The sequence below is a fragment of the Limanda limanda genome, chromosome 2 (genome assembly GCF_963576545.1).
Source record: "Limanda limanda chromosome 2, fLimLim1.1, whole genome shotgun sequence".
Classification (NCBI taxonomy): Eukaryota; Metazoa; Chordata; class Actinopteri; order Pleuronectiformes; family Pleuronectidae; genus Limanda; species Limanda limanda.
This window is the reverse complement of record NC_083637.1, coordinates 14979460-15051548: the sequence shown is the minus strand read 5'-3', so window position 1 is coordinate 15051548 and position 72089 is coordinate 14979460. Positions and strand designations below refer to the sequence as shown.

General features: G+C 42.7%; 3 protein-coding genes across 4 annotated transcripts in view; 2 read left to right on the top strand and 1 right to left on the bottom strand.

Annotated features, from left to right (window-relative positions):
• The first annotated feature begins 20712 nt into the window (after positions 1–20712).
• lcorl (ligand dependent nuclear receptor corepressor-like) lies at positions 20713–39490 on the top strand. 2 transcript variants are annotated; one of them, XM_061086926.1, is made up of 8 exons: positions 20713–20829; positions 21683–21748; positions 24524–24612; positions 24740–24866; positions 25530–25754; positions 25885–25984; positions 32350–37703; positions 37799–39490. In XM_061086926.1, exons 1-8 carry the CDS (start codon positions 20736–20738, stop codon positions 37804–37806), a joined length of 6063 nt encoding a protein of 2020 aa, XP_060942909.1. In that variant the 5' UTR covers positions 20713–20735; the 3' UTR covers positions 37807–39490. The 2 variants fall into 2 exon arrangements, with proteins under 2 accessions (XP_060942909.1, XP_060942917.1); XM_061086934.1 differs by lacking the exons at positions 32350–37703; positions 37799–39490 and adding an exon at positions 26874–28379.
• A 323-nt stretch (positions 39491–39813) lies between these two features.
• On the bottom strand, positions 39814–49500 carry ncapg (non-SMC condensin I complex, subunit G). Its single transcript, XM_061093595.1, has 22 exons — positions 49455–49500; positions 49119–49233; positions 48029–48265; positions 47675–47903; positions 47366–47511; positions 47142–47226; positions 46652–46844; positions 46418–46567; positions 45784–45924; positions 45127–45250; positions 44767–44856; positions 43632–43820; positions 43409–43519; positions 42572–42691; positions 42100–42330; positions 41823–42004; positions 41497–41662; positions 41154–41321; positions 40615–40738; positions 40313–40360; positions 40119–40188; positions 39814–39994 (listed from the first exon to the last, which is right to left on the bottom strand). Exons 2-22 carry the CDS (start codon positions 49224–49226, stop codon positions 39868–39870), a joined length of 3039 nt encoding a protein of 1012 aa, XP_060949578.1. The 5' UTR covers positions 49227–49233; positions 49455–49500; the 3' UTR covers positions 39814–39867.
• A 7641-nt stretch (positions 49501–57141) lies between these two features.
• Positions 57142–72089, top strand: part of fam184b (family with sequence similarity 184 member B) — a 25494-nt gene continuing 10546 nt past the window's right edge. The window contains exons 1-8 of the mRNA XM_061067091.1: positions 57142–57315; positions 64242–64430; positions 65464–66138; positions 66646–66781; positions 67226–67377; positions 68207–68752; positions 71739–71846; positions 71937–72089. The exon at positions 71937–72089 is cut by the window's right edge and continues 134 nt beyond it. Of these exons, the coding sequence (XP_060923074.1) occupies positions 57142–57315; positions 64242–64430; positions 65464–66138; positions 66646–66781; positions 67226–67377; positions 68207–68752; positions 71739–71846; positions 71937–72089 (2133 nt within the window). The remainder of the gene's footprint in view (positions 57316–64241; positions 64431–65463; positions 66139–66645; positions 66782–67225; positions 67378–68206; positions 68753–71738; positions 71847–71936) is intronic.

The window sequence follows — 72089 nt, the reverse complement described above, 5'->3', positions numbered from 1 at the left end:
AGCCCCGACTGAGGCCACGTTCAGACTGATGTTAGTCATGATGCAGCCTCCTCATTTATTTAGTGTCGTGCAGAGGAGCAGCGGGACCAAGATGCCGGAGCCCAGAACAACACACGCAGGACCAAAAGAACCAATGTGTGAGTTACAAAGCTTTTTGTATAAATGTGCAAACTTGTGCTTGATAAAATGGTTTTTAATGAGGTCAAGAAAAAGTTGTCTTTTGGGAAGTTTCAAGTTTTTCCAAAAGTTAACAAAGTAGATAAAAGGACGATATGGAAATTAAAACCTACATGAGAAAAGCAACAACAAGAAGGACAGCATCCTCAAACTTTTCGAAGCATGCACCCCTGGTCTGCTGACCCTCACGCTGGCCCCTGCATCCATGATCCCTGAGATACTTTTGGTGAACTGGAGGCTTGGAATCAGGCCACAGAGAGCATGAAATAGGCTTTTATCATAATCACGGCCTCCGGTCTTTTGTGGTAGCCACTGCAGAAAATCCCTACCCTGCATCCAACTCGGTGCTCGGCCTCCAGATCCTCCACCAGCTCCTTTGTAGTTTCGGTAACAGAACAGAAGAAGTGTAGCAGCAATCATGTAACCATCACGTGGAACGACGCAGGCGCCGTATCCGTTTGCAGGATCGCCACGGAGCTGCCAGGCTCCTATCAGCACGCCGCCGAGTCCAGTGTGGCCTCGCCGGGTTCACGCTGAGACGTGAAGCAGACTGAAACATACTTTAAGAGGAACTGAAAAAACAGGTTCTGTTTCATCTGGAATCATCTCAGCTGGTAGATTACTAACAGGTGTTTACACAAGGCTTCAACACAGAAACTCTACACACACACACACACACACACACACACACACACACACACACACACACACACACACCTTCTTACTGCTACCTCCTCCTCAAAGTGTGTGTGTGTTCCTGTATTTTGTGAATGTGAAATCAGATTAAACTTGAGGAGAGGGGTGATGGTGGTGGTGGGGGGGTTTAGCTGCAAGTGCTCTGTTACGCTTGCTTTACTCCGAGGTATGTGTATGTGTGTGTGTGTGTGTGTGTGTGTGTGTGTGTGTGTGTGTGTGTGTGTGTGTGTGTGTGTGTGTGTGTGTGTGTGCAGCCGTTTTCGTTACCTCTCCAGCATAAACACAGGCCTTGTCGGAACCAGGGAACCTTATGGGGACCAAAGTCTGGTCCCAAAGAGGTCGAATGTGATTTCTGAGCTCCTGGTTACACTTAGGGGTGTGGTTGAGATCTGGCTTGGTCATGAATTGGTCAGGGTTAAGTTTAGGAATAGACTTTTGGTTAGGCTGTCCACAAAGAATGGAAGTCAATGCAAAGTTCTAATTAGATAGCTGCACAAATGTGTTAGTGTGTGTGTGTGTGTGTGTCCATGGGGGGTGGAGTGGGGGCTGGAATTACGGTTCTTGATTCTCAGGTATTTCACCAGGGGCTGTTCTTGCACAGGTTTCACTATGTATATGTGTGCATCTGCATGCGTGTGTGTGTGTGTGTGTGTGTGTGTGTGTGTGTGTGTGTGTGTGTGTGTATGCGCATGTGTGCTTCTGTAAACTAAAAGCCCACCTGCTGATGGCTGTGATAAGAAGCCTCTGGGGCTCTGTCTCCTGTTACATCCATAACATCCACAGGTTGGAGAGAAAATTACCAGAACACGACCACAACACGATCAGAACACTGAACAACTGTAATTACATGTTCGTATCAAGTCGTCAGGTGATTTATGTGAACAAAATTCCTTCTTCTCCGAGGGACCGCGAGGGTTATTGGGAAATGAGAAAATCATTTTACGGGACTGAAGTGTCTGGGAAACATTTCTTCGCTCCCATGTGGCTCGAACAAAGCGAACACTGGCTTAGAGTGCCAGTTTGAGATACAGCAGCAGTGACAGCAGAGAAAACAATATCAAAGTAGAGGTTGGTCATTTGCCCGGATCCCCACAGAGCGGATCAGCTCAGCAGTTGAGGCGGTCGTTTAAAAAAAAAAAAAAACGCTTGGAAAAGTTGAGCAACAATTTGAGGCCTAATTAACTGTTATAAAACATGTTCATATAAAACATATTTGCATGACATGTGGGCATTTTCACGCTTTCTGACAAGCTTTGCAAAATGGAAACACAAAACTCAACTGTAACCACAAATGAACTGGAGAAGGAGACGGCAACACAAAACAATGTGATGTCATATTCCCAGTGTTTATGGTGCCTCTCTTTGTGCAGGGAGGTTGTGTGATTTGTATACAAACCACACAAGAACAAATGTTAAAAGTTTGAAAGCTTAAGTGTCAGTTTGCCAAAGTCTAAGATATTGAATCTGGGTTTTATCATTAGAGGTTTGGAGAAATCCACTGCTTAGACAAATGCTCTTTAAAGAGATACTACAAACTTAAATGGGGTTTTTGAGCCCAAACCCAAATTACCTGACTGTATTATGTGACACATTTAATGCTGGTTTCAATATCACGTTTATTATGAAATGTCGGAAAAACCTTGATTTATGGATTGAACTTCATGGCTCATAATGCCACCAAGTGTTTCAAACAATCTTGGACTTTGCAGAGCCGCAGTTTGCGCAGAGTCGACCGTTTCCTTTCGTCACGACCTTTCTATGTATGCCCTGTAGTGAGAAGCCGTCAGTTTGCTGCTCCCAGAGCGTCACAGCTTGAGACTCTTGATAACTTACCTTTTTCAAACTAATCGTAATGTTGTATGTGTGTGTATATGTGTTTACAATGTGTGTGTGTGTGAGGGAGAGAGAGAGATGGGTTGAGTTTGGTGTTTCTGAGTGCCAACGCCTAGCCTATAGTAAACTAACATCATTTTCCTCTTACTTCATTTACTATGCACTAAGCTTGTGCGTGTGTGTATGTGCGTGTGTGTGTGTGTGTGTGTGTGTGTGTGTGTGTGTGTGTGTGTGTGTGTGTGTGTGTGTGTGTGTGTGTGTGTGTGTGTGTGTGTGTGTGTGTGTGTGAAACCCAGTCCCAACAGGTGCACGTGTGTGTTAACTGGCTCTTTTGTCACAACTTTAACAGGATGCGTCCGTCAATACAGAGGAAATTACCATTTGAAGAATGAGAGGAATCTGTGTCCTTACAAAGATGAGGGCAAGGAAGGCAGACAGACAAAGATAGAAGTGACTGCTCCTTCATATTTTCAGCTCTGTCATTTCGATGAGTTGACATTTCTTATTTCCAGACGTTGAATCTGTGTCTGTAGAAAGCCCAAATTGTGACATTGTGAAAACATTTCCCAGACATCCAGCTTGTATTTGAGGATCGCGTTACAGGAAATTTCCCCTCACAGAGAGTGAGGTTATGACACACGAGAGATCGGTGCCAGTCCAGAACCATAATTTGAACACACCCCTTCTCCAGCCATGCACAACCCTGTGACATTTTTTCCAGTGGAAAAAATAAAAAAATGACAAACGTGTGATAAATCTGACAATATCATTCATGTTTTTGTTTACTCGAATGTTTGTTGAGGACACAGGAAAAGAAATACTCTTTGACTTACAAAACACGTACAACTCCAAATGATAATGATCATAATAGTCATAATAAGTATTATTATTAATAGTGATCTGATTATATGTGTTCTGGAGATATGTTGTAACTCAATATAAAACTGAGTGCGTAGCTTCAGGCAGGAACATAATGTTTTCCTGATAATATGATTGGAAATCAAATTCATGTTGAAGTTAAGAATGGACAAGTGCGAGTGGAAAGTTTAATCATTAAAAAAAACATATTTTCCGGCCGTGCAGCCACCCTGTCTCCCAGACATTTTGTTTATAGACAGCTAATTTGGACCAGAAATCACGTGAAGGGAATGTAATCCTGTCCGATTATGATTTTTATTATGATAAGGAAATGTTGTCAATGAACAAGTTGTATCTGCCAAGTTGCAAAATGTTTGGAGCGTTTCTGCAAAACATTCATAATGTACAGATTTTCATTCCTTTTCTCCACCATGTCTGGTTATGCAACACAGTATCTTCTCTTAGCAGCTTAAGCCTGATGTATGGTTTAGTATGATTCTGTTCGGGCACTTGGTTTCAGAGAGATTGTGGTTCTGGTTTTCGCTTGGTTTTCAGAGCCAGAGCTCTTCTGGGGCCTGAACGTCACCACACAGGACTCAGCTGGTGTTTCCCCAACATGCGAGAAAGTCCAGGTACCGAGAAATGATTGGAAAGGTAATGAGGTTTGAATAATGACGTTGTCTGGGTAGAGCTCAGTTCAGGAATACTGAGTCACAAAGACTTGACATGCATGTTGGTCAAACCTATGATGCCAACATTTTAAATATTTACCTCGAGCAAATGGTTTCTTCAAGTTCTCCGGCTTCCTCCGACAGTCCAAAGACATACTGCTTAGGTTAAATAGAGATTTGAACGTGAGTATGAATAGTTGTTTGTCTCTGTAGGTCAGTCCTGCTGTTAGGGTGGACCCCACCTCTCATCCAATGTCGGCTATTGGCTCCAGGGTAGATGGATGTATGGATAGAGGGATGGATGGATCTTCTAAAAATAAAAACATACAAATACAGAGAATCATGGAAAATAACACATATAGGGAGTAAGTGAGTATTAAAGGTGACCAAACAGTTTTTATTGACAAAATTGTCACGGCTCAGGCTGCTACTCCTGTGTTTCCCTATTTTCTTTATTTCCCCCCTTGTCTCCTCCTTCCCTGTGTGTGTGTGTGTGTGTGTGTATGTGTGTGTGTGTGTGTGTGTGTGTGTGTGTGTGTGTGTGTGTGTGTGTGCGTGTGTGTGTGTGTGTGTGTGTGTGTGTGTGTGTGTGTGTGTGTGTGCATGTGTGTGTGTGCATGTGTGTGTGTTTGGCAGTCCTGGCACCTGGCATGTATTCCACAACATGTTTCAATCTCCCAATCAGCAGCCCTACAAGAGCCCCGGTCTTCTCTCCACTCATCTGCAGATTGTTCAGTCTCCTTAGTGGTACACACTCTGGGCCGATCTACATGTCAACTGTATTATTTTTGTATGCTTCTCGTGAAACCATGTAACGCTATTGTGCCTCAGGATCGCCAGAGCCCACCTGCCTATTCTCCAGCTCATAGCATCATCTGCTCAGTCTCGGCCTGTTATCTCTCTTCCTCGGTTCTTCATTAAAATACTATTTTTCCACTCACAAACCGATCAGTCTCTGTGTCAGCTTTCGGGTCCAGTTCAAAACGAAACGTAACAAAACATAATCTGAACACAACTTTCCGCCAAGCTTTCCACAGCATCTCGTGGTCTTCACCAGCAAATACTAGACTATACATTTGCACTAATGCATTTAGTGTTAAAAGGCATCAGTGTAGCTGTTTGTTTGGACGGGCGTTGATGGAAAACTTTGATAAAATAAGGATTAATCTTTCAACCTTATTTCTATCAGTTTCTTTTAGCTGTCACCACAGATTTTAGATAGATAATAAATGTGTCAGTAGTGCAAGGTAGAAACCCACTGAATTTAATTACGTCCGCAGTCACACACACTGTCACTCTCAAATACTCACACACAAAGCGGTGCCAGTCCTATAAAACCTGCTGTCTGAGTCAGCCCGAGAGAAAGAGAGTTTATAACTAGTGTCTAGTCCACCCTTTCTCCAGAGACGTCATAAAGACACATGCAGAGCTGCTGTGAGTCTTCTATCTTTACAAGGACGCGTATTAGACCTTCAGGGTGTGAGCGGTTTTGAGAAATGTCGACATTGTTATTTATCATGTCCTCTCTTCTTCAAATGTCAGCTCGGTTTTTGGCCTTGTCTGGATTTCAACTGGAGGAATTGGCTGAATAAATAGGCAATGTCTAAAGCTGTGTGCATGTCCGAAACATTGGATCTGTGTGTGTCTGTGGTGTGTGTGTGTGTGTGTGTGTGTGTGTGTGTCTAAAGGGTCAGGAATTGTCCTCCCTTGATCTACTGACTTAGATCAAAGTGAACTTCCAGGACAAACTCTGGAGTGTCCACTGTTCCGGACGCCGCCTGGAAAATCCCACTCAGTGGAACACAGTCACCATGGGAACCATCAGCCATTGTGTGTGTGTGTGTGTGTGTGTGTCTGTGTGTGTGTGTGTGTGTGTGTGTGTGTGTGTGTGTGTGTGTGTGTGTGTGTGTGTGTGTGTGTGTGTGTGTGTGTGTGTGTGTGTGTGTGTGTGTGTGTCTGTAAGTCATGTATATTGGATGTCCTGTGGCTCATTGAGACCTTTCATGTAGGTCACACTCATAAAGCTCTTCTGTTACCCTGTCACACACACACACACACACACACACACACACACACACACACACACACACACACACACACATGAACTTCCTGCTTGTTGGGCAGTGGTTAACCAGACAGGCCCTGTAGATGACAGGCCTGCTCTGGGGCTGTGGTGTCTCTTGAACCTGGCCGGAGGTCACCGTTCAAAAGGAGGTCAGCATTCAAAAGGTCACTTAGCACTCGATGGGTGTTGAGGCTACTGGTCCCTGAGCAGAGACAGAGAGTGACAGAGCTTTAAGCCTTCGGGTTTTCACACCAGTTCAGCACTTAATTACGGTGATACTGCAATTATATTAACACGCTGACGGAAGCATCGAGAATAAAATCATCTCCCACCACAGAAGCCTACGCTCACTCTCCAGCAGAGCTGCTCCCTGCTCGTGGGAAACTGGGTGAGCCGGCGTTTCCAGAGGATGGGAAGAGAAAAATCTGGAGAATGTCGTACAGTGAATCCTTCAGACATGTTTAATGTGGCAGGTTTTGTAAGAACCCACTTTGGTTTCCTTGGATACATAATAAAAAAAGAAATATTATATAGTTTCTGAATGATGATGCACCACCAAAAACTTTTGTATGCCAAAAGGAACAAATCTTCTCTGGCTCCAGTGTATCTGCAGTGTAATTTATAGGGTTAATGAAACACATCACTGGACTGTTGTAACTTCTTTCATCGGGGAGTTTGCTGCTGTGGTGTATAGATAAGAGCCACTAGATTTCAAATGTACAATATTGACAGTCAGCTTTTGTACCTAGTTTTCTGTGGCACCAAAACTGTAGGTTGAATTGCAGATAGAGAATGAAGCTAAAGGCAGCGGGGGGGTTGTCTCGCAACTCTTCAAGATGCTTCCAGCTGCCAGCACAGATTGATTTGATTCTTCAGGGCAACTCCTGTGAGCAGTGGGATGAATGTTGAGCAGAGCATCACTCACAAGGAGAAAGAAGTTCCGTGACCCATCAAACCAAAATCAAGTATCCATGACATGTTCTTTGGACAATAAAAGAAATAGATTCTCAGCCAAGATTTTGAATCGTCATCGAGGAGACTTTCACACCAACCTTGTTTACTCCATAACTTGATCAAACTCAACCATGATTTGATTAATTTGCAGTATGAAAACATTTCTTTATACAAGCGTCTAACATGAAAACGTTAGATACACTCCAATCTACAAACCTATGTCAAGTAGCGGTAGACCGAGCCCACAGGTTATGACGACAGGACATATGTATGTATACAGCAGTCTTTTGCTTGCTCCTTAAATTGCAATTTTAAAGCTAATCTAACCAGATCAACTGTTTGCAATGCAACAATTATAAACCATGGTTCAGCTCATGGTTTGGACTTTCGGGTGTCAATAAATGTATTGTGAAATACTCTTTATAACACAGGTAACATTATTTTTCCATAAATTGCTGGAAACTTGTGTAGCAGGGTTTTCCAGTTCAATAGAGCAAACAGTGGGATCCCTGCACGTTCTACATCTGTATGGCATTTAGTATGCTGCGTTGTGCATTTCCCCCCCAAAAGGTGAAATTGCAGACTTGCTCCAGCAGCTACTTCCATGCCAGATGATGGTTTCTGATACTTGTGTGTGAGTGAAACTAATGAATTAGAGAACAGGGGGTGTATAGAGTGCATGCAGATCTGCAGGGAGCTATGTCAGCCAAGGGGAATGGACAAGACAGAAAAGCCCACCTTGAATTTCAATACCAGTGACCCTTGCAAATCAATAATCCCACTGCCTGCATACACTTAAATACGCTAAGGCACACACGCACAGACACACACATAAGCACAACCACACTGCAAGGTACGCACATCGACAGTGGAAGATTTCAACAGGGGATCCTCTATGTCAAAACTGAAAAAGTTTGAAATGAATTGAAATGTTTTTGCATTCTTCTTTTCAGTCTCTGAACCTCTCCTTCTCCATTTGAGTCCAAAGTTCAGAGATAATATTCAGACGAGTCCCGGATGGACATTAGTAGAACCATGTGTGTGAACCATCCCTCCAGGTTCTATCGATTCCGCCATCAGAACTCACTGAGGTGCTCCAGTTATCGCTTCCCCTTCAGGACAAAGGGTCTTTAGCTGCTTAATGCTCCAGTATGTTCACAAGCTTCTCACTTACTGTTTGTCATTGGTCCAGATCCAGGCAATCTGATTATTTTGGCAAATACTTGGGTAACTTCTTCACCAGAAGTGAAGCAGATGTGGATTTAGCATCTGACAATTGTGCTTTATTTAGCCCAGTCGCATATATAGTAATACATCATACTTTGTCACTGTTAGCAACAATGAATAATCATGTAAATCCTCAATAATTATCGCTTATAGCTAGTTTAGGAGAAAAGCAAACTCAGCATAAAGTGGCGAAGATAGAAAAAGTTATATTGTTGTATAATATATCAGTAGGTGACATTCAGAGGATCAACTGCAGCTTTGTCCAAACTGACCACAGAATATCACAGCCCCTCCCTGGAGGAATCACCCAATCACGACTCTCTGCCAACGCCTCTGCAGCACTGTCAGTCCGTTTGTCCGTCCATCTGACTGACAGGCCCCAGACGCTCCTGTCTGTCTCGCTCACTCACACTGTCCCTCTCTCCATTGTCAGTCTGGTGCTGTGTTCACATCATGACTGCACGGACAGACAGGGAAGGAGACAGGAAAGTCACTCTGATCGGTGAAGCCTGCACACAACACATTGGCAAACACGCTCACACATACAAACAGCCAAATTTCCACTTTACTCGTCTGACATTTGCAGGTTACACTGGGGGGGTGCAATGTGACGAAAAGCCACCAGCATGCCAAAGGGTTTGACCAACATACGTATTCATACCTGTTGTTGTTGCTATACTCTCTTTCCCTCCTTCTTTATCCCATACGCACATTTAGAAATCAGTTTTGTTGTGACTTTAGAAAGTTTGTAACAAATGAGAATTCTTCATCTACAGTTTAAACTCTACAAATCCTCCTCCACTGCCCACATTAATGTTACATATAAAAGCAACAGTGGCCAGTTTGACTCGCATTGCAATCATCGTTTTGGCTTCAAGATTTTTATATTAATTTGTTTAGTGCACGTCCGTGTCTCTTTGGTACTTTTGTTACAACCAAAAGTGTGTTCATTAGTTTTACACATTTTCATGCAGTATCTAGTAATTGAACCAAACCTTTTTTCCAAATTCGGGAACGGAACTTCAACATTAATGTTTAATATACAGAACATTAATTTGACCAATTCCATCATCATTCAATCATCTGGGCAAAATCCATCTGCTGAGAAAGACTGTGATGTCATTGAAAGCTTCAGAACAGCTACAATAAACCCTTGTGGCAATATTCAAGTAATTTCGCTCAGACCATAATTATTAAGCATTTGAGTGGGAAAATTATTAACTTCAACCGCTTTGTTGTAATTCAGAGTTTTATATATATTTGGCGAATCCCTGACAGCAACAACATGTCCCACTTCTTGAAGAAAACTACAAAAACATGAACAGACTAGTTGATAAGAACTCGTGGTTACATCAAAAGAATCTCTCCACCATGGCCAAATGTTCAGATATGTTGGTTTTTGATAGTCTCACATTAATAGTTGTAAATATATAAAGTGTTAAATTTGAACCTGTGATATCGAAAAGAAAAAAAAAGACTAAACTTCTAGTACGTTGTCTCTCTCGTGTCAGGAGCCCAAACGGTCCAGGAGTTATGAGGTGATGACAGGATGGACTGACGAATAGTAAATCCTGTCAGCACACACATGTGCAGCACACACACATTTCACAGACATACACAGATACACACACATGCAGCAGAGTCAAAAGGGTATGCGGCCTCCTGCTGTGTCACAAAGCCCTACAGGATGTCTCACCAACTGTGGTCCAGGACATAGAGCAGTTGTCACACACACACACACACACACACACACACACACACACACACACACACACACACACACACACACACACAGACACACACATGCCGTTCATACAGACGTTCATGCAACACACACAGATGCTCAACGTTTTCGACAAAGTGCCAGAACTCTCTCCACCGACATCCCCTCCCTTTCCTCACTTCCTCCTAATAAAACATATAAAAACTCTGAAACTTTCACACACACATTCACACTAACACATCCCATCCCAGTTTCCTGCAGTGCTTCCTGGATCTTGTGGAGGCGAGCTGGGAACCGTCTGTGTGTGCGATCAACTGGCCAATATTAGTCACTCTCTCACACACTCACTGACAGATATTTCCAGCATTATACCACGGCATGCGAACTCCAGTGGAATGTGGGCACACTCACAATCTTGGTAGATGATTTGGGTTGGGAACCAAATTCAGGCCTCGGTGTCTACCCCAGACAGCAGACGGATGTGGGCCACTTTAGGCAATGATGTGGCACTTGTTCTTGTGGCCCATAAAACAGATGTGACCTGTGAGCCACAGCAAATGTGGCCCAAACATCTCAAAACAAACGTGGGCATTTTTTGAAAGAAATGCGGTGGTTTAATCTAGATTTGAATATAAAGTGGCCCATGTGGTAAAAGGTGGATATGGCCAAAGTAGCACAAACATATTCTGGCCACCTTTGGCAGCTTTGGTTGACACAGGGTACTGCTATGGCTTACTTGTGGTCCAGATCTGGCAAACAGGAGCGGACCACCCAAGGGCAATCATACCACGTGGTAGTAGGCAGTGTGGCAGTGTGGCAGTGTGTCAGTGTCTGGCCAAATCTCGGCCAAAACTATTTTGCTGCGTAGGGCACAGCTGGTACCTACCAGACCGAATTACATTGCATATGTCTGTGTCTGAGCTATGTATTGAAATAGTTGCCCTACTTACAGGCAACATAGAAATCAGTGCACATGTCTAGTTAACATTACACTTAACTCTGGTTAACATTACAACATTACACTAGTTAACATTACACTTAACTCACTCTCTTCATGTCTTTAGCAACACGTACACAACAACAAAATCCCTAAAGCTTAACGTTAAGTTAAAGTGTGACTGTATTTTGAAAACAATTCTGTGTTAAAGGGAAGAACACAACAAACATTTTGAAGCACCTTGCGATGCACGGACACATTAGCGGTTGGTGGCCAGTTGATTATGAATTTGGAGCTTGAGTATTTTACTCTATGAAGCACTTAAGTGATAAATGATTGTAGTGGGGTTAAATTTGATATATTATATGATATTGTTTTGCTAATTTGTTACATGTTTTGCAATTATTTATATTTGCTTGTTTACGTTAACTATACTTTAAACTAGTTTAAGTTAATATGTTAAGAGAAGATTTTCACATATTGACACACCCATCCTTATCTAACACTAACTTCCAATTCATGTTAATTTGCATTAGATTCTTGATAAGATAACGTCTGTGTGTGTGGGGAGGGGGGAGAGAAGCACTGTGTGGTCTATAAGTGTCAGCTACAAACACACCACACACTTAGAGACAATCAGGAGGTGAGTCTATGTGCCGCACCACTCCCTATTAATTTGCTGAAACGTCTGTGTGTGGATGAGCTTTCGTTGATGTGTACACGTGCGTGTGCATGTGTGTGTGTGTGTGTGTGTGTTTGTGTGTACGTAATGTGTGGGTGTGTGTAAATCATAACTGATTTAAAGTAAAAAACTCAACCTTACAACTTTCCCTCCCTGCTGTGTCTCATTTTTGGCCCTGGCTAAAGTGGAGTTTCTATTGCCAGGTATGGTGTTGCCTCACACACACACACACACAGAGACACACACAACCACACATACACACACACACACACACACACACACACACACACACAAAAGAGCAGATTTCAGAGTATTTGCTTCATTACAGCAGGAGAGAGAATGGGCACCGCACTATTGGCATGTGGGTTAGATTAGGCAGGCCTGTCGAGCCTTGTTCTATTAATGAGACGGTGAGAAACAGAGGGTGGGATGGGGGTCAGGGGGCGGGGTGTGAAAGGTTAAGATGGGAGTTTGGGGTCCTCTCTAATATATGTAGCAGAAAGAAATATGATAGAGAGACAGGAGCATGAAAACGTTCAAGCCAAGGACACCAGGGGCATCACTGAAAGTAGTAACGAGTCCGACAGGGCACTAGTGTGACACATCCATACTAAACAGGCGCACATAAACATGCATAATATAAGACAGTCAACTCACTTCCACATATGCTCATGCATATATACATCAGCACATGCAAAGTCAGATATTACAGGTATTTAGCATGCTGTGTATTGACTTGACATGTGTGTGTGTGTGTGTGTGTGTGTGTGTGTGTGTGTGTGTGTGTGTGTGTGTGTGTGTGTGTGTGTGTGTGTGTGTGTGTGTGTGTGTGTGTGTGTGAGGGTAGAGGAGGAACCAGAACGGTCGATGATGTATGGAGACAGCTGTCGTACCACCTTTGCCCCCCCACTCACATCTCCTTTATCTCGACCTTCCCTCCTCCTGCAGTCCAGCTGCATATCACTGATGACTCCCATTCACTTGACATTAACACATTCCATGATTGACATTCATGACAGCTAGAAAAAAAAGGTCTGCGAGTATGTGTGTGTGTGTGTGTGTGTGTGTGTGTGTGTGTGTGTGTGTGTGTGTGTGTGTGTGTGTGTGTGTGTGTGTGTGTGAGTGTGTGAGGTCAGAGTTGAGTGCTGCTTCAGTGCACGATGTGGCTTAGCATTGCGTTGTGAGGATCTTGACAGCACCATCTGGCTCTGTGGTGATACTGGAGGTAAGACCTTGCTGAAACACATAAACAACATTGTAATATACACACAAGAACAGGCTAACACACCCACATGGTGATACACGTAGTGCGAGGTTCCATTGCTTTAAATGTCTTTGCGGCAGCCTTTTCTCCTTTCATTTCACGAAGGATGGTCCGATGTGTCCTATGCTAAAGGAGATAAGTTAGGAAACATTGAAGGTCCTTTCCTTATCCTTGAGAACAGCTCTTTTTGTGGCGGACGCTGAAAAACATCTGGGTCATTTGTACAGTTGCTACTTTGAGTAGCTCCACTTACTGGATGCCACCTGTACAGCTTTCTCATTAGGTTACTCACCCCTACACAAGGAATCCTGGGACAGGTTGGACCAAGATGGATCCACTTGTTGGATCCTACCCTGCTCAGGAATGGAAAACATTGCCGCTTGCAATCTTCCAACGCAGCCTCTCACGCCCTTGAACTGAGACACTTCTGAATACAGCCTCATGGATTCATTAACACAGCGGTAAACCCTTAGACTTTTATGTAACTTTATTTGGTAACATGCTGTCTCACCTTTTAAATCCCTATCAATGAATCACCTAATCCTCAACCTTTATGAAACGTGTGTTAAGCTCGCTTCATTATTGTTCAGCGCCACATAAAATAAGGTTTTCCCGCCGACTTTTAATGATAAAGTTGAATTGGCATGAGGATTAGTGTCAACAAGATCCCAACTGTGTTTATCTTGCTAAAGCCAGGTAGGCAGACAGATGCATGTCCAGGCTTTCTGGTTTTTGCTTCTTAAGAGCGGGTCACAGCTTTTATCAGGAACATGAGTTGCACAGAAGATTCATAACTGCATTACTTACGGCCGACACACACATGTAGGGAGGCAGCTGTGTGGATTTATGAGCGGTCTGTGAGCAGACAGCCTAAAGTATCAAATCACTATATCATCTCACTATCAACAGATAAATATCACGCTTGCCGGAAAATACTGGAACTATGAGAAGGGTGGATTTTTTCTATTTTTTATTATCATTCACGTTGAAAAGTACAAGAGGAAAAACCAAGCACGAAGCCCTTTTTGACCTCGCAAATGCAGTCTCTTTGATTCTGCCATTGACAGAGGAGAATCCAATATCTGGCAGGGGCCACAGTGTTTTTAGATGCTGGCTGTAAATAACACAGAATGGATTCTAAAAACAAATCAGACAAAAGAGTAAGTCAGATTCACACAGGGTGGAAGGCATGACACTATACTTGTCCCTGCTCTCACAGTCCAAGTGAAAGCGTTTGAGTGTCCTTACTCCCAAAGTCCAATGAGACTGAGTTCCATCATTATGCATCAGAAAAATCAAAGACGTCACTTCACAAATACAATGACGAGATCCATCCAGGCATTATCTTTACCGGGGGGGCAGCTGGAGCTGGACAGACCACGCTGGTACACGCTGGACAGATCTAACAGGTATAACAGGGGCCAACATATATAGACTAACAACCATTCCCTCTCACATTCACACCTATGGTTAATATAGTTTCTAGCTTTAAGAGGCATGTCTTTGGACTGTGGGAGGAAGCCGGAGTATAGGCAAGCTGGGATTTGAATCTAGAACCTTGTGTGAGGTGACAAGCAAACCACCACACCGCCACACAATGACAGGAGTATTGCTTAAAATAATAGCATCTGCACTGTTGCCTTAAAAAAAAAGTATTTTAATAGACATTGCTATAATCCCAGTCAGATTTTTGGCAGCTCAATGTGATATCTGTCATGCAATTTTTGTTTTGGAGTAATGTAAGCCGACTTTTAATCTTCCATCATTTTGAATACAACCCACCTTCAGTCAAATGCCTTCGACTAAGTAACCTACTGGACTATAGGGCAGGATTAGTCACTTATATAGCTGGTGGCTGTAATACAAAGTCTGAAGGTGGTTAGAGGGACTGGATTCTGAATTTTGATACAGAGGCAAGAGTGTAAAGAAATCGAGATAAGTCATGGAAGAGCCCACTTTCTATAAGGCAGTTCAAATGAGAGTTACAGTGATCGTAGTGGGGTATAATCAATGCATGGGTAAATATAGACCCTTTTTTTTAAGAAATAATGCGCCTGACTTTATTGCTTTGATGGGTCTTTCTCACTCTAAAAAACATGCCTCACACGTCTCTTCTTCAATTTTATTCAGTAACTCCTGGCTGACCAGTGAAGGACACACATTTCTACCCTTGAGGAGTAATAATGTAACCCAATGCTTTTCTTCACTTTAGGACAAAAGCTGTCTGGGCCAGAAAACGATTTGTCATCTTATTTTGTCATATAAAATAAGTTATCATGTGAAACCACAGACTTAAACAGTAACTTGGGCCATATGAGGATTACACAAGTCATATTACTGGATATGATCCAAAGCAGTGATGTATTGTGAGACTTGTATTCAAGCACAAGAATTCAAAAGAAACTGATATAGGAAGACAGACGCATAGATTAACAGACTCAAACATAAAACACAGTCAGTTAAAGAAGGGGACCAAAGGACTCTGGACTAAGATGTCTCGCAGTAACATGGTTCTTTCTTGGCTCTTTCCCTCATTATATGCCAGATGAAGGAGTGCACTTGACCTTGCATGTGTTTTCAGTTTGACTGTTTCCTCTCGTCCTCCCCTCACCTCCCTCCCTCCCTCCATCGTCCCCGGGGCATGATCTGGCCCCGTGCACCTTCACTTAAAATGACCCTCCACCTTCCTGCCCCCGCCACTCTGCACCTTTCCTCCTTCTCAAACGGTTTGTGTGTGTGTGTGGGCAAGAGCATTTGCCTTCAAAGTCAAGTGCATTATTGTGTGCAGAATTTATGATAATCCTCTGTAGCGCTCCTGTGCAGCGTAAGCCCCTCGAGCCCCTTTTTACCTTTTACCTCCAGGGCAACGCACGTCTCGCTGAGCTCCATCTTAGCCAAGGATCTGCCCAGATGCACAGGAGACGGACAGCTCAGCGGAGTGGGAGAGTGAAGGGGTCGGTTAAAACCAGCTGGACGGGGAAGAACTTATGAAAGACTTCTTCAAAATGGCAACAGCTTAGTGTTTCCCTGCACAGCGGTGCTGCTCTCCAGGTCTCTGCATGCACACACACACACACACACACACACACACACACACACACACACACACGCACACAAACTCCTGCTCGGATTAGACCCTCCTTTTCTTATTTTACCCCTATTTCCTATTTAACCTTCCCACATATTCCTACAAGTTTGCAGTTTATCACTAAAATCCAGACAGCTTCTAAAATGTGGAGAACATCTATGAGGGGGTCACAGAATATACTGGAAGTGCCTCATGCAGGAACGTAGAGAAAGGCTCCATGACAAATAAACATTACCGTGTCGGACAGCAACCACCATCTCTCATTTAAAGCCAGGAATTCTAAACAGATGTCTTTATAGATTTGCTTGCACAACAGCAAGTGTAGTCGTGTGTTTGGACATGGGAAAACTGAAGTGAGGGTTCACACTAGATTCTGCAGGGATGAGAATACTGCACCTCTGTAGTAATCGAAATGGCCACGCTCCAACCATAACACTGATCCCCAGGACTCTACATAACACACACACACACAGACACACATACATTTCTGCTCATGCTCATCAAAAAAACTCTCAGGTAATCATCTCCATATTTGTTTTTCTTTGCATTCACATTTCTCTCCCTTTTATATGGTTTCATAAAAACAATGTCAAGGCTCTCAAACCGGGTTAAATACGTGATTTTTGGAAATCCCACTCGGAGGGCCTTGCACAAAGTGCAGTGGGCGTCTGTACCGTGTCACAGTTTATACGGGAGGCTGCTGCCAAAAAACCCAATGAAACCCCGGACTCTCCCAATCTGCAGTCATTGTGGTTTTCCCTCACTAAAAGGATCATTTTGATTCATTGGACGTACAAATAATTAAACATATTGGATCCAAGTATTAGGACAAATAGCGTACTCAATCCATCAACTGTCACAAATCACCACCTTAGAAACGGGGCCCCAGCTACGAGCCTGGAGCTTTTATAAATAAAGCATTTTTCTAATTTATCTACCTCATATAATTAAGCATGATCCCCTCTGGTTTTTGCACACCACAGGGCAGTTAAATAAAATCTATCTGAGACTCTGGGGCAGAGGGGGAAGGCACCGCCACATTCGCAAGTGTGCAAAAGAATGAGGTTTTTACCCCTTTAGTTGCAATGTAGTAAAATCAGCGAGACGCCTTGAATTTAGGACGAGATGAAAGCAGAAAAAACAAGGAGAAACATGCGTCACAGTCAGTTCTGGGGCACGCGGGGCTCGGAGAGTGACTTCATACTGAGCCAGTACGCAGAGCCACTCTAATTGTTAGTGTGAAAAATAAAACCCTACTAATACCAGCTAAATCCTGTTTATATTAAATACGCGAGGTGTTGCTTTTATAGCATATGGAGAACTGGTTCTAATCATCTCTAAAAAACCATGGGCCCTTGGAATGCACCTGCAAATTTAGTTGACTAAAAAAAACCTAACAAGCCTCATTCATGGTGCCTGCAACAGAGATGAAAAGTGATCGAATAGAAGTGGCAGAAAATATTAAAAGGAATAAGATGGATGTTTTGATCCTTATCTGTATCTTGGTTATTTTGAGGACATACTTTAATCTTGGGTGTAATGAGTTCTGTAGATTTCTTCATCCTGTGGCGTTGTTTAGTACCTGGCAGTTTCTTAATCTATAATCTATTTCTGGCTGTTTTGTTTGGACTTGTCAAGGCAGTGAATCAGAGGGAAATTAAAATATGTAGTTACTGTGCCGCTCCTGTGAACTACATAACCAGATCCAGGTGAGCACACACTGACACACACACACACACACACCACACACACACACACCTCTGAGTGGCCCTATAACTGCAGTAAGACCGAGAGGTGTTGCAGTAATGAGATATGTCAATGACCGAGGTGTTAAAGGTTCCTCCGGGCTGCAGCAGGCAGCAGAGGGACCACCACCTCAGTGCTAAGCTGCTGCTCATTTCACCATCCTGAGATGTGCCATCCCACTGGAGATACACTGCACAGTTGCATTAAATGCAAATGCATTCAAACACTCTCTTGAGTCTCAGGATGTGCACACAGGAGTGATTGAATTGCATGTTTAGAGAAACAATACGCGTACATTCAAACACAAAGTAAAAACACACGCAACATCATGGTGACCCTGCATGTAATCACCACTGTCCCCGGGGCACACTCGGCTGTATGCTGTTGGTCACGCTCCGGCCGCTCACCACACTGCCGCCTTTCATCACCATCTCCACGGCAACCACGCTCTTAAGTCACCGTGACAACAAATTCCACCTGGGCCCGTGACACTTGCTGTCTCCTCCAAACTCAACATTCAATCACATCTCCCTTTCAACTGCACCACTCTCCATAGATCTTTATAACTCTGTTTCACATGTTCTCTAACTGGCCTCCCTGACACTGCGCTGCACTCAATCACAGACGGGCCGTTCTTTGCCATGTTCACATACGTCTCCGATGTTCTGCATCACTGGACGAACCAACCTGCCGGCAGGGGCCTGTAGCAATAATGAGCCGGAGGCCCTGAAACCCTATTCTGCCCATGCTGTTTGCATTAGTGTACACAAGTCCTCATCAAGTGCAGTTTACATGAAGGAGAAGACACGGTGTCCTCATTAAACTTTGCCCGGAGCACTCGAACCCCCAACCAGAATTCTACCAGTGGATTACCTGGCTGCAGGTTTGCTGTGTCTCACTAAACTTTTTTTTCTACTTTGCACAATTTAAACATTTAATTACTGAATAAGTGTTTTGAAGAAAAAAAGCATGAAATAATGAGTTGAGGAAGCTTTTTTCTGTCCATTATCGAGAAAGGGAACCCCAGATATTGCAAGATCTACCACAAAGTCAAATATTTACGTGGCTAATATGCTTTGGGAATACAGAATCCAATCAAATTTGCAATTATTGTAAACTTTACAGACAAATTGAGGCACAATGAAACTTGGTCGTTTAGTAACTGGACCTTTGTTTCCCTATTGACAGACGAGCCTTGGAAGTGGATGTACAGCTAACAAAATATGTTAATCTGTGTTTGTAAGGTATTGAAAGTAAAGATGACTAGTACCAAAAACTGTTTCATCAGTTAAACTCAGTAGTGAACCTGGTTTCATCTAATAATTTGTATTGCACACAGGATCTAATTGACATATTTTGAAAATCTCATAGTGCTCTGCTGCCCCCATGTGGTTGCACTGAGAAGGAGCTGACAATCTGTTCACCTTTATTCTGAGCAGCCGAGGGATGAATGTCATGTAAACCTGATGAATGCGTGTCCTGTTCTTATCTATGTAACATTTGACATACACAGGGAAGCCAGCCCTTTACCAACACCCCTGTATAACAATGTCTGTTAGTATGCACTGAACCAGTGGTATCGTCAGGTGGTTCTACATGCAGGCGAATCAGAATGTAAAACAGAATCATCAAGTTCTAGTGGCAAAGTAATTAACCTGGTTGCAGTCCCTGTTTACAAAGGTGCATAGCAAAAAAGAGAATTGCCAAATTGTTCAGCATGCTTAAATATAAAATAATATTAAAAGCTGACCCATTGCAACAGTATTCTTTAGGTTTAGTGAATGTGCTCGATTCATGTTTGATGTGACGCATATTACAAGTAATAGTAAACTCTAAGCCAATATTCATTACTAAACTAGACCAAAAAACTCAATGCACCTGTTTTCTTAAATATATCATGATCCATAACCATCTGTATTATGAGCTCTTTATGCCACTAAATGCAAAATAGCATGCTTCCTGTTGCATTTTTCCAATTAGACCTAAATACCCTTTGTCTGGTCATGATACACCTGTGTATCGATTTTTGTGAAAATCGGTCAATGTGAACACGTTCCGGGGGTCTTGGGGGGCACCGTTGAGCCACTTTGCGACGCCCATTGAAAATTGCTCCAGAATACGTACATTTTCACCACTTTCAAATTTTCTGCAAATTTTGGTAATTAATTTGCCTGAAAAATAGATACAAAGATAGAAAGATAGATTACTTTATTCATCCCCGAAGGGAAATTAAGTCGTCATAGCAGCCGGTATATTTGAATACAATAAAATACAATACAATAGAATAAAATAAAAAATATTGAGGTAGAAAGAATAAAAACAGAAACACAAGATAAATAGGTAGATAAGGTGCAGTGGCAAGATGATGGTAATAGTACTGATGATATGATGGTAATGTTATTGTTACACAGTTTATAAAAAAAAGTACAGTATATATAGTATACAACATAATATATATTTATATATGATAGTAATTATACCAATATAATAGCAGTATATAGTAATAATGGCAGCAACAGTATATATAATAATAATAATAATAGTAAAAATAATTATATAAACCTTACAATTTAAACTGTCCGTCAGTGTCTGTCAGTGCTCGGGCCCTAAATAAAACGCTAAAGTAGCGTCATAGTGAGTCATTAATATGGAAAGCGCGTCTCCGTGATTATTACTTTTGTAGCTGAGGCCTTGCGGAGCCCGCTGCTGTTCCCCTCGCGGCCGGTGGGGGGCGGGCCAGCTGATGAAACAGCGCGCAGCCTGTTCCTGCGGCTCAGACGGAGGGAGAGAGAGAGGGGGGAGGACGGACGCAGAATGGCGACCGTGCAGTGCCCGAGATGCACGGTAGAAAGGAAAGGGTTTCGGCGGGAACTTGAATCATGGCGTCACAAACTGATACACTGCGTCGGTACGGTCACTTCTGTTCAAAATAAACGGGGCTTCGGGGAGATTTCGCCCGGTAGCGGAGGGATCGGCTCGCCGAGCTGTGTTGCAGCGCTAGCTAGTGCTAGCCCACTGGTAGCTAGCTATTAGCCTGTCGCCGTCGGTGAACAGCCTCAGCGGCTAAGTGAAGCTGGCAGGCTAATGTGTACCAGCTGGTTAGCTTCTCGACTTGGCTCCTTTTCTTTGTCCCCCTGAGCTAGCTAGCTACTCCCCGGTCCTAGCATGCACACTTCCGTGCTTTCCAGCCGTGAGGAGACACGCCGCGTCTCGGTGTATAAATTGCATGTCGGTGATAGTTAACGTCTTTAGCCGGATTTGTTTATTGACATATACGCTGGCTAAGCTAACGTCATGCTAACAGTCGCTGTTGTTATTTGGGGGAGGGGATTGTTGCTACGTTGGGGAAGCTAATGTCAGATGCAATATGAGAAAACGCATTCACTTCCACAGTCTCTGGGGACGGGGTTTCCACGTACTGGGCTATTTTAGCCACAGAAACCGGTGAGGCTGGCTCAGCTCACGGTGACATCAAACCCAGAAAACACCACCGAAGTGGGAAGTGTGGACCAGTAACTGTTCATGAGTGATGTTTGTTGTTTGTGTTGTTCACTCAGTGAGAATAAGTGCCCGCTATCAAGCATTGGAGGTGTTAGCTCCTGTGCTAAGTTTAGAGCTCAGCACTGTTTCTGTGGAAGTTGTCGAGTTCGGCTATAACATGACATGTAGAACATACTGTACCCGAATGTCAGGTATTGCCGGTACGTATATCCCGTTCAACACAATACTGGAGGATTGACTGTCTTCATTTTCCTTTGCAGGGTTTGAAAGCATCCTGGAGGGAATCTATGGCCCGATGCTGATGAGAGACCTCAATGTATTTGATGGTGGGTGTTTGTGTGCGCACAGTAAAGTGTCGATGTCACAGGCAATTTGTACATTTTATGTAATTTCAACTTTATAAAACTTTGAAATGACCCAAACCGAACATGCACTAATCTGCCTCACAATACTTTCTGTCATCTCCATCCTGCCTGTGGCACCAGACTCAAAAACACTTTTGTTGTTATGATGTTGACTTGAATATCAAAGTTATCATTTCATTTTTGATAATAGGACAAACATGTGTTTATCAAACAATACTAGTAAACAGTGCACTTGATATGGAATATTCTGCAGCCATGGACTGACTCATATTTGGATCAGAAAGACTGAGTCACTGTAAACTCTTCAGTATTATCTGCCACTTTCATCTTATCTGTTAGAATGAGAAATACTGTATTCATCCATAGAGCAAATTGCTAATTTTAGAAGTTAGTCTCACAACTACAAACTGTTAAAATATATATATATTCATAAGAAGAGCAAAGCTTTTTAGATGTTTAATTCAAAACTAACATATTTATCTTAAGAAATATAGATACATAACATCAAACTCATGGTTGGAGTGTAAAAAAGCAAATTGGGCTGGTAAATATACAATAACTGAACCATATATCTCTATATCACCCTACAGCAGTAGCACTGGCACCAGGTTTTAAAAGATTATACCCCATGCAAAAAAAAAATCTATTTTAGATGTAAAGAAATGCCGGCAACAGCTTCAAACTAACCCCCTGCCCCTCTTTGATGTCTCCCTGCCAAGCCCTACAATCTCTTTAATCACAAACAACTTTATGCCTCCTACGATCTGAAAAAGTGCCAATGATACAAAATGTTGTTCAGTGTGCTGGTAGCCATGTTGTCCAAAGTTTAGATGTACTTTAGAATCCCAAGAACATAAATAGAATATTTACAAAACATGTGCATCACACAAAACATAGAGCTGTATGTTAAAATAGACCTGACATGCCACCAACCTTGCGATAACTAAAGAAGCCAGCTTGTTTTGAAACATGAACGTGCAGACAACCTATAACAAGTAAAACGGCACGAGTGTAAGTAAATATTTACGCTGCTCAGTCCCCCCTAATGGTGCTTGATTTAAAATAAAAACGTTGAACTATACATTTGTTTATATTCAGAATTATGATCATATCGTATTAATGAAAAACACCGGACTTAAATTGATGCAACTAACCCGAGAATAAAGGTACACAACAACCAGTTTTCTGTGAAAAATGCATCTTTAGAGATCAACATGATAAATGTGCATCTCTGTTCAATGTGTGGCAGTAAACATCAAGAGGTCTTTATCGTTCCTTTAAGTTGCTACAGTAACATCTTTGTGATTCTTAAAGTTCTGAGGAAGTTCGATTTAGTTGTTATTCAGACACTCATTATAAAGGATTACAGTTAGCCTTCAGGCATTCATAAAATCTGAAATAAATACAAACTGATCAGCAACTAAAATGAATCTCATTGAACCAGATTTTAAATAGTAAATTGTATAATGTATAAATGTATCTGTTTCATCAGAGACCGAAATGCCCCCAGAAGTAATCCCTCCAAATCATATTTTAAATAAGAAAATATTGAAATTAATTTTGCTGGCTGTGTGTATTTCCTTGAGCACTTGCTGGGCACCAGCCAAAAACCCAGCCTGTCTGATGCTATCTGAGGCGTCAGTGAGGTCCTCCGTGCCATCTGGAGACTAGACGGGAACATATTTAGATGATGTGTCCTAGACACCTTGTTGAACCCCTTATTCAAAACACTGTTTGAGTGGCATTCATCTGTTTGTCGGGGTCTTGTCTGTTTTTATTGATATAAGCCAAAGCATCCCTAATGAAGTTACAACTCAAATATTGACCGCAGCAAGGGAAGGGGTGGGTGATATGAATATTGTTTGACATGGTGTGTGTCATTTTTAGGACTGGCCCCTGGAAGTCAATGCAGTTGACTCAGTACACGTTTAGCTGCCTCACACTGTAAAGCAAAGCAGCAGCAATGATGTTACAGGGTGTAAACTTAAAAAAAAAACAGTCTTGTCTCCAAATAAGAGAACTTAAATAGTTAGAGTTAGAGACCATGATGGAAATGGAGGGCAGAACAACACCAGACAGAGTGAGGAAAGGAAGTGCCACTAATTTCTGTTGGATGCTCTGATGCTCGCAGGTGCAGTGTCGGGTAGAAAGCATTGTTAGCAACTGGGCAGCAGTGACTCCACAGTGCAGTAGATTATATAACCAAGTTATAACATGAAAAAAAAAATATATAAAAATTATCCCCCACAGTGGATTTTTTTATTGCGTTTTAGATGTCGGTCTACATGGGATAAAAGAAACAGATGTTCAAATCTTCATATTAAACAGCCAAATCCAATCTGTAATTTTATGCCCTAATAACAATGTATGATATGAACAATGTATGTCAAATAATATGATACAGCAAATCCAGTATTGTCATAAAGCAATCCTACACAATTGGGATATTGAGACGTGTAGATTCATTGATATAAATCATACAGAAAAAGCCTGAAGACAACAGGCCAGTTCTTTTCTGTAAGTGTAAACTTCTGTAAAAAAAAGTACAGCAAAATCCTAATTATTGCTATGCAGTCATATGAATGTTAGGCAATAATACAAATATATCATTAGGTATTCTGTTGTCGTAACCACTAATGCCCCCTGCCAAATGTTGTATAATAATTACGGTAGAAGACTGCTTGATCCCTGATGATCCCTAATTCTGTGTTGCCTTGTGATGTATTTTTGTTTTAGATTGTGAACCTGAAGAGGTGGACGACTGGTCCCCAGAAACAAGCTGCTCTCAGTGTTCATTCTGCAAACTTCCCCTCAACAAACTCTGTGTAAGATGTCAAAGTCAATTTTTGTTCATGAAAATTTTAATAATCACATCGCTTCTTATGAGATGTAGAATATATCTCTGTCGAAACAGTCAATTAAGTAACTTATCTCTTTTTTTCCCCGTTGTAGGATCAAGTCCCTGCAGCCACTCCTCCCCTCTCCTCCCCCTCCGATAACTCTCCCTGTCAGGCTCCAAGCATCTCTGAGAGCAACCAATCAGCTCACAGGTTTCTCCAGGCTGTGTTCAACAAGAAAGGTAAGTCAGACTTCTTTCTTCTTTTGTGGAGTACGGCACAAATGTCAACTTGAGACACGCTAAAGCTCCTGTCATAGTCTTACAACTGTCAGCTTTACCCTGTTAGCTTATTCTGTCTCAATAGAAGCATTAGAGGTAACATTATTAATATTCTAATGTATGTTTGTAAAACCAGACTAGTCTGCTTGAATTTACTGTTTTGATGTTTTATCATGAGTTTCTCTAAAGCACTAAGCAATAGCAACAGCTGTTTACAGACTTTCCATATGAGTTCCTTCAGTGTAGATTTGGGTCCTTGAAGTCATCTTTAAGTTTCTCTAGTAAATGGATTAACCAGCTTACGATGTTGAGAGGAGTTATCACCGAGAAAGTAAATTATGTTTATTCAGGCTTACACCAGGTCAGTGCCAATTTCTACTGTTTTAATTCAATAAATAATAGGGGTAGAAATATACATAATGCTTTACTGCAAAGTGTGTGATATGACAGGCAGTAGGAGTTTATCCATTCTTGAATTTTCAGAAACCTGTATATGGATCTGGACATGTTTTTTTTATGTCAACAGCATTATTATTAGAGACACGACTTTTGATTGACTAACTGTTTTGATTTTGTAGAAATATGGCTTTATGTTATTATCTACCTCTGTGCCTTCTTTGTCAGATGTGCCCCTGGGCTTTGTCTCCAACATCCCTCTGGTCGCCAAGGAGCTGATGAAAAAGATGGTTCATCAGTTTGCCATGGATTATGCATCCAAGTGTCTGATCCGCACCAGTACAAATGGTGTTAGAACAAGGACCTCCTCACCTTCTTCAGAAACCTCAGACGCCCCTCTGGACCTTACAGTGAGCCGAACCCAGGAGGAGAAAGAGTGTGAACCTGAACTCGGTGGGTAAAGCATTAAACACATAGTGAATTCACAGCCAATAAATATTTCCACCCTCTAAGTTTTGAGTCTTTAACATTCATGCAATGTGATTCAACTCCTTTCAAGTAAAAAAATGTTTTTCTGCAACAGATGGCGTTCTCGACCTCTCCAATAGGAACTCTGCCTGCTCAGCAACTTCTTCATCATCATCACCATCATCCTCATCATCATCTAATGACAAGGCCTCTGGGTAAGAGTTTGTTTTATTCTTTAATTGTTTCTGTGTATTAACTTTAGTGATATTGGGCCTTGTGCAGGAGAAAGCTCTGTAATTACTAACTACTTTTACAAATTTGGGGTTCTTCATAAATACAGTTGTAAATTTACATAACCTAAGAATTTTTGTTCGAACCTGTAATGCATCTAGACCTCTGCATAGTAGGAAATCCCGATTAGATCCAAAACTATGGCTATGGTTTGATGGTTCACATCAATATTGTGTTGTGATGCTGTCATTTCTAACAATGGTCCTTGATTTAAGGCAACACCTCTGGCTTGTATGATGTGCATACTCCTGTTTTTGTTACAGTGCAGTGTGTTAGTTATTACGTAGAGCTAGCTGTGTTTGGTGTCTGGATCTATGGGGTTGACTCTTTTATCTCTTGAGCGGTAACGTCACAGCAATGGCAGCGTGTTACAATATTTGCCAACAGCTCAGGATTGTACAATAAGGAGTACATTGCACCTCACAATGATTTTATTCCCGTTTTTACTGATCCAATTATTATGAGTTTGATTATTCAACCTTCAAGCATGTAGGATCCTCACTGAAGGAGAAAAGTAACAACAGCGCCAAAGTAACCCGAGCCATTCACAGACTGTCCCACCTGGACGTGAAGAGGCTTTGCCACACACAAAGAATGTGTGTGCATGAGAGACACACAGCAGCAGTGTGTGTGAGGGCCCAGAAACAGACTGAAAAGAGACAGACATGAAACTTTACAGCCGCAGTGATGTTACCAACACAAGGCATAAAGGAGTGGACCCCTCGCTCTGCACCCCCCCTTGTCCCCTTTGCCAAAATCAAACCCCTCCATCACCTCCATCTTGACCCTGCTGTTTGGTCCTCCCATCCCTAGGAGGCAGCGCAGGCAGAAGGAGTACAATGAGAGGAGCTGGGAGCTGTCTGAGGGGTTGCTGTCCAAGGCCTTGAAAGATATTCGTTCAGGGAGGCTGCTGGAGCAGCGGGCCGCATTGCTTTATGGAATACCTCTTCAAACCCTGAGGCAAGGTCTGGATGGCTTGGCCGAGGGAAGGCTTGGAATGCTGCAGCAGTTTACACCAGGAAGCAACGATTTAAGGGATGAAGTGACCTCGTACAATGTGATGTCATCGATGCTGGGCGGGGAAGCCCGTCTTGTTCTGCAGAAGGTGGCGGCTTGGGCAGAGCGGGCAGAAGTTGGAGGAGCTGCAGAGGAAAATGGAGACTTTAGTTTCCCTTCTTCCTCTCTTACTTTTTATCAGCCAAGTGGTCTTCAGAAAACCTTCCCCCGCGTCTTTCCCCAACTCAGGGATGCTCTCCAGCCCCCATCAAGCCCCACTCCCAGCCTGGAGCCACCCATGTCCCTGCGTATTCCTCAGGTCCGATCCATGTCTGACCATAAAAGGTCGATTCCAGCTGAGAGTTGCAACGTGGCTGAAAACCTCCATCAACGTACCTCATCAACAGAGGGTACTGCCAGTTTATCCACAGTTGCTGCCCGACCTTCGTCTCTCTTCAAGCTCAGACCTCCTCTCTTGGCTCACGGCTATCCAGGCAGTGCCAACCAGTCTCCTCATCGCCTGGGACCACGTGGGTCTTCATTGGATGATTCAGAGGAGGGTGCAGGTGGTCGGGATAAAGACAAGCAACCGAGAAAGAAACGTGGGAGATACCGTCAGTACGACCACGACCTACTGGAGGAGGCTATTACAATGGTGATGGGAGGTCGCATGAGCGTGTCCAAAGCCCAGGGGATGTATGGGGTGCCCCATAGCACACTGGAATACAAAGTCAAGGAGCGCACTGGGACACTGAAGAACCCACCCAAGAAGAAATCTGCCAACTTTTGTTCATCCAATTCCACCTCGTCTGGTTCCGGTGCCATGACCTGTTCCACAAACTCAGGGACTCTTGCCTCAGCTGCTGACACAAAGAGGTTCTAGACCACAAAAAGCCTCCAGAACTCCTCAACACTTGAACTCATCACCTCTTACAAGACGCAGTTTTTCTGAAGACACTTATTAAAACACAACACATGCCTTTACAATGGATTGATATTAATATTCAGGTCTTTTAACTATTTGTCTGTTATGTGAAAGTCACACTTTTAGTTGTGTTTCGTTTGCCTGGTCCTGAGCTGAACTCAAAGCAGTTTCAAGGGACTGCATTTATAAGAGGCAGTGGTGCTCATTGCAGCTTTGGCTCACATGAGCTGCAAAACTCAACAACTCCTCGAAGCTTTGGTTTTCTCAACTCGGACATCTAAGGGAAATTGCTTGGATTCTAGTATCCATTTATTATCAACTTATCCTATGGAAAGACCAAAATACAAATATATGTTTTATTTGCATATTGTCTGCGAGGCCAAACGCTGATGAATTGAAATTCCTAGTAGAAGTGTGTGTGGGGGGGGGGGACATGGTCTACAAAACTGTTTTAATAGAGCGCATTCTGTCTTTCACCAGGCGTGACTGAAGCTTTCTGATTTTCTGTCCACTACTCTTTCCAATTGACATCATAGAAAATCTTTAACTTCTATATACAGTAGTTTTTGGGGATAATCAAACTTCTATGAGATAGAGGCATAAACTATATCATGTGTGTCAAAAAATACCATACCTGTAGGTAGAGCAAAAAAAATTGTCAAATATCCACCACTATTTATTTGAAATATATTTTTGACATTTTTTATATGATTGATTAATCATGGGTGTAGTGGATTTAAAAAATATTAGTTGCAGCCTGATCTAAATCAATGGTCAGTTGTTAGCTTTTAGGGCTGTTTGATTATGGCAAAAATCTTAATTCCGATTACTTTTGGTCAATATTGTAATAACGATTACTCATTGACTTTGTAAACATCACTCATTTATTGACCTTAAAAGAAAAATGAATCCTTTTGGCACTTATATTAACAGATTTGAGTGTCTAAGAACTTCTCTCCTGTTCGAAGGAGTGTGTGCTCATCTCTGTCAACAGATGATCACATGTATTTAGTTATTTATTGATGTAGTCGGAGCATGAATCTGGATCATTCCAGTTACTTAAACACTGATGTTCTGGCTGCGCGTCGCTTTACGTTTCGTGTTGTGTGTGGCTGGTGAACTGTGTGCTCGCAAAATGTTGGACTTTTTCTCAATGTGTTTAAATATCAAGTCTGATAAACTCTCAAACAAACACAAAGTTAACTTCAGGACTCTACGCATCCTAATAATTTCAGATTAGTGTTGATGTTTGTCTTTAAAGCGAACGCATGTCAGCAGGGTAGTGAGGACAGACGGCAGGGGGTAATGTGCAGACCAGCCGCTGCAAAATTATTGCCGCTGCTGATTGGAGAAAATACAGTTTTTATAACATAAACCTCACACAGCAGGCACTGTGGTCCGGGCCACACGAGGCATAAGAGCCTCACTGCAAAACGAAACGCGGGATAGTAATCATTTTTATGTCGATTACTTAGTTTTCGTAATTGTTGGAAGCCATACTCGATATCGAAATTTAAATTCGATTAATTGCCTTGTCCTATTGTCTTTGTACAGTAAGACCTCCAGGTAGTTTGTTTTCATCTCGAGATGATTTGGTTTTATTTCAAGGTGATTGTTGATTATCTGATTGCTCAGGATCAAGCATGAGAAACGCAGCTGTCGACCTCTTAAGGCTTAGAAATAAAGTGTGACTCTCATGTTTGTTAGCTGTAAGGTTATTCAGGTTTGATTACACTCTTAAAGCTCCTAGTTAATGGAGTGATGATGATTGTCATTTGCAGCTTTCTATCTCTCTGGGTATCTTACCTGGGCTACTGAAGTGACTTAGAGCCATTGTAACAGATTAAAAACTCATATTGTTAGACACACGTCTACAAACGGGGAGATTGTACAGAACAACCTCGCTGTGGTGGCTACATATTCACTATGAGTTTCTGTTAAAGAGATTAGTTAACGATAGCCATTTTTGTGTCCACATAGTTTCCTAGTCTTATTGTTCAAGCATTGTACTGAGTGTAGTCGGAATGCAAATGTGAAGCATGTTTTTCAATGTGCACTGATAAGCTTGAGAAATGTATGTTATGGTATATGTGTACTGTTTGTGAAAGATGTTTAATTACCACAGATACTTACTACTTCTGCTACTGTAGCTGTATTACTGTAAACCTCATACGTAACTGCTGCTTGTGACTTAACTTTACGGGGCCGTCTCGCTCTGGCACAAAGAAGCGTAGCTACAACAAAAGACCTTCAACCATTGCGATTCCATGGTTTCATGCATTGCAAATGTGTGACGCCTAAATGACAGACGAGTGTCTAGTGTATGGATAGGGTCAGTTGTTATAGATGGTTGATTGTGTAGACTACTGGATGGGCCTCTGAGATGGGCCTATATACATTAACAGTGCTACTACCAAAGCAGCAGTTCAGGGTTACCCACACAAAGCTGCTTCGATTTATTTTGCTGGGATGTCAACCTGCCTGTGTGTGTGTCTCTCTCTATTTATCTGCGTCTTTTTCTCTAACCTCATTGCCACATATACCTCTGAACTATATCTGCCTATAGCCCAGTGTCAGGTTTCACATTAAAGCCTCTGTGTTATGATACTTATTATGCTGGGGTAGGAGCTCTCATTAGCTTAGGGACGCTTACGAGATGTTTGTCTCTCACGGGAAAAAAACCACCTAAGTGTAACAACACTTAAACTTTTCAAATGAATTATCATTCAGCCAGTTGGCCATTTGGTGGAGTGTGACATGATAACAATGGTTTAAATTATGTCCTGTGGCATTTACAGGAGCTCAGCCATGTTCTTGGCTAAGTATTTATCCTTATTGGTAATCTTTGTATGTGTTTTTGTAACTTAAGGCTAATTGTAATGAAGCATTTCTTGGTCAGATTGTCGTATTTCAACCTTTCTAATGTAAAGAAATACTGATGTCTCCGCTCCTGAATGTTTTTGCTCACAAGATTACATGTTGCCTGTGTGAGGCGAAAGCACAGTGCAGCATGGTGTCTTTACTCTGGGAATTATCTGCCATTTATGACCAAGGGCCAGTTTGTAAACAAGCCTAACCTTTCTTGAGAAATAGAACATGTAATTATTTTATTGTGCAAGTTAAATGGAACTATATTCTGGGAACACACCTTGGCTTGTTTTTCAATTGAGCTTGAGGCAGTTAATTGTTTTTTATTTTTGTTTTTTTCTCTAACTACTGACAAATCTTTTAAATTACTTAACCTAAATCTGCTATTTATGCATCAATCAATTACTGCACTATGATTTACAAGAAGCATTTATATTGTAAAACAAGACCTCTTCATGTTGCTTCGTACTTATTTATTGATTGTGATTCAAAACTGTGATTTTACTAGTTTGATTGTTGTAGTTCTTGATTTGTAATGGGGCACTTTGATGCTATGTGAAATGTGTATTGCTACAACTGCATGAACGCTTTTAAATGTTAGCTGATATAATTTATTTTGTCCTAAGATGACAAACCTAAGTATTTTGCTTGTTTGGTGCTTATGTTTAAAATGATTTTTGTGAATTTGAAAAAATGTGGTTATCCTTACAAACTCAACAGTAACACTACAGAATGTAACTCTAATTGTGTCCAACCGGAGGTCTGGGCATGTACAGTACTTAAAAGCTGAAAATACCATCTGAAATAATTTAGTTAAAACAATTAAATGTTAAATCATTGACTGACTTTTATAGTAAATTTATCACAGGACCTTATAAAACTGTTTTGAACGTTTTGAGATGTCAGTTTGTAGGTAAACGAGCTGTTGCAAAGAACATGTTTGGTTTGAGCGTTTCTACAATCGTTCCTTCTGCTTTTAGCAGAATGTTATCATTTGCCTTCAGCAACTCATCAATAAAACAGTTCTCTAATCAGCGACCTGTCATATTTTTATATTAATACAGCGGTTTGTGTCGGGGGTTTGCAGATTGTGAAGGGTAGTTGCTCTTAATGATAGCTTGACAAAACGATGGCAATCCTGCCTAGAAAAGGTTGTTGGTTAGTCTTCGTGCTCTACAACTTGATAATTCCAATTCAGAATAGTTAGACACATTAAAGTAGCAGTATTCTCTCAGGCTTTCATTTCATGAACATTGAATACATCTCAGATTTTAGCTGGTTAATTACAAGAATAAGATGCTAGAAAATGCATACAGTACAGTGATCTATAGTTGGCATATGCTGCTGGCTAAAAAGCTAATACATGAAGGATATTACACAATCTTATTTTTGTGTTTAAAACATGTTATGATTTGGTGGTTACTCTCTGTAAGTACTTATTTGTTTGGAGGCTAATATTTGAGATAAACCTAACTCTTATCTTTGCATTTTTGACTCTAGCTCCCTGCTGCCATCATTTAAAGAAGTGGGAGATCTGGGACAGAGCTCTGCAGTGGATGCTGTTCTCAGCACACTTTGTCCAGCACACCGCTCCTTACTCTACCAGATCCTTAAGCTGGCACACCAGGAAAAATTGCAGTCTTCACTGGATCGGACGCCTGCAGGTCAAACCGAATCCTACTCCTGTCACTGTGGTGTCAACCCACCTGATAATATTACCCCTCATGCAGTCACACTTTGTGAATGTAAAGCACCTAACGGCAGCCTGTGCTACCCTTTAATGGATTGTGATCCTCAAGATCACAGCAGCACATTGTGCCATTCAGGAGACCCCCAGTCCAATTGTAGCATCAATCTCGACCCTTTAAAAGACTGTACAAATAATGGTTCTCTGGGTTCAGGCGACTGCTGTGTGCAGAGATGCAGTATGGAAACCTGCACTGTTCTGTGCCCCAAGAGACTGCACTGCATTTCCTGCCAGAGCCTGACTGCAGGTCATATCAACAACGTGGTGTGTTCATTTATACCCTCTCCTAAATTATCCAAATCTCCTTCACTGTGCACTCCTTCCTCAACTTTATGCCCTTCCTCATCGATCTGCTGTAACCAACACACTCCCTTACCTTGTCACTGTTATTCAGACCCCACCTGTCCAATACAGGTAGGCAGCCCAATAGAAAAAGGGGTAATGGATGGGGATCCCCCTTGTCCTGTCCTAAAGAGAGAGCGGAGCCCCTCTCCTCCCCCTCTTTCCCCCATCCCTTTGGACATCAGTAAGAAAACCGATGAAAAGCCACCCTCCCTCCTTCACCATAGACAAGAGGACGAAACTGACACAACAGTTAAAAATGATTTTTTGAATGGAGGCCACCTCAAAGCAGATGTGAGTACAGATACAGGGGAGGAGCTACAGAGTAGGACCCCAAGAAGTAGTCAGGCTGAGCAGATCCGAAGTGGGACTTTACTGCAGGATGTTGTGAATCGCTTCAGTGAGAAACTGGAGACAATCAAACCTCTAGAGAAAGACCCACCTCCAGTTTCTTTAGCCGTTAATGTTTCTGAGAAGGAGCTGCTGCAGTCTACATCAACAAGTGAAAACCTGCAGTTTCATGCTGATGCCCATCTGACTGAAATTATCACCAAAGTGCTTCACAGAGGCAATGGTTGTGACTACAATCTCACTGAGCTGTTCAATCGCCATGATAGCAAAGAGCCCAAGTCCCCTAATACCCGTGCCAGACGTCGCCAGGAAGTCCTTACTGCTATAGCAACACCTGCTGATGATACCTCAGCCAGAAGGCATACATTACAAATTAAACGTGAGTTTGCCAGGCTTGACCAGTCCTGCAATAGGAGAAAAGGTTCACCAGCCAAAAAGCCAAAACTGAATGCCGGAAAGGTTAGTTTAACTACATCATACACTTCTCCTGATTTAAAGCTCGTTAAAGGGGAGACTAAAAGAGAAACGGAAGGAAGTGAAGAACCCGTAGAAAATCATAACGTTGGAGAGCCACCACTGAACATGCCGTCTACAGATAGTGACATGAAGGAAGTAAAAAAGGAAATACAGACAGTTGTAGTCACAGAAGATCTTAACGTCCTTAAATCAGAGGAGAAAGAATGGGAAATATGTGAGAAAAATCATCTTACTCCCCCAGGCACTCAGGTACCCACCTCTGAGCTGCAGAGCAAGGCTGGCAAACAAGGTTTAAAGGATGACCATGTAGAAAAGCTAGCAGAGATAACGACTGGGACTGAAACCTCAGCAAAACAGTGTGTCGGGGCTTGTGATGAAGGTGGTGAGGTTAGCGGTGCTGGAAATGATGAAAACCAAGAAGCCCCATCGGGTCAAAGCTCTGACAGTGACAATAGACCAGGTAAGGGTAAAGATGTCAATAGCTGTATTAAAGAGAGGAAAAAACCAAACCACTCCAAGGAGGTTAGAAGAGCTAGGAGAAACATAGTCCCTCCACAGCGCTTTTCCTCCTATGTCACTGAGCCCAGGAAGATGTTCTTTGTTGCATGTTTCTCTGAAAGCATCTTCAATCAGAAACTACAGAAGGACAATGATTTGACAACTCAAACTGTGGAGGCCTTATCCACAGATCCAGATGCTAATGAGACCCAGCTTGAATTAGGCAATGACACCCTTCTGCCCTCATCTAAACACACAGGGAAGCTTACCTTTGAATCAACACATAAAGAGCAATGTGGGCTATCTTACACAGAGTCAGAAACTATGGCTGCCAAAGAGAAGAGTCCAACAAAATGCAGTTTGGATATTAGGACAGATGACAACGACTGTGCTGCCAAGAATACAAGACTACGATCATCTCCAAAAAGACCACAGGTTTTAAATACTGTTTCTGGAATGCCCCAAAAGTCATCAAAAGGGAATGTCAGCATAAACTCTGCCCCCTGTGCTGATAACCCGCCCACCTCCAGTGTCGAGTACACTAGTCCAATTAAGCTCATGTTTGTATCAGCTGTCCAGGGTAAGGAAGGAGTAAAATATAGTCTCAAATCAGCAAGCACTGGTGCTAGTTCACAAGCAGACAAATCATTTGACCCATGTGTAGTGTCTTCATGGTCAGGGACACCTGAGAAACACAAAAGGAGGAGCACTGAATCTCCCTCATCAAAGGTAAAATCTAGTTCCTCACCAGGAAAGTCTGCTACCTCACCAGATGCATCTTCTTGTTCACCAACCAAGTCAACTTCTTCACCAGTCAAGTCTGCCTCTGCTTCTCCGCAAAGCAAGTCTATGTCGCCACCATCCAGGTCTGCATCTTCACCCAATCCAGTATCCTCATCACCTAAAATAGATTCCAGAAGATCCAGTGAGAGTACTCCAACTAAGCGTGTAGGTGGAACTGAGAGCCAGAGATCACCACCCAAGTCGGCATCTTCATCAAGCAAGTCAGCTTCTTCACCCAAGTCAGTTTCCTCATCGCCTAAGATAGGTTCCAGAAGGTCAGGTGACAGTACTCCAACTAAGCGTGTAGCTGGAACTGAGAGCCAGAGGTCACCATGTGACTCTTTGTCTTTTCATGAATCCACTCCTCAAAAAAGGCGTCCGGGCCGGCCAAAGAAGCTGGGACCACAGCTGGAGCAAAAAGTGAAGAGACCAATTGGTCGACCACGCAAGCAGAAGGCCGTGGATTCAGCAATAGGGACAGAAACAGAAGGCGGAAAAGTTGTAATTGCAAATGAAGCTGAAGACAATGTAAACAAGAACCTCAAAATAACAGTTTTGTATGGCCGTTCAAGAAGAAACAAACGGATGGTGTCTGAGGGCTTTAGCCAGCTACAAACAGAATTCCATGATGCCTGTCAGGCAGTTGGCCTCCAAAGCGACTTGGGCATTTTAATGCATAGTTCTAAGACCAGCTCAGGTAATGTTGAAACTGCCTCAACAAAGTTGTCGGAGCAGTTCAGTTTTATCAGCCCGCTGAAAGAGTCTGCTCCTCTATCTAGCAGGAACATCACATGTAAGAATCGGGATGATTCTGGGCCCTCTCGGAAACCAGGTAGACCTGCAAAAGTTAAAATCTCTGGAATCTCTGTTACAGTAACTACAGTGTCTCCACGGCAACGCAAAATTCAAATGAACAGGGATACTCGGGAATCTCCGGAAGCCCTTACTCCTAAGCAAGTAATTCTGCCAGAATTAAGAGCGTCCAAAGAACTTAGGACAATCAGCTATCAGTCACCAACCAGAAGCAGTCAAGTGGAGAAAGGGATAGAAGCACAGAATCAAGGTAAAGACAGACAGCCAAGTCAGACAGTAGCAGTGCGTCACTCAGTGAGAGTCAGAAAGCCCTCTATCCACTTGATGCATGCTGTTGCCACCTCGTCCTCTCGGTCATACAGCCACAGTAACGCTCTGCTGCGACGCTCTAAACAACTCTTGCTAAACAAGGCGAGCAATGAAAGGAAAAAGGAGGAGCAACAGAGCAGTGTTGAAACTTCAGGGGGAAGAAGACAGCTCTTTGCACAAGACAAAAGGACGAAGATCTCTCAGGACCTGAGCAGTGTGGCCCGGGTGTCAGTAGACTCGATCTTTGCCCCAAAAGAGACTCTAAGATGGTGGGCAGCTTCAGCTGAGGAAGACACAATGAGTCAGGAACTTGCCAGCAGAATACGACTCATCTCTGACACCTGGGTCTCAGACACTGTCGAGAACAAAGAAAAAGAAATGAACCTTAATTCTAAATCAGGCACCAAAGGCAACAATTCAATTAGCAGGAATGTAAAACATTCTTCTGTGGTTCGAAAACTGTTTGATTGTTCTCCTAACACACCAAGTTCCTGCAGTATGCAACAGCTCTGCTCCTGGTTTATGCAGACTACAGAGACGCAGTCTCTGGCTATTGTCAAGAAGGAAAGCCCTCGGAATCCTTCTGAATTCATGCCGTTTCCTCGTTCTGCCAATAACAAAATGGTTTGCCCCAGTCCTCAAGCAGAGCGACTCCGGAAACACATCAAGAAATTTGCCAAAACTGTGCCAAAAAGCCCTTTACAACATCAACAGGCTCAAAGAAGGTTGAGGAAGAGGAACAACGCAGCTCTGTCAACACATAATATTAGGCGCCAACTTTTCACTCCCAGATTTGCAACAGGCAGGTTTAATCAAGGAGTCCAGTGGTGGCGAAACAGAGCATTTAGAAACTACAAGGCTACTCTACTTAATGCAAGGACAAAGTTTCTAACCCGGAGAGAAAGGGAGAGCTGGCAAAAGAGGCAGAATAAGAAAAGCATAAAAGTAGTAACAAGTTGTTCAAATGGACATGCAGTAGATGGACTACAACAAAAAAGAAAAGCATCACACAAACCAGCAAAGGATCAGTTCTATGACTGTTTGGGGAACAGTTCTGCCACCAGTTCTGTGGACCAAACTCAGGAGCCTGTGGACGCACCCAAAGAGCAGAACCTCTGCTCGAAACCCTGGAGCCCTGAGACACTGAAGGAATGCCGGGTGTTTCTGAGGAAGATTAACTCTCCGGACAGTGAATCATTGGAGGAAGAGTGGGACTCCTGTACTGTGACACTGGATGATGGGTCACCCTCTGCATACGTATTTGCTGGAAGGGAGAGACAATTGGTAGGAGTTGTTAAAGCTGTGAAAACTGAAAGAATAAGCATGAAGAGGAGGACTGCCTCCAGGGAGCCTGAAGGTTCTGCTCCTAAATCAGTCCAGGAGCTGGATGAGATGCCCGAGAGGAGGCAGACAAGCAAATACAAAGGTCCAGGGGTTGTGTCTACTGAACCACCACAACCACCACCAGCGAAAATGTTGAGACAATCGCGAGTGAGGGGCCTGACCGGGCCACGATGGTGTGACTATGTGTTCGGTAACTACCTTGCCTCTTTTATTGATTATCACTAAAGACGTGTACATTTATCAATCACCACAAAGTCAACTTGTGCTCTCTCTCTTTTCTCCCAGAGAACTAAAGGAAGCACGAGACCTCCTCCTTCCTGGGAAAGGGACTTTAACATGGTGCCTTCTGACATTGAGCTGACCACGAGGACTGACCATCCCACTATGGTTCAGTCTTACACTCAGCAGTTATGTAGCAGTCTAACTTAACAAAAGCTCGATGTTGCACTATTTTTATCCATGGATATGTATGTACAGAATGTTTGATACTGTGTTTTTTTTTTTTTTTTTATCATCAACTTGCCTTTCTGAACGTGTTTATTTCAAATCGTTTGAATGGGACTGCATACAGCTGGTGCTGTCCCTGACCCCCCCACAACCCTCCTTATTGAGGCCACTGTCACCAAATCTGAATCTGTCATTTGTTAAGTACTTGAAGTATTTGTTATTGTACTATTCTAAGATATTCCCCCAAATGAATCTTCATCGTTTTGTGGCACCTTTTGAAATTCAAAGTTTTTAATCTAATAACTTTTTTTGTCGGGAAAACATGCATTGAAACTTGATGATACTTTATTATCCTTGCTTGATACCATCACACTTGTCATATTTTAAAGCAGGTGCCAAAAAACATGCTTTGAATGAAGGAATTATTTTTGCCCATTCACAATATGTGAATGGATCGTACATATAAAATCCTGGGTCAAACTAATTGGCCAGAAGTCCGCCAAATATTTATGCTTACACATTAAGCGCAAACATACACGTTCAGAACAACTTCATTTTCAGTCCCATTAACCCATAAACTCTGAACCCAGGGGTGCATGTGAAGTAATGAAGACATTGTCATTATGCAGTTGTGGAAAGTAGCTTCTGATTCATTTGTCGGTCGGTGGGACGTGACTCGTTTGTCGTTGTATGATTGCGTCAGATCTACTTCTTGCACTATTCCATCTGAGATTATTAATCCCGCTACAGACTCCTCCCCCATGTTTTGCACATCCCGTGTCCTCCTACCAACCCCTACTGTAAAACTAGAGAACCTATTTGGTGCAATACAAACCCAGAGGATTTATCAGTATGTAGTAATTATTTTATTGCTGACAGACGAATGGATGTAAACAAGTACCAATGGCCTGGGATGTTACTTCAGTTGTTTCCATAGCCATGTAATGTGATTTTAGAGGATATCGCTATACAAGACTAGTCGCCCCCCCCCACCCCACCTGCTTTATTCTACCCATGAAGCTTAAAAATAACAGATCCTTAATTGTTATAGTAGCATTACATGTCTTTATCATACACATAATAGCATTAATTACTGTTTAAATGCAGGTGGGAGACGTGTTGCTGTTCCCTAGAGTTCCTTTTGTGTTTTTCTTCAAGCTGGAGCAAGAGACGCCTACCTCTACTGGAGCTCCGCCCACTGCTCTATCATCAACCTTGTGATGTACAAGAGATTTGATTGGTTAACACTAATCTTGGACCGATACGTTGATCCGAGATGTCTGGCTGTAGGTCAAACCTTAAACCCGTAGTGTGTATTGTGTGCCTGACTACCCTCGTGTGTGTGCTACTATTGTTGCCATTTCAACAGGATGGAGGTGGTGTGGCCCAGTGTTGTGTTAAGTAAACCTCTGTTGAAGAACCTGGTGCTAAACAGTTGTTGTATATTTTCTTTATGGTGTTTTTTATACTGTCCTTTACAGATGCACTAAGGCGCCTGTCATTGGAACAATAAAGAGTCTTTTGAAATAACTAATGAGTGATTGTGATTTACAGCAGATTGAAAAACAGATGTAGTTTCAACTGCAGAGTAAAGCATGGTCAACATGGTGGTGCACTAGAGTGTCCACTCTCTGCTAACTAACCCATAACTTTCTGTTGTAGATCATCCTCAGCCCAAAGGTTTTACATTGAGAAGTGTAAACACAGAATCAAAGAAATCAGGCACCACTGAGATAATGTAAAGAACAAGCTTTATTGATATATTTCACTTTTAGGACTAAAATGGCAAATCTTGAAAATGAAAGCTTTACCATGTTAGCATTAGAAAAAAACTGAAGTTTACTAAACTGGTTAAAAGTAACATATTGTAGCTATTATTTTTGCATTAACTGTCCATAATCTGACTTCTATGAAACATTGGCCTCCTGGTTGATGAGGGTGTTGAGATCCAGCTTTGTTTTCTCCAGAGCTGCGATTTTGGCTCTCCGTGACGGACGCACCTGGGGAACTGACTCTGGAACATTTTCTCCATCACTGGAGCCAAAAAAAAGAACAGGTTAAATGTGAGAAATTAGTTAAAGTAATGTTCATCACGTATGATGGCCTCAGCCGTCGTGTTTCCAGAAACACAGATTGGGAATAATGGAAGAAGCCTCACCTCTCCTCTGACGACTCGGCCCTCCTGCTCGTCTTTCTGCCTCCTTTAGCCGTGCAGACTTTCCTCTGACCTGTGCACACAAACACTCCGGTTACCCCCGCAGCGCTGACTCAACTCTTTCTCTCAGGTGGACGAGAAGAGCTCTAAAAATACACAACTGCAGTTATGGGCGAGAATACAGAAACCTGCATTACCTCGTTTTCCTCTCTTGACAGATTTAGATGGATCTTCTGTTGCAGTCTCTGTGGAAACAGAAATATATATTTAGCCGTTCCGCTCTGTGCGTTCTTATCTTGACCGACACTGAGCGGGAAGGAGTCAGACATGTTTTAATCCACTTGGAAACATTAAGCTATTACGACCTAATCCTTTCACATGCAGGAGTTGGTACAAATTATGGTAAACCTAGTTACACAGACTCTGAGAAGACAACATTGTGTATGGCTGCTCAGCGGGATGTCGGGTGCTCTTTTATACAGATTGTCACTTCATGTACCATCTGCATTGACATCCACTGGTTGAAGTGCACTGGCAATGAGGAGCTCTGCCTGTTCTCTTGAGTCCAAAAGCTGATTTAACATCTTTTCCAGAGCTCGGAGACACACACGATCCTTCACCACCTGCAGACAAGGACAACAGAGAGGGAAATATGATTTTACTCAACAGATACACATGCACATGAAACTGCAGCCAGTCGTCATCTCATCGAGGAATCAATTTACAGAAAAGTTAAGGGCATCTATTCTGATAATTGATTAACTTTGTTTTGATTCAAGCAAAGGTACTAAACATTCACAGATTCCATCTCTTGAATTGTGACGATTTCCTATTTTATACAACAGTAAACTGAGTATTTGTTGATTTTAGACAGATGGTCAAACATAACATCTGAAGAGCTCCAAGAAGCTCAAGGGCAATTTTCACTATTTTCTAATAAAGGGAAAATATCTTTCGCATCTAATTGATAGTACAAGTAATAGTAATATAAACATAAGTGTATGAGAGGCTGTGTTTTAACTGGATGTTTGTATCTACCTGTACAAGCTGCTGCAGCAGCGTCTGCAGGTCTTTCCTGACGGTATCGTCTCTGCTGAGCTCCAGGTTACTCAGAGTCTTGGCGTAGAGACGAACCTCAGGGGCTGTCGGGTCCTTCAGCATCTCCCCACACATGCGCACCGCCAAGAAGTCATGGACACACACCTCCTGAAGCAAACCACCAATAAACTTAATTAGTGTCTTGCCTCGTTGTGAAGTGACTCATACAAATTGCAGATTTCATCTGTGCTGCAGAAATGAATGTGTATTTGTGGGACTAAAGCTGAGTGAGTCAATAAAAATAATAATGATAAAGATAAGAGTCTCAGTGGGTGTTTCCTACCTCTGTGTTGGTTGAGGGTTTAATAAGTGCACTTGGTCGAGTCAGCTCCACAAGCAGCTCCACCACGTTGTTAATATCCACCTCAGCCAGAGGAGAGGTGGCCGGGGCATTCATCAGAGTCCGAACCGTTGGAAGGAAACTCTCCTCCACAACCTCCTGGTGGAGCCTAATTCACCACAAAGACCACCGCCTTATTAGTTTACGTTGCAATACTAATCACTCCCTACAGACAAGTCATGATAATAAAGCTAATAAGAGGGGAATACACAGTCAAACAAATGAACTACATAGCTCATAGTTTGCTGGTATATGAGAACATGTGTGACCTGCTCTCGCGGGCGTAGAGTTGGAAGAAGACGCCGAGGCAGTGACGCAGGCGAGTGTCGTCCTCGGTGACAGGATTGTACCACAGCAACACCAGACGGGACAACATCTTAGCACTGGAGATGCGGCCGGTGTACATGAGCTTTGCCAGGCCTTCTGCTGTTTCTGTACGCAGGTCAGACACCTGAAAATGTGGAACAAACACATTCCACAATCAAACTTCATATACTTTACATCCTAAATATGTGAATTCATAGTAAGGCTCATGATATAGCTCACCTCACTGTCCAGAAACTCTGAGAGCATCACAAGGATACTCTGCGCGGTGTCCTCTGCTTTGTCCTCAGCCACCGGGGGTGCGTCCTCTTCCTGCCTGTCAGGAGACTGCCAGGACAGGGCAGTCTGAGTGGCAGCTGCTTCAGAGAGCAGCTGGAAGCCGAAGAGCAGCAACAGGTCGATGATGGCCCGCAGAGCACTGATACGGATCTTTACCTCATCCAGCTGGGCAATCTGAAGAAGACAAAAGTGTGCGCACACACATAAATAGACTTTTAATACTGGCAGTAGAAAATTACCTAGTTATGCCAGTTAGCTTTTGTATTAACTGCAGTAACTGAGTAACAAATAAAGCCAACTTATCGTAAGGTGGCTACAACTAGTGATTTACATGTGAAAACCCTGTTGCATTGATTTACTGTCAAACATGTTGTATTCATTTCTGATTGATTGAACATTTGCCGTTCAGTGTTACCTGGAGCAGCAGGACCATGTGAGCCTTGGCCAGCTCCTTGCTGTGCAGAGTGCATGTTCCCAGACACACCACGGCCATGTTGCGGACAGCAGGGTGAGCGTTTGCTATACTGGGCAGGACCTGAGAAATATTGAGTCAGTGGTTTCAAATTATGTAAAACAATCAAGAAATCACTCATGAATCAAACTTCTGATTTGGTCTGTCATCCTCAAAAGAGCGTAAGGCTCAGCTTTACACTCCTACGGTCAACATTCACCAAATATAAGCCAATTTAGCAGCAGACCAAACTCTGTGAGATGGCTATCAGATTTATCACAGTTGCCTTTTCATAATTTAGGAAATAAACAGTATATTTACTACATTTGAACTGCGAAATAAATTGAATTCACCCCAATTCCACCTTTTCAGATTCCCCCAGGTTCGCAGTTATTTTGAAGCTAGTACACCTTCCTTTCCCTGTTTGCCTGAGGAGTCGCTCTTGTTTTCCTTTGAGCCTTTAAAAATGTCACCTTTAGTTCATAGTTTCTTTTTCTCTGAGAAGAGCACTGAGAGAGTTGCATATGGCCTCAATCTGTGTGCATTGCATGGCCTAACTCAATTCAAGGTACCGCATCACCTCCATTTATCTTAAGTTAAAGTTCCTGGCTGTAGATTCCATCTTGGAGACAAATAGACGCTCATCCACCCCTCAAGCACTCTCAATCCTAGCTATACCTCAAACTCTCCACAGACCAAACAGTTTTTGTTGAACCAAAACAATGGGTCTGATACTACTGGTTTCTAAAAGATCCAATCTATGGTAAGTCAAGAGAAAAATATGACGAGGGGGGTGTATACCAGTGAGGACATTAAGGCACTTATGGTTGGACCAATCCGAGTCTTCATGGTCATCTGCTTCAGCAGCTCAGCACACATGGTTAAACATCTCAGAAGAGTCTCTGGATCATTCTGATACACGAAAACAAAAACACATTTAAGACTTTACCTGGAAAATCTCTTGGCATCTAGTTTGAAATAAAATATGAGACAAAGACTCTGTGCTTCCTGTGTTGATATTTACCTTCTCAGAGCCGATCTCTTTGTCAGCCGGCTGGTTGATCTCTGCGATTTCCTGGATGATCTGGTTCCTGTTGTTCTCCAGCTCTGTGATGGAGTCTTTCAGCTCTGCAGCGCGGCTGAACTCCTGAGCAGTGATACAGTCCTCCAGGGTTTGTTTGGCTTCCAGGATACGCACCTTCACCTCTGCCAGCTGGATGGGAGGAGGGGAGAAAAGGAGAGGTGGGGAGTCATTTCTTGGTTGAAATACACCCCAGAGGATTTCTGACTGTTGAGAGCAACAACTGCTCCTTCACTAACAGGAAAAACAACAACAGCTGAGGTTCTGCGCCAGGTTACAACTCTCAAGAGGGAACTTTGCTTTTACTCGCTGAAAAGGGAGAGAGGGATCAAGCGAGCAGGTGCACTGAACGAAGAGAAGTTAAAACACCTGATTTAAGATTCACCTCCTCTGCAGCTGTTTAGTCTTCAAAATAATACACACTTAACATGCCAGTTCAAAGATAAAGATAGTCAATGGATTGACAATCATGACTAAACTCTGTGCCTACTTCTGTTCCTTGGTTTATTGAGGTCAAATACGGTGTAGAAATGTGGTGAAGAAAACTTATAAAGAGAATAAACCTGATGAACCTGGATGCCCAGAGGCAAAACCCAGAATGGCGTACATGATTTGCACCTTCCAACCCACTTGTTAACACATGCAAACCATCAGCCAGATGGAGGTACAACAGAATGAGCAAATACACACAGACAAGGACGGAATATAAATAGAGCTTACAAGACTGTGGATGAATGTTGATTAGAGGAAATTATAAACGAGCAATATCAATTTAAGGTATTTGAATGTCAGTACTTGTGAGTGCATTGTTAACACCATATGTATATAAATATTATACATATTCTATTCTAAGACTCTGTAAGATGTTAATATCAGAAAACTTTCACAGTATATGAAACCTGCGTATTATTTTTGGGAAATACGTCTCTCACTTCATCTTGGTAATAATTTACATTTTTCTACAAAATGAAAAGTAGTTCTATGTCAATATGTCATGTATTCATCCATCCTAACATGGGAGGGCATTAGAGAATCGAAACTGCCTCCAGCTGCTTTCAGTTGGCAAAGTGTTGCCCACCTGGACCTGCTGCCGGCGGCTCATAATCTCATCCACTGGTTGACTGGCCTCCATGATGGGCTCCCTCACATCAGAGATGATTTCTGCCACCTGTGCAACACAAAGTCATGTAGACATTAATCTCAGTGGTAAAGATGCCAATGATGGAAACTGTGGTTAATTAGTGACATATCAAACAAAACATCTCTGTAGCAAAGGACAGTTTAATTCATGTATCCATCAAAAGAATCATCCCCCTAGAGTGTGTCCATCTGGAAACATTGATTCATAATTTCAGCTTTTATAGTGAAATCACAAAGGGCATTTCAAATTAAAGCTGCAGAAAATTCTTATTTAACAGTAAGATGTATTCTAACGTACAGTCTGTATGCGTTTGTGGTCATCAGAGATGAGGGTGAGGAGTTTCTCAGTGAGCAGGGAGACCAGAGAGGAGGGGGTCTGTGGAAGAGCCAACATCTCCTGCAGAACACCCAACACACGCTTCCTACAGAGACAGACAACATGGTAAGACTGGTTAAAGACACGGTTATAATCATAGTTTGAAAATTGTAAAAAAAAAATAACTATTTGTTTGCTCTGAAAGGTGATTGTCATGTAATTGTAAAACAAACACGAAATCTTTAACATTACTGACACTATCTTTCACCAAACAACAATAAACTCATACCTCAAATTACATTAATCTGACAGAATCTTACAACTAGGGAAAAGCTTGAATGCCAAATGACACATAATCTGCCATTTATCCTACCAATCAGCTTAGTCTAGAAATCCATTACTTTAAGTGGTCTAGATCTGAATCTGTAGCCCTGGATTGGTCAAACTGTAATCAGGACAAATACAGATGTGAGCCAACACGAGGGAGTTTGAACAAAATGGGGGCATCATTGATATTAAGGTAAACACAACAGTTTATCTTGTCTATCCCTAATACAGAGGTTTCTAATCTGTGTCAGACACTGCGTATAGGAAACAGCACAGATGTAAAAAAGCACCCAAACATGACCCTCATCTTACCTGCCGCCCTCCTCGTTTGTGTCCAGACAGCCGATGAGATGGATGAGCTGCTGAGAGACGAACTCTTTGGTCATGACCAGCTCCAGGTGATTGAAGTCGGCCCTCTGCTCCTCTGACAGCACGGGCACCGCCCTCAGATATCTACCACAGTCAGAGTCAAGAGTCAGACAGCAGCTCTCAGAGAACCGTCAGATTAGATCTGAATCAGCTGCACTCTCAATGACGACAGAGTCGAAAGAAAAACCTCGCTCAGTGGCCCGAGTCACAGTGATTAAGATATACAAAAACAACATATATATATATATATAAAATAATAGTCTTATATATATTATAAAAGTCTTTCACTGCTAAATGCTGTGGACAAAGAAACAAGGAGGTGAATTCACTAAGATACATAAAGCAAATTGGAACTGCATGCTCAGGCTTATCATTATCACATCATTCTCTGATGTTTGCCATTAAATACAAGATTATTCTAAAAGTATTGATTTTAAGCGCTTTACCTACAAGAATAAAGAAGCTGTAGTTACTGATCAATGATCTGCTTCTACAGTTTGCACTGCAGTAAGAGTAAATTATACAGCTCACAGCAGGAAATCCGAAAGTAATCCTGTGAATCAATCTTTCCTCTCACCCATGGAGGTAGTTGGCGTAAGTGGCGGCGTCTGCTAGCACTTGCTCCAGTATTTCATCACCTTCATCTCCTTTGGCATTGATGAATTCACACAGAGCTCTCCAGTAGAGCACATTCTCACAGGTCAGAGAGTCCACTGGGATCAGCTTCCTATTAAAAACACACATCTTCAGCCTCGGGTATTTTAATCAGTCATATCTCCTAAGAGACAGAGTTTGAAGTGTGTCAGTGTACCTGTTGTCCAGCTGAACTTGTTCCTGAAGCAGTTCCTCAGAAGGTTTGCCTTTGAAGATGGCTTTCAGCGTGTCCAGAGCGGTTTTGGCGCAGTTCTCCACATCCAGCTTGTGCAGGAGGTCGATGATGTTTCCATCGAGCCGAAGCAGCCAGGCCGGCAGCAGACTATCACAAACCACTTCCCTCACAGCTTCTATAATGCACACATCCGGTCAGACACATTAATACCGCTTAACGGAAAATTAACGCTGATTAATCTGCAACTTGATTTATTATCAACAAAACATTTTGGTAATTTTTCAATAAAATATGAGCAAAATGTATTTAAAGACCTTTTTTTAAAACAGCTTCTTGACATGAGATCAAATAAATAACAGGCAGAAATGTTGATACTTAAAATAAGTAAAATTTGCAAATTTTACAATAAAGCAAGTGCAAATACCAATTCTGTTTTTACCTGTCACACACACACATACAGAATCACAATTACCTGAGGAGTCATGGAGACCCTGCTGCAGAAGAATAACTCTCTGTGCGATGGTCAAAGCTTTGATGTGAACCTTTTCAGCTAGAACCTTAAACAGACACGAGCAGAAATATTTAAACAAACCTTGAGTCACAATATCAAAAATAAAATACACTATATCATGTTGTTGTACTTAGCATGAGAGGGCATGTATTTATACTGAAAAATGTGATGGCATGTGTGGCTACCTGGTAGGCTAGCTTGCGGACGTTCTCTTTGATGTCCCGGGTACGTTTGAGTACTTTGGGGAGGGTCCGTGGGGACATCGCAATGCAGGACAGGACAGCACGTCGCACTTCAGCGTTACCATCATTGTCCAGAATCAACAAATATGCTGGAAAGAGGAAAGAACAAGATTAGTTGACAGTTAGAGAGCCAATGACAGAGATACCCAAAGGTCCCGTTAAAGTATTTTATCTATAGCAGAACAGAGAGGGATATTTGGGTTCATACACACAATGTCTAAATTATAACCTGAAGGCAGGGAACAAACTAACCGTTGATGGTCGGGCATTCAGGATCCTTTGGCTGCTGCAGACGCGTCATGGCCAAAGCAGCCTGAATCCTCACGTTGGGGAACTTGTCGGTGACGCGGATCAGCATTGCTTGGTGGATGTGATCAAAGAGGTCATCGTCAATCTGGGCATTCTCTGCCATACTGCCCAGCAACTTGTTGATCAGCTGGCACACGCGGAAACGCACAGCATGGCTGCTGGCTTTATGAGACTACAAGGCCAGGAAAGTCAAGAATGAGCAAGAAAGAGGGAAATATTAAGTTAAGGGTGTGGACATTGATCGTCATGTGGCACACAAGGAATAAACAGTACATTAGGAATTTTGCATGTTTATACCTCTAACAGGAAGTTGAAGATGAAGCTCAGAAATGGATGATCCTCCTCAACTTCTTCATCTTCCTCCTCATCCTCCTGCTGCTGCTCCTCCTCTGCTTTAGGTGGAGACTGGAAACTTGTGGCGAACCTTGCGACAAACTCGATGACATTTTCAACTGTTGGTTCACGCTTGTAGACGATCATGGCGTACTTCAAGTAGTAGACAAACTCCTCATGGAACAAGGTCTTATCCTCAAGCTGAAAGAGATGGAGGAAGTTGTTAATAACAGACAACAAGAGATGAAAGCCAAGAGAAGAGTTAGGTTTCAAATGAAACGGTAAAAATGGGCCGTATGTAATTCACAGTAGAACCAATACCCATCCAGACCTCTTTCTTCCCTTTGGACGAGTTTACTCTGTGTCCTCAGCATTAAAACTATACACAGAGAGGTGGTGTTCAGTTTCTATTAACCACACACTTGGAGCAAACCCACAGAATACTAAAGGTCCTCTCAAACTTTTAATTCTTTCATCTTATGGCGTTAAAATTAAAAAATTACATTTGGCACTTGCTTTGTTTTATTTGGGGCAATGTAGTCAAATTCCAACTAGCACTACAGGCTGAGTGAGAATTTTCCATTTCCTTGATTAGACACTTACTTATTTTGTCTACAAAACTTCAGAAAACAGTGAAAATCCTCAGAATGATTTCCCACAGTGCGTTCAGATGTCTTTAATGCCCAACCAGCAACTTGAAACCAGAAGATCTTCAGATATCAGGACTTGCTGATGTTTTTTCTATCCATCAATGGATTGATCGATATGTCAAGTAACTGTTGCAGCTTATGGCAATATCATGAAACAGTTTAGACACCTGTAAATAATACAGGATGATATGATAAAAGTGTGGAGGAATACTGTGCACTCCAATGTCCTCACTGTCTGTTTACAGCTATTAACCATGCAGTGTTCAAACCTATGATGCTTATATTAAAACTCAGTTACGGCTTATAAAAGATTAAAAGTGACCTAATGCAAGTTATAGATTTGGAATCGTCCCCATGGTTCAGCAGGTCTATTAATAACATGTGTGATTGTAAACAAGCCTCACCTTGTTGTAGCGGCTCTTCAGACTGGCCACCAGCTTGGCCTTGTTGTTGTGGCCTTTCTGAGCTCGTTGAAACGCCTCTTTAATCTCCATCTCACTGTCGGCGGTCATTTTCCTTCTGTGGAAAACACGAGTTCAGACACAAAGTCACACAAACAGCCGCAGAAGCTCTTTAGCTAACATGCTACAAAGAGAAGCTAGTTACACCGGAGAGAACCAGAGCTCAGCCCCGGGGAAAACAGCAGGAAAAGAGCGGAAGTGACCGGAGTCAGACGTCAAATCTTGTTTAATACTAACATTAAAGAAAACGTCGTGTTGCGCAGAGAGAAGTGAACTTACTCTGTTTTTAAAGCTGTTCTTCTCCTTCTCTTCTCCTTCTCTTCTCCTCTGCTTCGTTCGAGGAAGCCGCCTGTTTTCAAATTCAACTGCCGTGTGTTCTCGCGAGAACTGAGAGGCGTAATCTCGTCCGCGTCACTTGACGCTTGAGGTAAACAAGAGAATGCAAACATTGTTGTTGTGACAACAGGATGAATCTGATTGGACAATTTTGATTGGAGCCCTCTGATTGGCTGTTGATTCCCTTAAATACTGTTAAAGTTTAAAACAGTTGCTATTGCTTTCTGACCTTGATTGAGGTAAGTCATGTTTCCCTCTCTCTCTGTATTTAACCAGCATGCTAACCAATTCAATTCAGGCTCATAATTTAAATTTAAAATGAAACCACTGTATAATATGAAGTTGCTGCTGTGACATGGTGATAATGTGCTGTTTTCTGTTGCTTTTATGACAAATGTGGGAATATTGTTGCTGGCTTGTTTTGTGTTTTCTGCTGCTTATCTTAATGAGTGATACATGATAACGTGATGCTAAGTAGTGTTAGGTCGCCTATAGGCCAGGCAGAGCGAGGCATTGTGGAAAAAACACCTGTAGCACCAGGATATTTTCACATTTCACATCTTAATCTACCAAACAATGTGATTTTTGTAACATTGGGAAAGATTAACCTTGGTGTTTGACTTTAGTATTTAAGACAAAGTAAAAAAAACAACAACTGCCATCACTGCCAATCAAATTCAGATTCAAATTCAAATCAAAGCATCTGGATGCCATGGTGATTGATGAGGGAAGTTTTCCCAGTCATTTATTTTAAAAAAATGCTTTTTTTTACTAGTGATTTTTTTTTTGTTAATGTGGAGTTTGAATGTGTTTAAGGACAAGTTGACTGGAGCTTAAGCTAATGCTAGGAGCACATTACATGAGGTGTGTAGCTCCTTTAAGGAAAAAACAATCCCTCTCCATTGGGTCTAATGTTATTTCAGAGAAAGCTTTTCTGGAAGGAGCATCAACTTGCATAACTCGTTCCCACGGTCCCATTTTTTGACTCTCACAAATCTCAAATACATCTGTGTGTCCGGCAAAGTCTTGGAATTCTCACGGTGTCTTTATTATTAGATAGGACTTATAGTTTTTGAATTGTAGTTGTTTGAGTGCTGCACTCAGAGTGTAGATTTCTCTCTTCCCAGTGGGGAGAGAACAGGTGCATTTCAGTTGAGTTTCCATGGCAACCAGATGCACACACATAGCAGGAGGGGAGTCTCTCTCTCTCTCTCTCTCTCTCTCTCTCTCTCTCTCTCTCTCTCTCTCTCTCTCTCTCTCTCTCTCTGTGTCTCACTCTCTGTATCTCTCTGTGTCAATTGTTTTATATTGAATGTTTGTCAATAGATCAATTTCACCTAAATCTAACACACTATTTCTTCCTGTCACCTGCAGACAAAAGTCCTTTGACTTCAAGATCCAAACGAGAACGGAACCTTCAAACGAGAAATTAAAAACTTCTTCTGAAAATAGAGCATCAACTGTTCCAACAGCTTCATCAACAAATAGATCTGCTCTCTGTTGTAAACCATGCAGCAACCAGATATTGTGATGAGCCTCAGAGCTGAACTCCTCCGAGCCAACAGGGAGATTATGGCTCTTAAAAATGGAACCTTGTCTCTGAAGGAGCAGGTGGAGCAGCAGGCAAAGCAGCTTAAAGACAAAGATGGTCTCATAAAGAAGGAGATCAAGAAACGGCATGCTTGCTTCAGAGCCTACATTGACTGCATGGCTGAGCTCACTGAGTGTCAGGCCAAGTCCAAGAGTATGGAGGGACATCTGCACCAGGAGCCACCTCAGCCTGTGACAAGCTGTAGCAGTGAGGTGGAGAAGGAGAAGGAGATCCAGGCTCTGAAGGAGCAGGTGGAGCAACTGCAACATCAGTTGAATGACAAAGATTGTGTCATAAAGAAGGAGATAAAGAAACGGCGTGCTCGCTTCAGGGCTTACACTGCCTGCATGGACGAGCTCACTCAGTGTCAGGCCAAAGCTGAGAATATAGAGGCAAGTCTGCACCAGGAGCCACCTCAGCCTGAGACAAGCTGGAGCAGAATGGTGGAGAAGGAGAAGGAGAAGGAGAAGGAGAAGGAGAAGGAGAAGGAGAAGGAGAAGGAGAAGGAGAAGGAGAAGGAGAAGGAGAAGGAGAAGGAGAAGGAGATGGAGATGGAGATCCAGGCTCTGAAGGAGCAGTTGGAGCAAGTGCAACATCCGTTGAGTGACAAAGATGGTCTCATAAAGAAGGAGATAAAGAAACGGCGTGCTTGCTTCAGAGCCTACATTGACTGCATGGCTGAGCTCACTCAGTGTCAAGCCAAGTCCAAGAGTATGGAGGGACAGCTGCACCAGGAGCCACCTCAGCCTGAGACAAGCAGTGAGGTGGAGAAGGAGAAGGAGAAGGAGAAGGAGAAGGAGAAGGAGAAGGAGAAGGAGAAGGAGAAGGAGAAGGAGAAGGAGAAGGAGAAGGAGAAGGAGAAGGAGAAGGAGAAGGAGAAGGAGAAGGACATCCATGCTCTGACGGAGCAGGTGGAGCAACTGCAACATCAGTTGAATGACAAAGATGGTGTCATAAAGAAGGAGATAAAGAAACGGCGTGCTCGCTTCAGGGCTTACATTGCCTGCATGGACGATCTCACTGAGTGTCAGGCCAAAGCTGAGAATATTGAGGCAAGTCTGCACCAGGAGCCACCTCAGCCTGTGACAAGCTGGAGCAGAATGGTGGAGAAGGAGAAGGCGATCCAGGCTATGAAGGCGCAGTTGGAGCAAGTGCAACATCAGTTGAAGGACAAAGATGGACTCATAAAGAAGGAGATAAAGAAACGGCGTGCTTGCTTCAGGGCCTACATAGACTGCATGGCCGAGCTCACTGAGTGTCAGGCCAAGTCTAAGAGTATGGAGACAACTCTGCACATGGAGCCACCTCAGCCTGTGACAAGCTGGAGCAGAATGGTGGAGCGGGAGAAGGAGAAGGAGAAGGAGAAGGAGATCCGGGCTCTGTAGGGGCAGGTGGAGCAGCTGCAACATCAGTTGAATGACAAAGATGGTGTCATAAAGAATGAGACCACGAAACAGCGTGCTTGCTTGACAGCCTACAGTGACTGCATGGCCGAGGTCACTGAGTGTCATGCCAAGGCTCAGAATACGGAGGTGAGACTGCACCAGGAGCCACCTCAGCTTGAGACAAGCAGTAGCAGTGAGGTGGAGGTCGACAAGGAAAACCAGGTCAACCTGCTGGAGGTCGGGCAGAGGAGGACGATGGTTAAGCTCATCAACAAGAACCAGCTCATCATCAACTCCCTTCATCAGCTGCCTGGGCTTGTGCACTACAAAAGAAAAGGAGCAAAGGGAGAGTCGGGTGCTGGAGACGAAACTGCAGCAGGAGACAACTCCAACTAAGGGACTGAGCTGCAGAAAGGTGGAAGCCCAGATGAGCTGGAGCAGAGAGAAGAGGTGAAGAAGCACTTACCTCACCAACTCCTTCCCTCCTTGCCCCCGCCTCCCTCACCCTTTTCCTACTCGAACATATTATGAATAATTTTATGATGTGAATGTTGTAAATATGTTACATTTTGTGAATAAATATGACTAGTACAGTAACATCTACCTCTGTCTTTCTGAATATAGATACAGGATTCATGGCCCTAATCAATTAACACAGTGTTGAAGTGAAACAAATCAATGTGATTCATTTAGTTTGCTACTATTCATGGCAACACAGCATAGCAACATAAGACAAACAATGTTTCGTTACTTTTTTACATTAGGTCTAATCTATATATTAATTATGACAACAATACAATAATAATAATGATTAACCAGGGTTCTCGGGGGGCACCGTTGAGCCATTTTGCCGCGCCCATTGAAAATTCCTCCAGAATAAATACATTTAAGTAAGAACTTGAGCATGTTAAAGCCCTCAAAAAGCCAATTCATTTGCCTGAACAATAATAATAATTATCCTCAGAATTTCAATAGGGCCTCACTGTCTGTCAGTGCCTGTCAGTGCTCGGGCCCTAATAATAAATAAACGCAGAGTATGTACATTATAAACACCTTTCACTGCTGTGGTTCTAGAGAAAAACTGTTTGTAACACACAAATGTACAAAATGTTATTATAGGTACAGTGTGAGTAGAGTGACACGAGAAAAACAAGGGTCATAAATATTTTGATAATATCGAAAATATATTACCTTACTTCTTCTTTTTGATTCTTGTTGTTCTGGGTTTGTTCCATCATGGTTGAAGTCACTTATTGTAAGTTGCTTTGGATAAAAGCTACAGCTAAATGAAATGTCATGTAATGATTAATGGCAGCTGACATACAACTGTATACTGCACAAAACAGTGTACTTTAAGTTAAATTTTTTTTAATATGAATCATAAACTGTTTATTTGACCTTCAATTAAATTAGGGAGTATTTTTTACTGACAATTTTCAGATCAAATGGTTTATGGGTATGTTAAATATTCATTACTTATAGCTCAAAAAATGCATCCTAATTTGTCATGGTTTAAATGGATAACAAATAAAATGTAGTGAAATGTCCTAAAATACATGTAGAGATTACATTCTCATTTACAAAAGTCCCCCTAGATATTGACCACACTGAACAATGCAATCATATGGCTTGATTTTGATTGGATAAACGAAAATATTGTGACATTGATCTGCCAATATTTCCATGCCCATATGAACCATATGTGAAGCCCTTCTGCTGGTGTTGTAGGCTAATGATGCTGATGTTGTGCTATCAGATACAGCTGTGGAGTGAAGAGCAGGAACACATGTCTTCATAGGGGGATGGAGCTTTTCATGTATGTCAACAACAACTGCTGCAAACATCTATTCCTGAAAATCAATTTAATATAGAGGGCACTCTGTCTGTGTGTGTTTGCTTTAGACCTACATGCATGTGGGTGAGGGATTATATGAGAGGTGTATTATTATATCAAATATTCATGATGGTAGATGGGCTAAAGTTTCTCCATTAGTCCATACACCTTTGCCATGAGCCAAAAGGAACTGGGGGAAAAATGGCCTTTAGAACATCTGTACATTCATTTAATAGTAAAGCCATTCCAATGCTTTCTTAGCAAGTAAATTACTTTTGTCAAATATCATATAGCCTATATACGCATAATTTCTGATTAATTTGAAATTAACTTTTAGCTTTATGCAAGTTTTAGGATGGTCCAATGCTAATAGACTGAATCACACACACACGCACACACACACACACACACACACACACACACACACACACACACACACACACACACACACACACACACACACACACACACACACACACACACACACTTGTGTCACCACTCTCCATCACTGTATGTGTGAGTTGTAAGCAAATGCATGACCACATGGCCAGTGCTAAATTACTACAAGCAAAAGTACACAACTGCACAAAGGACCCCAAGACCTCCCACGCTCCCTGACGTGTCATTTGACTTGTGTAACAGCAGTTTTATTGGGTAATTGCAATCACTATATTAGCATATGCAGTGTTATCTAATTTTCAGGTCATGTCTTGAAAATAAACTAAATTTGATGTATTAATAGAACACATCCAACAATAAATAGACATTTCACAGTCGCTCCGTATTGCCTTGTGCCGCTTTGTAGTCTTAAAGGAAATTACTTTGGGATAACAGCACATTCTGTCCTGAAACATTCACGCTGTCACACTGGTCTGATGGAAACTGATGGAAGCAGTTATGTGAAGAATAAAAAGAAAAAGATAAGAATAAGAATTTCAAATCATTAAACACTGCTGTTGGATTGTTAATTTCACAAATTGCTGGACACGTGGACCAGATGGTGCTCACATCATCCAGTAGAACCTTGAGTAAATAGAGTTCCATGAAAGTACATGATAGATAGATAGATAGATAGATAGATAGATAGATAGATAGATAGATAGATAGATAGATAGATAGATAGATAGATAGATAGATAGATAGATAGATAGATAGATAGATAGATAGATAGATAGATAGATAGATAGATAGATAGATAGATAGATAGATAGATAGATAGATAGATAGATAGATAGATAGATAGATAGATAGATAGATAGATAGATAGATAGATAGATAGATAGATAGATAGATAGATAGATAGATAGATAGATAGATAGATAGATAGATAGATAGATAGATAGATAGATAGATAGATAGATAGATAGATAGATAGATAGATAGATATATTACTTTATTCATCCCCGAAGGGAAATTAAGTCGTCATAGCAGCCGGTATATTTAAATACAATAAAATACAATACAATAGAATAAAAAAATATATATTGAGATAGAAAGAATAAAAACAGAAACACAAGAAAAATAGGTAGATAAGGTGCAGTGGCAAGATGATGGTAATAGTACTGATGATATGATGGTAATGTTATTGTTAGACAGTGTGCAAAAGACAATATTATTGTATAAAATGATATATAATATCAATATGGTTTATATTAACACATATCACATCTCACAGACAATCTAAACCTGTGTTGTTTTTGTCTCTGGGTTTCTGTTTTTCACAATTAAGGCCATAGATAGACTATACTTGGTGATAAATGGCTAGTAGGTGAATATTGGATAGATATTATTTGTCTAATGTTTTATTAAAACAAATATGTCTTAGGCTTTTGATTTGATTGATTGGAATTTAATTTAATTTATTTGTATTTGTATAATTATGTCTTTATTAACTTTCATTTATTCTTATATTTTATATATGTATTTTTTTTTATTATTATTTTATTTAATCTTATTTTAAGTTATTTGATTTCTGCCTCTTTTTCTTTACCCTGAGTGTTTGATTGTGGGTTGGGGGGTGTTCATAAACGTTTGTATGTTTATAAATGTTTGAATGTATGTTTCTTATATGTAAAACACAATAAATATATTGTTAAAAAAAACAAAAACAAATATGTCTGTTCTTCTGACTGTAAGGTCCTGTTTACGGTTTCTGACTGATGGAGTCAAATCACACGACTGGACCCCAGGGACCCTCTCCTCTTCTTCCTCCTCTTCCTCCTCTCCCCCCCCCCCCCCCTGTTTGATCGGTACTGATACAGCAGCGCCGGTAGGGGCGGGGCAGCACTGCAGCAGCAGCAGCAGCAGTCTCTCTCGAGCTGTCTCCGGTAGGACACACACGACCCCCCACCCCCCCACCCCCCCTCTCTCTCTCCGCCCCTGCCGCGAGACAGGTGGTGGGATTCTACACCTCCGTCCTGTCGCGCTCCCTCTTAGAATAAGATTTGAAAAAAAAAAACAACAGTTATTTATTTATTTATTGTTGATCTGTCAGCAGCGGGGAAGGGTCGGGTTGGCGCCCGATGGACTCCCGGCGTGTGACCTCCGCGAGCACAGGGTGGACCGCGGGAGAGGAGGAGGAGGAGAAGGAGGAGGAGGGGGGGGCATTGAGGAAGAGGAGGAGGAGGAGAGCCCCGCCGACCCAGATGTTCTCCAGCATGCTGCACGCGTGAGAGGAAACAAGAAAGTTGACGCGACCCTCGGTGGGATTCTGCCTCTGAGCTGTGGGCTGCAAGGGACCGTTTTCCCCCCCCAGTGCGGGAAGTTCCCCCCTGGCGGAGTGAAGGGGGGGGTGGGTGGGGGGGAGGAGGTGGATCCGTTATGGCTTCGGGCGCCGGTAAGGCTGCTGCCGCCGCTCAGCCCCCCGGGCCGGGCTGCTCCGCCGCCGCCTCCTCGGTCAACGGGACTGCGGCAGAGTTCTCCAGCATCGAGCAGGAGCTGTACGACTACCAGATGCACGGCAAGATGTGCAAGAAGATCGCGCAGCTCACCAAGGTAAGAGCCGCCGGATGTGTCAGGGCTGATTGGAGGAGGATCTGATGGCCGCCTCGCTATCAGTCGCCACATCGCACCGACACACAACCAGGCTCCATGCTGACAAACACACACACCCGCGGCTCAGGATACTGGGATGGGGAGTGTAGGCTACACAGGCATCAACAGAGGCTATCTCAGAAATCTAAATTCCTCTAGAGATGATCAGTAGGAGACAAATAAAGGAAAGATGAGATGATACACTACACCAGCTAGCTCATACCTTAATAAACAACATTATAGATGGACAGCATATGTCACCAATCATCATTATCTCTTGGGATCATGACTAGAGAACTTGGGTCAGTGTTTTTTGTGTTCCTCTTCGTGGCTGTCACAGTAATCAGACAGGAGCCGGATCATTACAGGAGCTGTAGGTGGAGGCTGCAGCTCTTTTCACTGCCGAGCCAATCAGAGCAGCAATTAACAGTGATGTACCAGTCAGCTCATCTGTGCATTATGTTCACCATGCATCAAAGATACAAAAAAAAACCACACATCTTTGCACGTTTCACAGCAGAAGCAGATGCCAAAAGCCCTCAATCATTTCCCTTTGTTTGACCAACAAATGCATCAGATGCTTTATTTAAAAAAAGACGCTGCAGCAAATGGTTCTGATATTTATACATGCATGAAATTACCAATCAATCAGATATGTGTCATGATCAGGCTTGAACCTCCACATCTCCCTGTGCATCTTCCTCCATGCACTCCTGTCAGGGTGCAGCCAGGGATGCTCTGCAGCTGCAGCAGCAGCAGCAGCCGTTGTGTGCTCTGCATTTCATACAGTAAGCATTGCTATAAGGGGATTCACCCGCTGTGTGCTTCACAATAATGCTTACAGAGGCACAGCATGACCCGTCGCTTGTTGAGCTATGACAATTACTGATGACTGTGCACATCCCATCTCCCCTCATGGCTTCACCTCTGTGTAGCCCATAGGTGTGTGTGTGTGTGTGTGTGTGTGTGTGTGTGTGTGTGTGTCTGTCAAGGAGAACATGCAATGCAATACATGCCACAGCTTTATTGGTGTGTGTTGTCCAAAAGGCTTTTACTCATACAAACAGACACAGATAAACAACGATGACACAGATGAGGGGTCAGCACTTGTGTCTGAGCTTGTTAGGGGGGATTTACCAGCCCCCCCTGTCCTCCTTCACCTACTCCTCCCTCAATCATAAATCCGTCCTGTAAAGCCTCCACTAGTTTCTGTCTCTGCTGAAACTTTATGCAGGCCGTGCTAGCCCACTTTAGCTCTTTGACGACGTCAGTAAATAAATCCGAGACCCGTAGCACTGATGAAATACAAGGATCATCAAATCTGATATTTGGTGTAAGCCGTTTTTTTCACCAGGCTCTGGGATGCTGAGCATGTGACACATGGTTTATTTGAGTGTTTTGGGCCAGGGTGTGGAGAAGAGAGGAAGCGGGAAATGGGTCAGCGGTGGTAACCTTATATATTTAATAACCCGTACTCTACTCTGCCTACTTGCTGGCACGCACACAAACACACACGCGCACACAAACACACACACACACACACACACACACACACACACACACACCCTAACCCACATAGGAATATCATAATGTATCTTCTTCCACCCTGGACAGTGATAAAAATCTTCTGAATCCACATGACTAGAATAAACGGCTGTTTACTGTGTCATCCTAAAATATAAACTCTAGAGTAACAGGGTCACTTGTGACTAGAGCAGGTGCTTTAAGAGTTCAACAATATTTATCTATTATAAGGGGCAGGATTAAAAGGGTATTTAAAATGCTGCTGCTTTCAATACACCTGTGCTCAGATATATGTGCATATGTAGTTTTCAGAAGTAATCACCTTTGAATTATCCTCCGGACCTCTGAAAATGGTTGTATATGAATAAATCAGACTGGTGGGTTTGATATCAAAATTTGCCCCAACAGCTGGAAGTCCAAAAATAGCAGTAATAGATATAACCATCATCATTAGGAGTTTTTCTTGGGATTTCATTTACTTTAACTTATTTTGAAGCTAATCAAAACTGAAAATGTATTGAAAGTTACATCCCAGTGAATTACAGTACAGAGCTTTTGACCTAAGAGTCCAGTGTTAAAATCCTGGTCTTTAGATAGAATATAGCCTTTGTCGCCCAGGCTCCTATTGATTCTTATATTGTACCCAAACTAACCCTCTAACCCTGTGGTGTATTGTTGCTTTTTAAGAGTCAATCAGGTCTAAACCTCAGTGGGTTGAGGAATTTAGCCTTGATTCAGTTACCTGTCCCATGTTGACTGTATAGCTCAGTCAGTAAAGCATCAGGCTTTCAATCTGAGGGTTTGCCGGTTTAAGACTCAGTGGAGGCAAGTAACTCCTGACTTAATCATCTGTTGTTCACCAGCACCTGAAGGCAATGATCCAATATGGTGGGTTCCTATATCTTTCATCATCTGACACGATAGCAGAACCCTAATCGTAAACCTAACCCCCTAACCCTAACCCTGTGGGCCAGTGCATTGCCTTGGCTCGCCATTTCAACTGCCAAGTCTTTGGATGAAGCGGGAAAAGTCATCGAGATATATCAACAAATCTTGAACCTAGCTGCAACCCTAACCCTAACCACGACCCTAACCCTCACGATTAGGGTTAGGGGCATGAAATAGCCCCTTAGCCTAATCTTAACCACCACAACTAAAATGCTTAACCATAGTGAAGCTAACTTTCAAACAGCCCAATGCCAGTGAGTCAGATAGTAAGAACCGGCCAAAATGTCCTCACCCTGTAACTTCTAGTCTCAAAATGGACCTCACAAAGATATCTGTCCAAGTGCACGAACACACTCATGCACTTAACACACCTCCTCACGTCTACCTGGCTGGCACACACAGCTCCCTTCCCCCCTCCCTCTTCACCCCCCCTCTCTCTCTTGCAGTGAGAGTGGTGAGTCCTGGTTGAATGGGTGCTGCTAAAGATAAACCAGTAGCACATCGGAGTGTGTTTACACTACAGTACAAGCCAATGGGAAGAAAGCGAAAGCTGACCATGTCGGGCCAGCTGTTGAGAATGTTCACATAAGCTTGTGCGTGATTGCACACACCCACATGAATACAGGAGAGTAGCCTCTTTATATGAGTCGGGGATCAGCAGTAGCATATTTAAGTGTGTGTGTCTGTGTTTATGTATCTATGCACACCCATGGTTTTGATTGGCATCTCTAATTCTCTCCATGTGACTTTCTGTACTCATCCAGCTCACAGTATCACAATGTACCCTGCTTTGTAATCCAGCACACCCGCTACCCTCTTTGATACTCTGATATGTGTGGCTGTGTGTATGTGTGTGGGAGGGAGGGATGGCGGATGTGTGAGACAGTGTGTGTTGCCGTCTCTTTGCCTAACCTCTCCTCTGTGCACCAACCATTCCCTCTACATCTCACTCCTGTTTCAAACAGCAGCGTCTCGCCTCTCTTTTACACTGTAGACGGAATATTAATTTCATGCTTTGCTGACTATGACGTTATTGTCAATAAGCACGGGCACTGGCCTGTGAGGATACATGAATAACGTTGTGGACAGGCAGGATCGTTACAGGGATCTTGAGAGAAGATTTACTGTAGCACGAGCCTCTCGGCTGCACTCTGACCAAACTGCCTGGTCAAGCATCTTAAGAATTTACACCCGAAAGGCTGAATCAAAGTGTGGCACTACTTCTAATCCAAACTGTTTTCACAGTGAAATCTGCAATCAACTCCAAATGTTTACTGCCATGTTTGATACCTTCTCAGAACTGTAGAGGTGGGAAAACAGCGAGCTTGCCGCTATGTATCATTGTTTATCTTTTCTTTAACGCTTTTCATTTGAATTGGATTTGGAAAGTTTCAGTATTTTGTTTTAGATTATTCTCACAACAAGCCACCACGACGATGATGATCAATATAAGAGTTTAATAGAGACAAGCAAAAAAGTCAGTGATCTGACACAGTATATCTGTATATACACACATACATGTATATTTTACATTATGTTTAGTATGTTTATTATATACATAACTATATATAGTTACACAACAATATCTAGAGTTTGCAAAATTCTGATTGATAGATAATTTTGAACATTTTCCGACTGGTCAAATTAGACCAACTATGTCCATAACGGCAAAACCCTTGACTGTGTAAAATCAAACCAGTGGTTTATAGTTTTTAACTCAAATGGTCAATATCAAGAACTTATCAGTGATTAGCTGAGAATTTATGCCATCTTTTGTACAAACAAGAACTTTATGTAGTTTTGTCTTTTCATTCTACTTTTAGCTTGTCAACAATATGCAGAATATATGGCCAAAAGTATGTGGACATGCTTCACATACGTCTGTGCACTTTGCTCCGGGGATGTTTTACTTGGTTTTGAACAAAGCACTTAAGTTAAAATGATAAATATATCCCAATGCCACAGCAAATACCTTTTAGACAATAATGTCTTTCTTACATTGCTTACAATTTCAAAAAGACTATTTCCATGCAGTAAACCAGGTCCCTTAATAAATGAGTTTCTGAATTTGGTGTGACTGGCCTGCACAGAACCCTGGACTCAATCCAAACTGTCACCTTCGGAATGGACGGGAACATCAACAAAGCCGAGCCTTAGCAACCAAAATCAATGCATTACATCGCTAATGCTCTTGTAGCTGAATTGGAGCAAATCCCTGCAATCAGCTTGCAAAACCTTGTGGAACATAACTCCTGTAGAGTGGAGGCTGTTGTAGCAGCAATAATAAAGCCCTCAGATTTTTATTTGTATGAGATCTTCAGCCTTATCATATTTGACCATCTTGCGACGCCTCAGCGTGCTCTGACCTCCAGGTTTGGGTAGACACGAGAACGGCTGTAAAGTCTTCCTCTCTCCTGCTACATTTTCCTTGCTCTCACTTTCAAACTGGCCAAAGTTAAAGAACAGCACACACACACACACACACACGCACGCACACACACGCACTCCCCTTCCAGCCTTCCCTGGATACTGAGTCCCCTTCCCTCCTCTGACTCATGAGTCATAGTTTGTGAGCCAAAGTTCACGAACTGTGACGTGATTGAACAGCCAGCGTGACATACTCTGTTTGACTGACAGCGAAGAGAGAGGTGGGTTTGTGATCAGGACCCGGACCATGTCACATCCATCATCAATGTGAGGATCTGAATTATAAGAAAATGCATCGAAGATCCATGGACATTGACAATTGAGGCCATGCAAGGGTGTGTGTGTGTGTGTGTGTGTGTGTGTGTGAGAGCGAGAGAGGTGGTGACATGCACACACACACACTCTCTCTCTGCGGGAATGTCCGGCAGTGCTGTGGCATCTGTGTCCCGCAGACAGAGAGGCGTCTGGGTAAAATATGAGCCCATGTGTCCCCTGCTCACACCCAGACTCGTGCGCACACACAAACACTGCGTGTGTAAGTGAGATGTCAGGGTCACAAGGAGCAGATGATGACACTGTAGACGTGGAGTGGAGGGTAAAATGAAAAGTGTGGTGAAACATACCATATCTCATATGTTGGTCTAAATTTAGAAGAGGGAGAGAGACGCCACATATAGTCGACTGGCAAGAGAAACCCTACACTTGTCTTGAGTTACAGTAGATACAGTTTTACAGAGATGTTGTTTAATCTCTGCTATTTTCTGTTTGGAGATTATTGTGTGTTTCCATATAAGTCAGTTTCAGTTTGTTACCGTAAAGCTTCCAACTCAAAACATTGGCTCCATAATGTGTGTGTGTGTGTGTGGACTGTAGTGTTGGTGTCAGTTTTCCTGCTACTTGTGACGCTCTTCGGATGCATCAGGAAACGACTCCATGCAATGAATCATCTGACAGTAACAAGGTCAGCCCAAAGGAGAAAAGGTCTCTGAATCAACTCTGAGCTCCTCCACGTGATAATATACAAATCACAATCCTGTGACAATCCAAATTGTCCAGAGGGAACAGTTTAATACTCAACCTGTGCTCGCAAATCTCTTACTCTGCAATGAAACCTTTCAACATCAAATTAAACTCAAGAAAGATGTTCTGTTCTGGTTTTAATTAAATCCTCAGTTAGTTCCACAAATAGAGAAAATGATAGAGAAAATCATTATTTTCTCAATTAACTGACTTTACAGACAGAAAACCAAGAGTTTTAGCAAATATAATCAAAATAAAACAAAAGAATCTCAAATTATAACCCAAAATGGCGTTATATATATATATACAGCAGTTAATCTCCTTAAACCTCATTAACAATGATGAACAAGCATCATTAATGAATATGAAAAACACCATGCTGTCACAAGGTAATGGTTACAAGTGGACCCTCCCACCATTTATGAATGGATTGAAATTGTGTATGAGATTTATGTTATGGAAAATATCTCTTTTTCCCTCAAGGTCGAGAAAGACATTTTTTATAAGACCTGAACCAATTGGACTGAGTATGTAAAACCAGTTAGATCTGATTTTATTTGAATAAACTTGTGTTTTGGGTGATCCTCCTTTTTTTTATGTGATGTGCCCTCCCTGGTTGTGTTCTCTTTACCTCTGTTATTGTTCCTACATGGAGTAATTTAGGTTCATAAAACAAAACCCCAGAAAGACAATATGAACAGAATCACCCAAACTTACTACATCCATCCTTTCTTATGTCCTTGACAGACTAAAGCTGTATTTAATGTATGTGATGGAAATGTGCCTTTCTAAATAAAAAGAGAATTTAAAAAAAAAAAACACCATGCTCCACCATTTTGGGAGCAGATGGGCTGTAGGAGAGGGGTTTATATAAGATATTGTCATAATTCAGCAAGGGTCAAGGACAAGGGTGTTAATGTGCCGATGATCCTTCAGTCTATCTCTGTCTGCTGTTGACGTCTCTCCAGGTGATTTATTCTCTGAACATGAAGAACGAGGAGCAGGAGTCGGCCCTGCAGGCCTTGAGCCAGGCCCACCACGAGGAGCTGCACCGCATCCTGATGGAGACGTGTCACGAGGGGGAGGGGTCGGGGCTGAGGACACGCCTGCTTGGACTGCAGGACTCTCTGGATGAGCAGCAGAGAGCCGGAGCCCAGGTGTGTTTGTGTGTGTGGGTGCACGAGGAGCATGAGGGGAGCCCACCTCATTCAAGGGCACGTTGTGTTACCGTAATTTTATGTGTAAACTCTCAACGCAAGCAGCAAATCAAATCCAACCCCTAATGTGACCTACAACAGTCAACCTAGTTCAGATCCATTAACATTACCCAGTCCTCATGCACTTCATGTGTAATTTACATGCTGTGGAACACAATAAACCAGCAACATGAATCATAAATACCCACATGACTTTCTTATGAGCTCTTTGGGAAAGCAACATGAATTTCAACATCTGAAGAGATAAAAAATGAACGCATGCCTCACATTTGTGAAATATTTGGCCTTGCTCATATGTCTGGTTTGTTTGTCATCTGCCATGTTTTGCAGATTCAGAGCAGGTAGGTCATCGTGCAACATTAGAGTTTAGAAAAATTACTGAAAAGACCTAATGTAAATCTAGATCTAAAATGATTCCATGGAAAATCTGGGAAGAGAGTGATAAAAAAAAGTGTGTGGTTGCGCCCCCTCATCTGGATACACAGTAGGTTTTTATGGTTTCTACCCTGACCCATATTACATCCGTCCACCAAGTTTCATAGTAATCCATCCAGTAGGTTTTGTGTAATCTTGCTTACGAACAAACAAACCAACGGCAAAAACCTAACCTACTTACGATTCCTGATAACTTTACAGTACAGGCTGCTAATGATGCTTTCCCAAATACTCAGTATTGTTTGAATGTTACAACGGCCACAGTCTTTTTCAAATCTTTGTAACTCACTGTCCACACTGTTCACTCCAGTAGTTTGCACAGCTCCTACATCTCAGTACAAAACACAAATGAACTGCGTCAGCATGTCAGCAGAGACCAGAGAATCCTGAAAGATTCTTTGGGAGAAAAACATAATTTCTTTGAACCAAGGGAGAATGATGTCGCAGCCAGTAACCCAGGGAGGTAAATACTCATTAAGCAGTGACTTTACACTGTGTGTCAGTGCACTGAGGAACATGTCGTCCTCTGTGCCTCCAGGTGCAGGCAGATTTCGAGTGCTTCCGCATCCAGGCCGAGGAGAGGGAGCGTGAGACGGAGGTGGAGCTGAGGAAAAAGTTTGAGGAACGGCTCCAGGCTGCGGAGGAAGAGCTCCAGGAGGCCAAGGCCAAGATCGGTGCTGCCCAGGAGGAGAGTCTGAGGCTGAGCAAAGAGCTTCAGAAGACAGAGGAGCAGATCCAGGAGCTGGATGCCAAATGCGAGGAGCTGCACCAAGCCGCTGACGACGAAGAGAAAAGGAGAGAGGAGGAGAGACAAAGAGAGGATGAACAGAAAAAGAAGGAGGAGGAGGTGAAGCAAACAGAGGACCGTGAGGACTTGGAAAGGGCGAAGGCGCTCCTGGAGGAGGTGAAGACGCTGAGGGAGGAGGGCGCTCGAGCCGAGGAGAGCAAGAGGCGCGCGGTGAAGGAGGAACAGGAGCGGTGCGAGCAAAAGATGAACGATCTCAATGAGGAGAAGGAGGACATGAGGAAGAAGATGGAGGCGGAGGGGAGGGAGGAACGGCGGAGGTGGGAGGAGAGAGAGGAGGAGGAGAAGAAAGGTATGCACAGTGCGCTGAGAGAGCGGGTGAAGAGGGCGGAGGCAGAGACGGAGGGTCACCTGGAGAGGCTGTCCGAGAGCAAGAGGAGCACGGGGAAGCTGCAGGAGCGGATACAGGTATTTACACACGCTCACAACAAACGTTTTTTTAACTTGGAAGGAAAATGCTGCTGCTTCCTGTCTCCGATGCACCCAGCTAATGATGATGTTGATGGGAAAGCAGGGAGCAAGGAGAGAGGAGAAGCGGGTGGATCCTGCTTGTCTCACCACTCGCTGCCCTCCCTGAGTGCTATTCCCCCTGCCAACTCTCTGCTAATGAGTAGTTTGAGCAGGAGAGATTCGCTGCACCACCACCATTACCGCCTCACGCATGAGCATTAAGCAGCCCTGGGAGAGCTGGCACCGAGCTGACATAAGCCCTCGCATCCGACCATTAGAGACTCGCAGATGCGAGAGATCGCCTCCTGACTCACCACATTTCAATCCAATCCATTTATCTATCATTTTTCCTAATCATCTCTCTTCTTCTTTCTTCTCTCCTGTCCCCCTTTGCTCTTTTTACATCCCCTGCATCCCCCTCCTCACACTGAACTCCCTCCTGCGTCCTTGTCACTCCCCCTCCAGGACCTCGAGGAGGAGCTGGAGCTGGATCGGAAGCGCGTGTCCGAGGCGGAGGGAGTGGCCAAGCGGGCGGATGAGGAGCTCGCGGTCGCCAAGGAGCGGCTGCTGCTGCAGGAGGACGAGCTGCAGAGCCGAGCAGGTAGCGGTCCGGCCTGTCCCCCCGGTGCCTGTGTCTGCGAGTCCACCTGTCCTCTTACCTGTCGGCTGGAGACAGCTCACACATTGCAGAGATTCACTCAGAGCGTTATTCATTATTCTCTCTGACGCAGAATTAAATCAAGCTTTCACCTCATGTCATTATAATAAAGTGTAAACAGAAAATGCAACAAACGCACATTATTCATCCTCCACTAAGGCAAACAGTTTCATCAAAGTGTCATCACACCCAGTCAGCAAAAACACCAGGAATTTTATTCATAGCACGAAAAACGATTTTAGTTTGTTCGACCTTTCCTCGTTCAGTGTTGCTCTGCTGTATTTCCATGCCGCTTCTGTTATACATAATCGATCAATAAATGCTCGTGCATGTGTGCGTGTCTTTGCGTTCATTTGGGTTTGCGTGTTCTCTATGTGTGTGTGCTAGAGGAGCTGCTGAACCGCGGACGCTGCCAGGTATGTGTGTGCCTCGAGGTGGAGGAGCTGAGGAGTCAGGTGAACCGTCTGCAGAGCAGGAACAGAGAGCTGGAGCTGCACAGCAGCGGCAGGAACAGTGACCACGCCCGGCAGATACGCCAGGTCACACACACACACACACACACACACACACAAATGACTAGTGCATATTACATTCCGCATGCTCTCTATTCCGCCATTAAGTCTGTTTTTATTATGCCTTGAAACTTATTTAAACTCATACGTTTAAGCACCAAGGTTATAGTTAGTTATAATGTTGTAATGCACTGCATCATATCTAGATGTGTTTCCAATAGTCTGCCGTCAACATATATGGAAATATGGAGAACAAAAATGTAGAAATTCTTCTCAATAGAATGGCATGCGTTCGAGTGCAAACCTCCACCAAAGCCCAACAGTCCTAATGAAACATCATTCACTAGAGTTTTTGTGTTTTCTAACTAAATTCAGATTGAGATTTTTTGGATCTTCACTGAATTTCACACACTCCAAATATCCATGAATTTCTCCCTGAAATATCAAATTATCAAAAACGTCTTATCTCACAATGTAAAAAAAAAAACTAAAAATATTTCCTACATCTGCCCACTATTCGGATCCACATAAACACTTAGTGGATTCTTCCCTGGTTTGTGCTCCACCCCTCCACAAAATGTAATGGAAAATAGTTGAGTAGTTTTTGCGTAATCATATTAAATAACTAACAAACAAACACAACTGAAAACATAACCTCCTAGGTGTGGTAATTTAATTTTTGGCCCATACAACACGACCTTTTACCCTGACCTCAATAATAAACATATATTTATATCGTTTTTTTTAACATTTTAGGGATATTCTTAACTCTGCTGTGTGATTATATTGAATTACATCAGACTGCACAGTTGTCCCTATTAAGTGGCCACTGAGTGTTTGCTGTGTGTGTTTATAGCACGCGGAGGCTCTGTCCAGTTTGCGTTCAGAGATGGTGAGAGCCCAGACCGAGGAGCTGCGTCGCATCCAAAAGCACGCAGACGACGAGAGGGACAAACTGCAGAAGGAGATAGACAAAGAGAGAGAGAACCTGCAGAAGGAGAGGGAGCGTGAGAAGGACCAGCTGGAGAAGGATAGAAACCGAATGCGCAGGGAGAGGGAGGAGGAGAAGGAATGGCTGCACAAACAAGGGGAAGACGTCAAAGAGCGTCTGCGTCAGGAAAAGGAGGAAGAGGTGGAGCGACAGCGCAAAGAGCTGGAGGTGGAGAGGGTCCGCGTCCGCTCCCAGCTGGACAAGAGCATAGAGCAGGTCGAGGCGGAGAAGGCCCATGTGCAGCAGAAGCTGGAGGAGGAGAAGAGGAGGTTGGTGGAGAAGGCGGAGGAGGACAGGAGGAGGCTGAAGGAGCAGGTGCGGAAGGCGATAGAGGAGGTGATGAGGAGACACGCGGCCGAACTGCACAGCGTCCAGGAAGCTCTGAGCTCGGAGAAGAAGACGAATCAAGAGGTCAGCATCTGTCCGCACATCATGGGGGGGGGAGTGTTTATTCCATTTAACTGGTAACACTTCTAGAACAGTTAGTTTAGGCAGATACAGCATCTACCAGACCTACATCTATACATACACACAATAATTAAGATCACCAGCAGGCAGAGGTGGAGAAAATATATCTTACTTGAGTAAGAGTTAAAATATATAGATGTACTGAATGTAAAAGTAAAGTTAGCAAATTAACTTCTCTATCTTAGTTAAAGTGTGTAACTACTTACTTTAAAATATACTTTAAGTTTTAAAAGTATTAAACACTTGCAGAGTGTGGCCTAATGTCATGGTCTACTACATGATGATGGCTGAGTCTCGCCTTTCTCTGCCAGTTCAGGTTTTTCTTTTTTACCAGGGTTGCTGCTGCAGGAGGCGGGGTTAGGGGTGGGAATTGGCAAATATGTGACGATTCAATAGTATTGCGATATTTGGGCTACGATTCAATAGTATTGCGATTCTGCGATATATTGCGATACTGCAAGTATTGCGATTCGATTCTGTGATATATTGCAATTCATGTCCCCCATATTATTCAAAGGCATTACAAAAAATTAGGAAAATAAGACTGTTCACCTCACTTCAAATGTCACATTTAATTCTGTGAACAACATTGTCTTCTACACATTAACTGAAGTGCAAAAACCAAGAAAGGGTAGTCCAAAAACTTTGTCCTTGAACATTCAGGACACAGGACCTTTGTAAGTATTTTCTTTCCCAGCACATAACTTACAATTATTTAAATACAATACAGTAACATAAAGCAGACATAATAGAGTAACATAAACCTGAGAATAATCATATAAATAAGAGTAACCTAGAGCTTTAATCAAATTGAGAAAAATAAACAAATGTGTACTACTAGAGTCCAGTCCAGTTGGATGAATGTTAAATTAATTTGGGAATAATGTTATTTTTGTTCAGAAAAAGGAGTTGGTCAACATGCTCAGGTGTTAAAGTGCTCCTCTGAACCGTTACTATATCTCCTGTGGAGAACATAATTTCCGCATACACACTAGGTATCTTTTAAACGCTGAAACTCTCCTCGTCATGCTTTGCCAGCCAGGGGCTGTTACATATATAATTGTAAAAAAAGAAAAAGAAAAAGAAAAAATTAAATTAAAAAAAAAAAAAAAAATTGCAATACTTTTTGCTATAGTATCAAAATATCGCGATACTGAACAGAATCGATTTTTTCCCCCACCACTAGGCGGGGTCTACCTGCCCGCTCTGATTGGATCAGTGAACCAATTCTCCTGTCATTATTGGTTATGTTTAACAATGTAAAAAAACACAGTGTTTATGTAAGACAGTGCTTTGAAACAGATGTTGTGGAGTAGAATGTATGCGGATGATTCCTGATATATGTAATGGAGTAATAAGTACCTGGAATTATATCTACTCAAGGAAAGTGCAGATACATGCAGATTGTATAAATAAAGTAACTAAGTAAATGTACTTTCTTACATCCCAGGTTAAGGTGAAAAACTGGAAAATTATTTGACAGGTGTAGAAATAAGCTGCCAACCGGTTTAACTATTACCTGTATGAATGGGTGTGAAAGGGAGAATGTAAAGCTCTGAGTCGTCTGTAAGATTGCAGTACATCTATATTCCTACATCCCATTAACATTACATTTCTAAACCAATTCTGTGATTCACTGTTAATGATTAGTAGAGATTTGACATCATGAAAAGATAAGTTTCCTCTTTGTCTTCTCTTACCGGCCTTTCTTTGGTGCAGCGAGGCTCTTTAGAAAAAGAAGAGGACGTTTTTTGCCGTTTTGTTCCCTTGTATGAGAATTTTAAAAATAGCCTGCTGTTCTCCTCAGCAGCCGGCTAATAGAGGCTTAATTATTTCAGTTTCACTTTGAGTCAGACTTGGGATGTAATTATTTTGGATACGGGGATGAGCTGCCACGCGTCCTGTCACACAGCTGCGACAGTAATACTCTCCCTGCCCTGAATCCGCCTGACGGTAAAAAGCTTCCGACACGTTTTGGGCTTGTGGCTCCTCAACAGAGGAGATTAATCATTTTCTCTCTGTTGTATTTGAATGTGTCAGAGGCCTGAAGAGGGGACATTTTACATTAATTAGTGAGACAAAAAGCGAATACCAGACAAATGTATATAAAGCAATTGTGCAGCAATTGCATTTCTTTTCTGGTCGCATCTACTGTCCTGTTAATCATCTTGTGACCATGTTGGGGGTTTGTCTCTCCCCCAGGCTGAGAAACATTGTTTTAAAACAGCATGATTCATTAATACTTTTTGCTCTCAGTGTAGAAACGTAAATAGATTTTATCCCATAATTACTTTTCCCTTTGAGACTTCTTGTGGATTTCATTATGATTTATAGACGGTAGCTGTGTCTCAATTCAGGGACTGCATCCGTGGTGGGACACGTTCTACCCGGCCCACGAAGACCGCCTCCTGGGCCGGGTAGAGCGCTCAGGCTGAACCGAAAGGAGACGTCTGGTCTAGAGAGGACATCCTTGATCAGTGTCCCCAGCTTGTCCTGCCTAGCAACAGAGCTGAAGTGGAAAAACACAGAGAAAGTTTGAATGCCCTTTGGCTTGTTCAGTTGAGTTGAAGCGTGATACTCCAGTTCTGGACAGCTCGTACCTTACCAACACCATTCCCTCTGTACAGAATGGCTCATCTCTGCAGCACAATGAATCCTGGGATAGTTTGGGATGGAAAGACGGATTTGTCGTTTTCAGGAGCCTTTGAAATGGGACAATCAGGTCGCTATGCAATGAATTGAGAAACAGCTATAGACCATGTTCACACACCGGCCATAGACAATAGCGGCTTCCCACCCTGGTCATGATGTCAAGGGAAAATGCCTGCCATGTGAATATGGTCCATTTTTAATTAGTATCATTAACGAGCTCAAAAAGACAAATTGTTTATGTAATAATTGTCTTCATGATGATAATTATTCTTGGAAGGTGTGTGCACGTTCGGAGGAGGAGAGGAGACGCGCTGAAGACCTCCGCGGCGAACTGGAGAAGGAGCGAGAGGAGCTGAGGACAAAACTGAAAGATTCTACTGATGAGGTCAGAGGTCAAACTGAGCTTCCATCAGCTCATATGACACCAGATAAACCGGTTGGTAAGTTAAAACACTGGATTGTTTCTGGCTCTCAGATCGGTCGGCTGGAGTCAGGGATCCAAAAGGAAAGAGTGGCGCCTGAAGCCGCCACCTCATGCGGACCACACTGCTCCCGTCAGGAGGAGGAGCTCCAACAGACTCGGGGTCGACTGACCCGGGTTCAGGAGGAGGCTGAGAGGCAGCGGGAC

Bases quoted from the DNA above. Each gene is read 5' to 3' on its own strand.
- lcorl (XM_061086926.1), top strand. From the start codon at position 20,736: ATGGCGACCGTGCAGTGCCCGAGATGCACGGTAGAAAGGAAAGGGTTT. The intron at 20,830-21,682 runs GTACGGTCACTT...TTTCCTTTGCAG, and splicing joins CAAACTGATACACTGCGTCG to GGTTTGAAAGCATCCTGGAG. The intron at 24,867-25,529 runs GTAAGTCAGACT...CTTCTTTGTCAG, and splicing joins GGCTGTGTTCAACAAGAAAG to ATGTGCCCCTGGGCTTTGTC.
- ncapg (XM_061093595.1), bottom strand. From the start codon at position 49,226: ATGACCGCCGACAGTGAGATGGAGATTAAAGAGGCGTTTCAACGAGCT. The intron at 45,925-46,417 runs GTGAGAGGAAAG...TGACTGTGGTAG, and splicing joins TACGCCAACTACCTCCATGG to ATATCTGAGGGCGGTGCCCG. The intron at 40,189-40,312 runs GTAATGCAGGTT...TTGTGTGCACAG, and splicing joins TGTCAAGAGAGGAAAACGAG to GTCAGAGGAAAGTCTGCACG.